At 36.9% G+C, this 72,089-nt stretch overlaps 2 protein-coding genes across 2 annotated transcripts; one reads left to right on the forward strand and one right to left on the reverse strand.

The window, feature by feature from the left end:
* The first annotated feature begins 26,878 nt into the window (after nucleotides 1–26,878).
* LOC141666246 (serine/threonine-protein kinase SRK2A-like) lies at nucleotides 26,879–30,569 on the forward strand. Its single transcript, XM_074472241.1, has 9 exons — nucleotides 26,879–27,298; nucleotides 27,710–27,784; nucleotides 27,899–28,000; nucleotides 28,091–28,144; nucleotides 28,360–28,452; nucleotides 28,537–28,629; nucleotides 29,447–29,551; nucleotides 29,642–29,740; nucleotides 30,121–30,569. The coding sequence occupies exons 1-9, from the start codon at nucleotides 27,179–27,181 to the stop codon at nucleotides 30,433–30,435; spliced, it is 1,056 nt and encodes a 351-aa protein (XP_074328342.1). The 5' UTR covers nucleotides 26,879–27,178; the 3' UTR covers nucleotides 30,436–30,569.
* A 325-nt stretch (nucleotides 30,570–30,894) lies between these two features.
* LOC141666241 (xyloglucan 6-xylosyltransferase 1-like) lies at nucleotides 30,895–32,784 on the reverse strand. Its single transcript, XM_074472235.1, has one exon. It carries the CDS (start codon nucleotides 32,449–32,451, stop codon nucleotides 31,075–31,077), a length of 1,377 nt encoding a protein of 458 aa, XP_074328336.1. The 5' UTR covers nucleotides 32,452–32,784; the 3' UTR covers nucleotides 30,895–31,074.
* Nucleotides 32,785–72,089: the final 39,305 nt, after the last annotated feature.

Raw genomic sequence — 72,089 nt, forward strand, 5'->3', positions numbered from 1 at the left:
AACAGTTGGAGAGAATGGTACAGTTTTCCAAGGCTGAGGAAAATGTGATAGTAGCAGAATATGATCCTCCTACTACAAATCAATCCAGTGATGATTTTTATTCCTTGGAAGAGCTGGAGCAATTGGAAGATGAGTCAATGGCCCAAATTGTCAAGATATTCTCCAATGTCAGATTCAAGAGAAATCCCAAGTTCAAGTACAAGTCCAACTACAACAGATTCCAGACAGGTGGATCTTCATCCTCTAACACCAGTAGTGGTGGATATAAAACAAGGATGGTTGATCGGAGCACCATTAGATGCTATAACTGCAATGAGTTGGGACATTTTGCCACAGAATGCAGGAAGCCAAAGCAAGTAAGGAAGAACTCTTATGATTCAAATCAGAAGAGTAACTCTGAAAGGGCTTACCTGGCAAAGGGAAGAAGCTGGGATGATACTGATAGTGAAGATGAAGAAGATGAGAATCTTGCTCTTATGGCTATTGATGGAAAAGCTTCATCGTCAAGAAAAGAGGTAAAATTTACTGATGCTGAATTAGTTTATCATCTAGGAGGTTCCTTAGATTGTGCTCATCGTGATAATGAACTATTAAGTCAGCAGATCAAAGACCTTGAGAAAGAGGTCAATGAATTAAGACTTGTGCACATTAATCAAGACAAGTTAAAAGAACAAGTATCTTTTCTAGAGAATAGAGTTGACTGTTATAGACAACTCGAAACTATTCTCAAAGACAAGATCACCGGTCTTGAGACTAAGGTTAGAGCCTACTTCAATTATTGTTCGAAGGCTAAAGAGTTCTACAGTAAGCAAGCTGTTAATCAAACATCTGGAATAGGTTATTATTACAATGCTGCTATTGGGGAATTAGGCATAAACTCCCCTCCTAATGTCTGTGCTAAAGGGAGGGAAGTACCACACGTGCTTAAGGGTGTTGATGAACCCCTCTATAAAGCATCAATTGCTGAACCATTTGATGCGACCTCTTCTGTTATTCAAGAAGAAATGCGTGCTGAAGATCATGCTAATGAGAAGGTTGTTTCTGAGTCAAGTGTGTCGAAAGTTCCAGTCAAAGTTGTGAAAGCAACTGAGACTAACTCAGACACACATGAGTTGGATAACAAAAATGCCATATCTACCATGCATAAATTGCCTGCTGTTAATCACTCTCATAAAGCATGTGGTGTTGCTAATTGTATGTCTTGTGCTTTTAATATGATGTATGCTTATTTTAATGGTAAGCATGTTTCTAATGATAAGACTACTCCTCGTCAGCATGTGAATAACAAGAAGCATGATAGGTCTAAGACTGCTAGTCCTTCTAAGGTTAGAAAGGAGACATTTGTGCCTAAGCTTAAACAGAAATTTGTTAAGGCTGTTTACAAGGTCAAATGTTCATTCATTGAGAAAGTTGAGACCATTGAAGTTAAAAATGTTGTTTTGCCTGACAAAGGACAATTCTTCAAGTATGCCGAGCCCAACCAAGTTTGGGTTCCGAAGAAGGTCTAATCCATTTGTAGTGCAGGGTATTAAACAGGTGTAACCGGTAGTGTGGATTCTTGACAGTGGATTATCAAGACATATGACCGGAGATAGAGCCCTGCTATCAAATGTGATTGAGAAAGCTGGCCCCCTGGTTACCTTTGGAGATAACAACAAAGGTTTATCTGAGGGATATGGCTGTTTGTAAGCTGGTAATGTTATCATTGAAAATTTTTATATGTGCTAGGTTATTATCAGGAAGCAGTATCTAACATATAGCACCAGTGACGAGACTTGAGAATATTACGACATATCACGCACCTGATGTACATTACACTTGGAATTGGACTCTAGTAAGATGTGTACAAGTGTACTCCTGTTGGTGAGTCAAAAGAGGAAGTCAGTGCACCACAGTTCATGGACTTTGCAGCTGCAGATCTATTGGACTATGCAATCTCTTCTTCACAATCTCACTTCAGGTTGGTATAAACTAGTGTACTACTCAAGCAATCGTCAAGAACATAGTATGGCACTCTAACTGAACTTACAGTTTAATATGAACTAGTAGAGTCGTTATATTATTAACTCTCTTATCACTAGGCACAAACATATTGTTTTATATGTGCAGTGAGTTTTAGGAGAAAATCAAACTTCTTTCTACATTAGTGATTTCTTATTTCATGTAAAATCCTTTGAAATCACTATTGTACATCATCTCTCTCAAAAGATAAAATGTATAATTTTCATTCATTATAGATCCTAAGTACATTTTATCTCTTTATTGTCATATGGTCTGTGATACAGGTTCAGTCTCCAATGACTTTCTTTCATTGACAGTCATGAGGTTGAAAACCCACAACATCTATCCCAGACTGTAAAGACAAACACAGAAACAGAACCAACCAACACTCTCTTACCACTAAATGTAGTTTGAATGAGAGTGAGGGAGATAGTGCCTTAGTGCACCACATAAGGAAGGTTCTGTAGTCAACCCAGTAGCTCTGTCTTCTACATAGATGAGTAGTATTTAAACCAAGACAACTGCTAGCCCCCATACATCTTCTCAAAAAGATGTAATGGTTGAAAAGGCACAAAAACAGTTACTAGATTCATTCTCTCAACAGGGTGTGTCTATTGAAATTTGCCTGTCGGCCAAGGTATCCGATGTAGTGTCACCACTTCAAACATAAACAATTCTTGATGCACAAGGAGAGGTCACACACACAAAGGATGAGTTGACGGAAACAAGAGTTTCGACCATTTAAGGTCAGATTCGATTATTCAAGGTTCGTTAACGGACCAATTGCCTTTACAGGTGTTAGGAGAGGATACTGATCCAAAAGCCATATGTCAGTGGTCAGTGTCTACCTCCCCAGGCTTAAATCCCCTGGATGCATCTGTGGATAGTGGATCTGACATAGGTGCAGATCGGCAACTTGCTGACAATGATTCAGATATTACCTGATGAGTCACAAGGAAATGTCTTCACAGACATTAAAAGGGAACTTTGATCTTTATGCTAAATTCGTTGCATCATTGTTTACCTTCCCAGAATTCAAATCTGGAACCCTAAAAGGGAAACTAGCAACTTGTAGATTATGACTCAGATTCATCTGACGAGTTTAACAAGGATGGGGATTTGCGAACTCCCATTGCACCACCTGTGACCTCCTTAAGGATGGCTAAGGTGATTTTCCTTGCAGGTATAGCTGAATGTTGGAGCTATGAGAGGAGTGATACACTTGTGAGAATGAGTGTAAACACGAGTGGAGAGAAGAGTGAAACACATGTGAGGTACACTAAAACACAATAACACACTCACAGTGAGGAAGAAAGAGAAACTACTTGTTATTTCTTTTCCAACCAAGTGAAATATGAGAATTCTTTCAGACAACGGCATACATTCCTTTTCTAAGGGGGAGATAAAAGCTTAAGTAATAGTTTGGAGGATTCCTCAACTAAGGGGGAGAAATAGCAGGGAGGATGAAAAAGATTCTACATATGTACACTACACCACACCATTGTTGTTTGTAACTACGGATCCTATTGTACGGGAGAGGTGGTAAACACAAGGTGATTTTCTAGTAAGGGAAGAAGTTGTTTTCAAAAGGGGAGTACCATTGGTTTTTATCTACGGATCCTATTGTACGGGAGAGGTGGTAAATGAGGGTGATCTTCTTTAATCAGTTGATTCTCATAGGGGGAGAATCAAGAGAGATATGTGTTTCTCAACAGGAAATGTGGTTGTACAAAAGAAGATGAAACTACTTGAAGATATGTTTAGTCTAGAGGAACATCTATTTGGAATCTGGAAAAGGTTAAATGTTATCCAGAACTTTTCTGCTATTTACTTTGCATTTCTGTTTATATCTTTTTCTTATTTGTTAGTTGAGTTATCCTCTAGGTATTTGTGTGTTATTGTCTAACAAACAACAAACAAATAGGGGGAGATTGTAAGGCATATGTCATAGCCTATTTGTATATTCGAGGATTCAACTCAACTCAAATAAGAATGTAATAAGTAAATAGTGGATCTACCGTCAAAGAGATCTCGCAAAGTAATATCTGTCAAAGGATTCAGAAACAAGGTTCATCTACAGACTTGAGGAATTAATTCACTGGAAGAAGCTCAAGAAATTGATCAAGCCTCAGTGATACAAATCAAGATTGTGGATTTAATCAAGTGATAGAGATCTCGTCAGGGTATCAGAGAATTGCAAGGATTTAATCTGAAGAAAATCAAGTTGTCAAAGTCAAGATATGAAGAAACGTCACAGAAGTTAGTCACTCATGAACCAGACTGTACATCGAGTGTCAACATTGAAGTGGTGGAATTGATTCATAATTTTCAGTGATTTTCAGAAGATATTCAGAAGAATGGTTGCTGCTCAAGGTTAGTATTAATTCTCTATTAATTAATTAAGTCATATAATTTAATTAAGAAAATAAATTATATCTGCAAAGATTAATTTATTGATTAATTAAATTAATTGATTAATTAATTCAGAATTAATATTAAGGATTTTCAGAATTTAAATTGGATTAAAATTCATTTAAATTCAGCAAGACAAATCTGATTGTACTAATATGACAATCGGTATGACAATCAATAGTCATACCGAAAGTCATGCTAGTACAAATAATTGTCTTGCCGAAAGTTACACTGGAAGAGGATTGTCTTGCTAGTTCAATCAGATTGTCTTGCTAGTTTAATCAAATTGTCTTGCTAGTACAAACAATAGTCATACCGAAAGTCTCTCCAGTTCAACAGATTGTCTTGCTAGTACAATTGGATTGTCTCACCAATTGTCACTCCAGTTCATTCAAGTCTGTTGTTTGATTAAAAGAAGGAGAAGCAGAACACATTCATTATCCAGAACACAAGTCAAAACATGAACACAACAGAAAAGAAAAAGAAGACAATATTTCATCCTTCATCTGCAAACTTCAAGATCATAATTTCTAGTTTGTAAAGTTAAATCCAATCAACTAGAAATCATTCTCTTGTTCTTGTGTAACAATCTAGTGGATCAAAATCCCTAGAACTTAATCTCAAATCGCGTTTAACATTTGATTCTAATTATTACAAAAATAGAAAAAGTTCATGTCGAATTTATTCTAAATTTGTGATAATTAATTTGAGATTAATTCCTTGTAATCGATACAGTTGTTGTAAAACCTTTCAAGTTTAATAATATTTTTATTTAACTTGAATTTTATTTCACATTTTTATTCCGCATTTAATTTGATTATTTGGTATTATTTGTATTCAACCCCCCTTCTACAAACACATTGGGACCTAACAGGAATAGTTAGAGTCTTTGGGAGTGCATCTTTGGCTCTAATACTCCTCAGTTCTTCAATCTTCTTTAGAACAAGTCTTCTAGCTGTCACATTGAATCCAAAGTTCTTCTTGAAGGATAATAAACCTTTTTCAGCACAAATTGGCTTTCTTGAAGGAACCTGTGAAGTGGCCACTGTATCTCTTTTCCTACCTTGTACTTGAATACTAACCTTTCAGGTAGATTCCTGTAAGCATCAATCCCTCTAACTTCTTCTAGTTCATCTAGATAGAGGTTTAAATCTGAGAATTCATTGATGTCACAGATGTACATTATATCTCCCTTGTTGACTTTGGTTTGGGCTTTGGTTAGGGATTTGGATTTGAGAGTTGAGGGCTTCACTTTCTTGACTGCTCTGGTCTTTGTCTTCTTTGGCTTCATGAATTGAGGTAGATTGAGTTCAGGTATTGGTAGACTATCTCAGTCTATTGGCTCATCCTTTGGAATGATAGGTTCACCATGAAAGTTCTTGGATGGATCTATCTTGAATTCTCCATGTGCCACAGAGGGCATGGATGTTTGAGTTGTTATAGAAATAGACTCTTTGGGAAAGTACCCTTCCATCTCCTCATCACTGAAATCCAACTTTCTCTTTATTCTTTGCTTGTACTTTGACTTCTTTGTCTGTGGAGGTTCATTTTGCATTACTTGATCTTGAGATTCAACTGTTTCAGATGGTTGTGCAGAAACTTGTTGAGTAGGTTTCACAGCTTGTAACTTGGCGAAGATAGCAGCTTGCTCCTTCTTTTGTTTGGCCTTTTTAACATCTAGAGCAGATTGCTTCTTTTCTTGCTTCAATCTTGCCTTTTCTTCTCTCTTTGCTTCAGCAAATTGAGGGTGTCCAACCACCACACAAATTTCCTTACCATTCCTGAAAACTTTAACAATTCTTCTTTTCAAAGCTGAATCAGCCGGATCCTTGTAGAATGCTATAGACCTGGCCAACAGCTTCTTTTCATCAGGCTTTTGTGTCTCATACACTGTGTCCAAGGGGTTCTTTAGTGAAGATTTTGGATAGTTCACCCTTGGCTTCAAAATTAGCTTAGCCTTTGGAGATTTGATGTATGATGGTTGTCCTCTTTCCAGATTCTTCATGCTCATTTTATTTACAGATATTTGCCTGACTTGAGAGTGATGAATGGATGATTTTTTTGGCTTCTTTAATAACCCAAATCTCTTTTGTATATCCTCATCAATTTTCTCCCAGTTGATTGGACTCAACTGCTTCTTCTCAGTTGCTCTCAATGTGGCTGCTGCTTCATTTATTAGATCAATACTATTTGTTGTTGGTGGCTTGGTGAAAGCAATTGTAGGCACAATTACTTTACTGACTTAAATGTTAAGCTGTTTCTCCCCCTCACTTGATCCTTTCTCCCCCTTTTTATTATCATCAAGTTGTGTGGGAGGGAGTTGAGCTGCCACCAATTGTTGGAGTAATGCAGTTTGAGCTTCTTGATTGTTTAGTATCTTGGCCATTGACTTCTCTACAACAGATAGTCTTGAGTCCATGACCTCAACTTTCCTGTTTAGATCAGCCTCATTTCTTAGTTTGTGAGCAATTTCAGTCATGGTGGTTGCAGGGAGTCTAGCATCCATCCTTTCTATAACATCCTGCTTGACTTCAGAGATTTTCTGTTTGATGGCATCCACACTCTGACTGTGTTGGAGGGCTTGAATCTTATGCAGCTGGATTGCTTCAAGATGTGCTTTGAGTAGTTGCTTTGTGCTAGCATTGAAAGATGCCTGAATGATTGCTTGGGTGTCATGAATCAGCTTGAAAAGTGTTGATTGGAGATGTGAGTAGGAGCACTCTTTTGTGAGCATCCAGACAGGAATATCTGAATCTCCCCCTATATCCATGTTATCTTCCTCACCATCACCACCATCATCCCCAAAAAAAGTCTTATCCAGTTCCAAATCACTGCCAATGTTGAAAGGCATAACAGTGATTGCATCATTTGCTATTTGTAAAGATTGTGTTATATGCACCAAGTTTAGCAATCTTTCCGCCTCCTCATTGCCCTGTACAACTAGAGTTTGGTAAGCTGTCACAGGGTGAGTAAATGTCTCAGCATCCAAGGAAATGGAATCTATAACAGCTTGATATTCTTGCTGAAATAGCCTTTTTCTTTCTGCATCATTGACACTCATTACCTCACTTGCAATAGTTTCCACCCTTATCACTCATGTACCTGCATTTCTCTCTTGATCTCTCTTTTGTTGCATCAAGGTCTCACCTTGGCTCCCCACCCCCACACCCTCACCTTCACCATCTAAGGTGGGACTCCTCACACTCACTTTTGCCTGAAGAAATGGATTACATTTATTCACTCTTTTCCTCTCCTTTTTCCTGGGAGCAACCCAAACTCTCACTCATTCCACTCCCTTCCCTCAATCCTAGGAGTGATTGCACTACCACTAAGTCTTCTGTACTTGTGATAATTGATGAAGTTTGAAGCTGTGCAGAGATACTCGACGGAAAAGGGATATCCGTCGGGTTAGTAGTTTTACTATCCGACGGAAAACTACTGTTAAGCTTATCCATCGGGATACAATCACTACTCGATGGATGAAAAATATCCATCGAGAGAGTAGAAATAAATGAGTTTGGAGTGGAGACTATTGTAGACTCTGTGCAGATTGATGAAAATTTTGGCACAAATATCTCAACAGTCTCAGAAAGAAATGGCAAGTGAGCCAAAAATCATCTAAAAGATGATGCTCACTTGCTTGGATTTTTGGCTTCTCCAAGAGAGTTAAAGATGGAGAATTTGGAAGTGATGTGTTTATCATGTCAACATCCAAGGAGTGTGTGGGAGAGTTTGGTGTTTCAGGGGCTTCAATTGTTAGAGATTTTGGTTGTGACTCCACATTTATTGGAGCCACATCAAACTGACTTTGAGAAGGTGCAGTGACTGTGTCTTCATCACCAGTTTGCACAGTGTGTGAGCCCTGTGTATCCCCAAGGGTCTTTGGTTTCTTTTTTATAGTATAGGTTTGGGTGAGCTTGTATCACTTACCCTTTTGCCCTGTGCTCTTGGTTGAGAGCTTTGTTTAATAGTCACATCCTTTTGGGAGGATGCAACTAGCAATGAGCTTATATCCTTATTAAGCACTGCACTTTGTTGGGAAACTGCAACGTGGCTACGCTGGGAAACACTCACCTCTCCAACTTTATTCTTAATGTTTCTTTGATGTTCACCCTGTCCCTCGCCTTTCTTACCCACCTTCACACTCCCCTCTTTTGGTTTGGTGGATTTTACAACTGGCATCTTTTGAGAGACACCAGAGGGCGCTTTCTTTGTCTTGATTTTTGAAATTTTGGGTTTGGCAGCTTGGGTAGGCTACTGTTGGGTCAATGACATAGTTTCCATAACTACACTAGAATGAAAAGAAGTATGTGAGACTGGAAGAGTAGAGACAGATGAATTTACCTCACTTACCTGAGGTGCCTCCATAACAGGAAAATAGAAGAGTTGCACCTCTTTGTGATGATTTGCCCTGTTCAAATCTGCAATGATTCTTCTTTCTTGAACCCAACAATCTAATTTGTTGTTTGGGTTTTCAAGCACAATATCCTCAGAGAGGTGGTTAGCAATCATCATTAAAAATCTAGCATAGTAAACATTTTTACCCCTCTTATTTAGCTCCCCTAACTTAAACCCCAACTCAATTATAACAAGATCACTAAAGTTGAAAAATTTATCAGTTACAAGCATGTAAAGCATGTTAAGCATAGAGATATTAACTGAATCAAAATTACTGATTTTACCAGAAAATACCTTAGTAACTACATCACAAAAATAACTTCATTCCTTCCTAAGACCAAACCTCCTAATTTCACTTAATTTAGAAGTAGAGAGTGCATAGCCCATGGAGTTAAGCATATTAACAATGTCAGTATCTGTGTGTGGTGAAGTTACAATATTATCAGGAATTTTGAAACATGTTTTAACAATGTCACTATTAACACAGAATTCCTTACCTTTAATAGTGAAATTGATAGTCTTATCAGCTGAGTTGTATGTTGCAGTCGTCCACATCTCTTCAACAACTTTACAGTATATGGTGGGTGATTCCATCATGACATAGTTAAGTTTGCAGTTCTTCACAAAATCCATCATCTTGTGGTAGTCGCCAGACTGTTGAATCCCCTCGTTCACAAGAGCAGTGAAGTTGTTCTTCTCATAGATAAATCCAATTTGAGACATTATCTTGACGACTGGTATCATTGTTAGAGAGTAAAAACTTGCAGAGAGAGAGAGTAAGTGCTTTTAAGAAAGAGAGAAGTTAGAGCAGATGATTTGAGAATGATAAAAGAAAAGCAATGAAAATGAATTATGCTTTTATACTATATCAAAAATAACTGTCAAAAATAATAAAGTAAAATAAAGTGACCAATAAGAATTGCCCAAAATAGCCGTTTAAAAAATAAACTGTAAAAATTCCATAAATTATCCGTCGTGTTATGCTTACAAACTGTAAGTATACTCGATGGATAATGTTCAGGAAATTAACGGCTAGGATTCAGACAATTCGACGGATGAGAATAAATAGTTATCCGTTGAGTTATTAAATATTCTAGAAAAATAATTGATTTTGCTAACAAATTATATTCCGACGGATGATCAAACTCGATGGATAATGATCATCCGTCGGGATGTAAATTTTGGCAGCCAAAATTTCATCCAATACTGAAAAATAAATTAGATTTCTGGCTGCATTCCAACTTGCAAATTATCTATAAAGATTCAAGAGTAATTTAGCATACCTAACTCACTTACCAACCTTGAAAAGGTGGATTCATCCAATGGCTTGGTAAATATATCTGCAAGTTGCTTTTCACTTGGAACAAAATGTAGTTCCACAGTACCATTCATTACATGTTCCCTTATGAAGTGGTACTTAATGTCTATGTGCTTTGTTCTTGAATGTTGTACTGGATTTTCAGTGATGGCAATTGCACTTGTGTTATCACAGAAAATATGAATCCTTTCAACTTGCAGACCATAGTCTAGCAATTGGTTTTTCATCCACAAAATATGTGCACAGCAACTGCCAGCAACAATATATTCAGCTTCAGCTGTAGAAGTAGAAACTGAATTTTGCTTTTTACTGAACCAGGACACAAGCTTGTTTCCTAGAAATTGACAGGTTCCTGTTGTACTTTTTCTATCAATTCTACAACCTGCCTAGTCTGCATCTAAATAACCAGTTAGATCAAAACCAGAATCTCTAGGGTACCAAATGCCAAGTTTTGGTGTTCCCTTGAGATATCTGAAAATTCTCTTAATAGCTACTAAGTGAGATTCTCTAGGATTAGCCTGAAATCTAGCACAAAGACATGTAGCAAATATTATATCTGGCCTACTAGCTGTTAAGTACAGAAGTGAGCCAACCATGCCCCTATAACTTGAAATATCCACAAACCTTTCAGTAGTGTTTAATTCAAGCTTAGTTGCAGTGGCCATGGGAGTTTTTGCAGATGTGCAATCCATTAGTTCAAACTTCTTTAAAAGATCATAAATGTATTTAGTTTGACTAATGAATATTCCATCACTAACTTGCTTAACTTGCAAACCAAGAAAGTAAGTTAGTTCTCCCATCATGCTCATTTCATACTTACTTTGCATCAATTTGGCAAACTTTTTGCAAAGTTTTTCATCTGTAGAGCCAAAAATAATGTCATCTACATAAATTTGAACAAGTATACTACAGCCATTAACATTTCTAAAGAATAAGGTTTTGTCTACAGTACCTCTAGTGAAGTGATTCTCTAAAAGAAACTTTGACAAAGTATCATACCAGGCTCTAGGTGCTTGCTTCAGTCTATAAAGTGCTTTCAAAAGATAGTAGACATATTCTGGAAAATTTGGATCTTCAAAACTAGGAGGCTGACTGACATAGACTTCCTCCTCCAAATCTCCATTCAGGAAGGCACTTTTGACATCCATTTGATAGACCTTGAAGTTGGCATGGACTGCATAGGCTAAGAAAATTCTGATGACTTCAAGTCTTGCAACAGGAGCAAAGGTTTCATCAAAATCTATTTCTTCTTGTTGAAAATAGCCCTTAGCAACCAATCTTGCTTTTTTCCTGACTACAATGCCATTTTCATCTATCTTGTTTCTGAATACCCATTTGGTATTTATTGGATTCTTCCCTTTAGGCTTGGGCACCAGCTTCCATACCTTATTCCTTTCAAATTGGTTTAGCTACTCCTGCATAGCTAAAATATAATCAGGATCCAACAAAGCTTCTTCTACCTTCTTTGGTTCTTCCTTAGAGAGGAAGCTGCTATATAGACATTTTTCCTGAGTTGCTCTCCTTGTTTGAACTCTGGAAGATACATCACCAATGATGAGCTCAAAGGGGTGATCCTTTGTCCATTTCCTTTGTTGAGGTAGATTAGCTCTAGATGAAGAGGCCTCATTGTTTTCTTGATGAGTGATTCAGTTTTGATTATTAGAAACTCCTCTTGAGTTTATGGATCTTTGATTTAAGAAAGGGAAACTTTCTGTAAGTGGTCTATTCTGACTTTCAGCTTCTTTTGATGACCCGACGGATGGTGAATTTTGAGTACCGACGGACGAAGTTGGTTGTCTCCCGACGGATAAAGCAGATTATCTCCCGATGGATGAAGCATTTTGTAACTCAACAGATGTTGAATTTTGTGCTTCATTTGTAGAGGATTTTTCTGCATTATCCTTTGATACTGTTTCTTGATCACTTTCATCATCACTGTCATCACTAACCATCTCCATATTGTCAAATTTGAGGCTATCATGGTAATCTCCATCTTGCAGTCCTTCAATCTTTTTATCATCAAACACAACATGTATTGATTCCACAACAATGTTGGTTCTCAGATTGTAGACTCTATATGCTTTACCAACAACATATCCAACAAAAATCCCTTCATCTGCTTTAGCATCAAACTTCCCATTCTGATCAGTTTGATTTCTCAAGATATAACATTTGCAGCCAAAGACATGAAGAAAATTTAGAGTTGGTTTCTTATTCTTGAACAATTGGTAGAGAGTCATGCATTTTGCTTGATTAACTAGAGAAATATTCTGAGTGTAGCATGCAGTATTTACAGCTTCAGCCCAGAAATATGTTGGTAACTTGGATTCTTCAAGCATTGTCCTTGCAGCTTCAATAAGTGATCTATTCTTTCTTTCTACTACTCCATTTTGTTATGGAGTTCTTGCTGCTGAAAACTCATGTAAAATCTCATTTTCTTCACCAAATGCTCTCATGACAGAATTCTTGAACTCGGTTCCATTGTTACTCATGATTCTTCTAACTTTGAAATCATGATGATTGTTGACTTGCCTTATGTGATTGATGATGATTTCACTAGCCTCATCTTTAGACTTAAGGAAATATGTCCAAGAGAACTTTGAGAAATCATCTACAATTACTAGGCAAAATCTTTTCCTTGAGATTGACAACACATTGACTGGTCCAAACAAATCCATGTGTAGCAGTTTTAAGGGTTCTTCAATTGTTGAATCAAACTTCTTTCTGAATGATGCTTTAATTTGCTTTCCCTTTTGGCAAGCATCACACAGTCCATCCTAAGAAAACTCCACTTGAGGAATACCTCTAACCAGTTCTTTCTTTACAAGTTCATTCATGGTCTTGAAGTTTAGATGGGAAAGCTTCTTGTGCCATAGCCAACTTTCATCTAGACTTGCTTTACTGAGAAGACAAGTAACAGATTCTGCATTTGATGAGTTGAAGTCAGCTAAATACACATTTCCTTTTCTCAAACCAGTGAGAACCACTTTGTTGCTTCTCTTGTTTGTCACAACACAGGCTTCTGAGGTGAAGGTTACTGAATTGCCTTTATCACACAACTGGCTGATACTCAACAAATTATGCTTGAGACCATCCACCAAGGCAACCTCCTCAATGATGACATTATCTTTTGAAATTAAGCCATATCCCACAGTATAACCCTTGTTGTCATCTTCAAAAGTAATACTTGGGCCAGCTCTCTCCTTGAACTCTGTGAGCAAAGTAGAACCACCAGTCATGTGTCTTGAACAGCCATTATCCAAGTACCACAGATTCTTTCTGTTTCCCTGCACACATTAAAATCAAATCAAGTTGATTTTGGTACCCAAGTTTCCTTGGGTCCTGCCTTGTTAGCTTTCTTTTTCTGTTTTTTAGGTTTGATCTCATTTGACTTGGGGATATCAGATTCATCCTTAGTCATTTGAGTTGGACCTTTGAAACCATTCATTGCAACATAATTATCATGTACATTTTGATTAACACTAAATGCAGCATAATAAGGATTAGGTGCAAATGGCATATTAGCAAATTGTGCATTCATATTCTGTGTAGACATAGCATTCATAGGCATAGAAGGCATGGCATTCATGTTGGGAAAAGGAGGTGGCACAAATATGGAAGTAGGCATGACAGTTTTGCAATTAACCGATACCATACTTAACACAGATTTTTCTTGGAGCATACTTATCAGGTGTGTAGTTTTTATGCTTGTTAATCCCTACTTTACCATTTCTATTGTTTTTCCTTTTAGCCTCTGTTTTAACCTCAATCATTTCTAGTCTGTCATTCAATTGCTTGATAGATAGATGACCAACATTCACTTTCTTCTCCATCCTCACTTGACTAGATTCTCCTGAAATGAAGTTTTTGGAAACTGGTCCATATTTTTCATTTAAATTGGTGAGTTTGGCTTTACTCACAGGTTTGCTCACAGCCGACAGATGAGGATTTATGTCACTCGACGGATAATCCTTTTGGTTATCCGACGGATGACTCTCATCATCCGTCAAGTCCACATCTGTAAGCAATCCTTCAACCAAATTGGATTCCAGCTTCTCCTTATTCTTCTTCCAGGCTGCATCACAAAAGGACTCAATACCTTGAACTTTGGTGATTTGAGCATGAACATCTCTAGACGTTTTCCATGCCTTAATCACCTCATGTTCTTGTTCAAACTGCTTCTTCAAGATCTCTTCTTTCTTCAAGGACTCAGTTAATTCATCCTTAGCAATTTTACACTCAATTCTTAATTTTTCAAATTCAATAAACTGAGATTCTAACACATTATTCCTCTCACTTAAAAATAAATTGTTTTCTTTGATTTTAGCATTTTCCTTAATAAGAGACTTAAGTATAACACGCAAATGATATAATTCTGTAGACATGTCATTTATTGCATCATTACACTCAGCTTTAGATAAATATGCAAGGTTAGTGGTGATTACCTGATTACTTGAAGAATGTGTCTCTGTTTCATCAGACATGGCCATTAGGGCTAGATTGACATAGCTGACATCCTCATCCAGACCATTTGCTGCCCAATCATTTTCTTATGTAATGAAAGCCATTTCTTTTGTTTGAGCAACTCAAAATATTTTTGTTTATAATCCACAGGCTCAAACTTCTTCTTGCTGGAATCTGACTTTCTACACTCACTGAAAAAGTGCCCTGCCAAGCCACATTTGAAATATTTGAATTTTAATTTATCCGCCATGTTTCTATTTGGCTTAGCTGCTCCAAAGTTCTTCTTGAACTTCAGCTTGGCAAATCTTCTAGAAAGAAATACTAGATGTTCATAAATATCCTCCATGTCATCTTGGCTCAAAGAATCTTCATTTTCTGCTACCAGCCCCTTGCCCTTGTTTTCACAGACCTTTGAAGTAGACTCAACAGCTTCTATCTTCATCTTCTTCTGCTTTTCTAACTCAGCAACCAGTGCAATGGCTCCTCCTTTCTTTCTCCCTTTCTCCAGTCTTTCATCTTGCTCTATTTCAAGCTCATAAGTCTTTAGAATGCCATACTATAACGCCCCCAAATCCGGGGTCAGAAATCTGGGTCGTCACACAATCCTCCATTCATGTGTAACCTGCATTAACTCAATAATCCAATAATTCCATATCACAGACCCCCAATCTCACACACTCAGAGGTTATAGCCTTAGAAATGACGTACAACAAGTATCATCTGTTATTAAAACTCAAATATACTTTACAGAATCTCAAACAATTATTCCTAACCTCTACATGAAGTTACAATAATTACGACTGATATCTTATACCTATCTGATACTCTGGCACACCTGAGACAAGCTGTCAGGGATCCTCCCGATGACTGCAAGCGACTAAGTCCCACACCAGCATACTGGTTATCTGTTATGTTGTGTTATTTAAAATAAAGCAAGAGTGAGCTATAATGCCCAGCATAATAATGTACAGTGTGAAAATGACTGTATGATAAACTCATGTAAAACATCATATATGATAATTACATTTTATTCAAAAATAGTTTTCCTTGGTGACACACACCTTCTAATGAAAATAATTCTTCAGTGGATTTTATTATCCTGCGAATACCTTAATGGTAAACCCGGCACCTAGGCTTGGGTTACGGTATTGCATCACAAATCCAATTGGAAGAATAGGACATTCGTTGGAGCCACCGCATACGATGATCAGTCGTACTACGGAAATAATAACCTTTTCTACATGTAGATTGACGATTCCCTTTTATTATCGGATATCACCCTGTCCGTATTCGGGCCTTTTCTGTGTTCGTCCCTCTCAGGTACACACTTCGCGTCTATCCCTCTCAAGACACGGTTTTGTGCCCATCCCTCTCAGGTACGCATACTCCATATGTTCATCAGTCTATAAAATACTTTCTCATATGGTAGTAAATTGGTAGTCTCCCCAGTCCACGAAGTACTGGAGTCTACCCCTCCTTGTCCTTGTAAGAATCCCATCATATATATATGGAACTTATATTTTCCCCAAGCATATTGCTTGTTGATAGGTACACTTGGATATGTACGTATATATATGTACTTCCGAGAATTTTCGGAGGAAGTACTAAGGATGTGAGTTGACCGTTGGCAACATATTTGTTATATAAGGGGGAGTTTCTTTTGAAACTATATTCAAAATATTTAAAATAAGTCGAGATAATATTCTCCGACGTTTTGAAATTATTCGAATAATTTTTCCGAAAATCAGAAAGTATTTTAAATCAGGATCTATGATATTTTTTAAATCATAAATAAACCCTTTAATGAATAATAAATAATTAAATGATAATTGATAAATAATTAACCTCGAATGAGTTTACTCTTTAAAAGAATATTTAAAATACTATTTCTCAACTAGTTTATGTCTACGCAATCAATAACCTTTAATGTTTAATCGGGTTTGAAATAAATAATCGTTGGAGTATACTTCTCCCATAATAAAGGAATAGGTATATAATATTTATTGTTTGAATAATAAAATATAGTTGAGGGAATATGATCGTTAGGAAATCGTTTTAATAAAAGTTCGAGGTATTTTAATATTTCGTAAGTGGACGTTGAGTCCCTTTAAAACGTACTATTATGGACCCGTAATTGTCCTAATATCACCAGGATGATTTTCGGGTTTATATTTTATAACACAAAACTGATCGACTCTCGGTCTTACGACTTATACATCACGCTCTATTATATCATTAATATTCTAATTAAAATACCTCCGGAATACTTCCGGGTTTTCATCATTTTTTTTTACTGACCGACCCTTGGTCTAATATATACACGCCACGCTACTTGCTAGCATTAACGTTCTCAATTATAAACTCCTCCGGGATACCTCCGGGTTTTTATAGGCTTACACCGACCGACTCTCGGTCTAAACATAACATTTCGAATTCGGTTATGAACATATACTAGAAATTATCAATAATTGAGTAATGTAATATATCTCAAACTTCGTAAAACAGTTTAAAGCAATCTCATGCATATATCACAGTTTTGTAAAATATTCACAACATAACAGTTCTTAAAAGGTAGGGTTTGAAAACTTGCCTGGGTATCTCGAGGTGGAGGATGCTCTAGGTACCTCTCGGAAATCTATAATCATAACATAATTCACTTCATTAGGTCTCGTTCTAATTTATGGCAACCCGCACTCATGCGCTAATTATTATGCACCCTCTCAACTTATTTTATCCTTATTATTCTTTTAAGTCCTTATTCACATCATGGTTGCTTCATTTTTCAAAGAATCTTAAGTTCATTTTCATTTTCGCCGTCGGCTCCGCTTATGGATTCTATGGTTTCTAATCGCGCGGTCTCGGCTCCGATATTTTTATAAAATTGAAAAATTATTATTTTCACTTGAAATTTTTATGTCAGTTAGGAAACTCAATATTCTACTCTTTGTAAAAATTTAATGATTTATGAACCCTTTTAAATCGATCCTTTATATCTTCAAAGTTCGTGATTCGTAGCAGTTTTTGTCGCGTAAATCACTTTTAGTAAAACGGTCATAACTTTTGATCCGTAAATCGGAATCAAGAGATTCAAGCGCGTAAACGATCCTTATAACATTTTATATCATAATGAAGGGTTATTTTTCAAGAAACTACAGTTTACATCTTCAGGACTTTCTGCAGAAACTTAAAGTTACGTTTTATTCGTTTTAACGAGATTATATTTATGATCAGAGTTTCGTTTACGCCTTAAATCATTATACTACCATCAACAATCACCATATCATCATCAACACACTAACTTCTCTCAAGAATATCATGTTCTTGAGGCAACAATAATCAACCTTAAATCTACTTAACTAAACATCAAGATCTTAACAATATCACCACTAAAACTAGGTTTATAACTACATACTAAAAGGATCTTGAATTTGAATCTTAAATAAAGTTGGGTCAAAGATTTTTACCTTTCTTGAAAGCTTGAGATGTGTCTTGAGGATGGTGGAGTCTTGGGAGTGCTTGATATGGTTTTTGGAACCTAAAACCACCATTGAAATCAAGAAACCAAAGAAGAGTTACTATTCATACTATTCACTAGCAACTTTCTTGATTTTATTTCACCCATCAAACCTTGATAAAAAGAGATCAAAAAATTATCTTACCTTAGTTTGGTTGTTAGAAAGCTTGAGAATTAATGGGAGGATTTATCCATGGCTAGAACTTGGAGATTTGATTTTGATTTCATGGTTTTAAGAAGAAGGGCCGAATGGGAGGTTTTAGAGAGAGAAGGAGAGTTTTTATGCTTGCTTCTTGATTGCTTCTTGGTTGATTCTTGGAAATGAGGTTGTGATAGCTTGTGATATCTTATATTGATTGATATCTTCTAGTTTAGATCCTAGGATTTTATTATTGTTGCCAAATCCATGGACAAGAAAACTAGCTAGCCTTGTATTTTATAAGCTAATCTACTTAACTTAGCCATTTAGCTCAGTATTTGCTTAGCCTTCGTTAATCATCCTATCTCTAGCTCACTATTTGATAAAGTAACCATGGTTACTTTCTTACCATGGTTAGTTAGTGCGTTACGTTTATTTAATCGTTTACGCGTTCACTCGGTCGTTTAAACGTTTTCGAAATACTTTCTCGTAAATGGTTCGCGACGTAATTCCTTTCGTATTTATTCCTTATGTCTTAAATTATCATGCTTGGATATAAATCTGTAGGGTTTTAAATTTGTAATTATATTATGATTCCCGTAATCCTCGATGATTCGTAAATATTGTCATTTTTTTCAAAGTTCGTTTTCTTCGAAAACTAATAGCGTTTACATACACTCATTTGGTACGTATAATCATGTTATCAATTTCGAAACTCATTTTCTCATGCATAACATAGTGTGGGCTAAAAAAAATTCCCCGTCCGTCAGGGTTACTATTCATCAAACGTTTTACAGGGTCTCAAAAAATCAAGTTATTATATTACTATTCATAAAGGTCTTTTACCGATGTCAAAATTTTGGGTTCTTACACATACAGTCTCTCTAGTGTAAACTCCTTGTATTCTTGTAAGTTTCTCAAGGAGACTGTCATTAGTTTTCATTCTTTTGGTAGGGATCTCAGAAATTTGAGGTCAGAATCTTTGGTTTGGTAGACTCTTCCATGCAGCTTTAGAGCATTTAGTAGCTTTTGAAATCTACTAAAGATATCAGTGAGAGTTTCACCTTCTTCAAAGTGGAAATGCTCATATTGCTGAATTAGTAGCTGCATCTTGTTTTCTCTAACTTGTTCGGTGCCATCACAGATAATCTGAATTATATCCCAAACTTCCTTGGTAGTTTTGCAATTGATGATGTTGTCAAACATGTCACCATCAACTCCATTAAATAGAATATTCATGGCCTTCTTGTCCTTCCTGACTTGTTCAATATCAGGATCTGACCATTCATGCCTTGGCTTGGGAACTGATGGCTCATTTCCAATTGCAGCTCTCATTGGTACATGAGGGCCTCTCTCTATACAATCTACATAGGCCTCATCTTGAGAAAGTAAATGAAGATGTATCTTTACCTTCCAGTGATGGTAATTATCTTTGTCCAGAAAAGGAATCTTGACTCCAACATCCTTCTTGTTCATCTTGCTTTTTGTTATGATCTTTAAACTCTTTGTTCTTCAAGAGCTTGCTCTGATACCAATTGTTAGTCCCTAACAATGCAACAAGAATTACAGAATGGGGGTTGAATGGAATTCTTGAACCTTTTTCAGAAAAATAAAATATTCAAACTTAAGATATATATGACAGTGTTTTGATTTGCAAAGTGCGGAATAACAAGTTAAATATGAATCAAAACACAAAGTAATAAAAACATAAGTCTTTAAAACTTTCTGGTGGATTAGAAAGTATCCACCAGATATATATATATATATATATATATATATATATATATATATATATATATATATATATATATATATATCGAGAGAACTCGGTGAAGCTTGAATAGCTCACAGCTGCTTACAAAATAAGAACAACTAAACTTACAGAGAAATGCTAAGAATACAGCTTACAAATGTTTCTCTGAGAATTTTGCTTGCTTAGTCTACTTGTTGTTCTAATTGCTACTTTTGGTTTATATATCACCAGGATTACATAGTAATAAGACATGTGACTCTAATTGTTCTAATTGAATAGGCTCTAATTGAATAGGCTTCCACATTCCTTTTGCATACACTCGACGCATGTGACTGTGTTGTCACTGTCAACAGATGTTTGAATTGATTATCCGTCGGGTACATGATCATCCGTCGGGTTGCCTTGTTGATCATCCGTCGAGTAGCATTGTTGATCATCCGTAGAGTAGCTTTCTGGCACTTGACTTTATTTGATTTATGCAGAATTATAAGACATCATCTATGTACAATTAATCAACCTATTCTGCATATCTAATTAAAGTCAACATGACTTATATGCTACTACAAAATCTAAACAAAGGTGTTTGCAGAAATGTGTTAGATGACTTATTGTTACATAAGCTACTCACTCGATGGATAATAAATCATCATCCGTCGGGACTGTATTGAGTCATCCGTCGGGACTATATTCCTTATCCATCGAGTGCTACATTTTTCACTAAGTTAAATCTACTAAGTTGTTTTGTTAATGAAATCATCAAGTTCACCACATATACACAACAAAGATGAACCCCCAAGCGCCTTACGCGCCCGTTTCTCCTGAGATTTTGAAAGCTGCACTTGCTTTCATCCAGTTGTTCGCTTTTTGTCAATTTCATCCATAATTTTTAGTTTCTTAAAAGTGATTGCAGGAGATGGAGAATCATTAGTCAAAGGACTAGAATAATAGCTCCCAACTTTTGAGGTCACGGGGTTAGCAACATGAGCTTGTAATGTACATGCGCCTTTCTTCTTACCCACCGTGTGCCAACCCTCAACATCATTACCAGATTCACCAACAGTTGTCAAACCCTCTCTAGACTCATTTTCATCAACTCCTTTATCTTCTGCGCCCATTGGGCCATTTGTAGGCTCCTCATTTTCATCATCTCCTCTATCATGAACCGTGTTAGGGTCATTCTTCTCCACATTTGATGGCTGCTTAATAGTAGAATCAATCTCCACATTAACTTGTTTTTCTTTCCTGACCCATTTCCTAGTGACATTAGGACAAACACCAATCAGGTGGCCTAGAGATTTACATATCATGCAGATCAGAGGCTTATTAGGATAGCTTACCAGCACCATGGTGATAGATTTTTCATTAGAAACTGGGTCCAGCACTGTCACATCTAAAGTGTTCGGTAAATCGTTGTCAATCGTGTACTCGACACATATTTTTGTAAAAGGCAAAACCTCTAGTTTATAAGTTAACTCATCAGCATCTAATGGAGGCCCAATGGTACTAGCTAAAGCACTTAACCCTTCTTCCGTCCAATAACAATATGGGACTTGTTCAAATCTTACCTAAAGAGGTAGTGACTTAACTGGGCCAACAGAAGCTCCCCAGGCAAGCATGACCAGAGGTTGTTTCTCCAAGCACCAAGTGCCTTTTGACAAAGCTTTATTCATGTTAGTAATTGAATCAAATTTAAAGTGGAATGTTCGATTATCTTTCTGCGAGATACCCAATAATCCACCTCCTTTATCCCACATGGTCTTCATAAATTTACAAACTTTAGTATAGGAGACAGTCCCTTTGGTAAATTTTTCGACAATGGTTGTTGTGAACTTATCATTGCCCTTTTTTAGCACATTATTTGGAGGGGTAACAACTATTGATCCTTCAGGAAGAGGTACATAAGCAAATCTAATTTTCTGCTTAATTGGAGAACCATTAACTACTTGTGACCAAGATTTGGCTTTAACAGGAGAATGCTCTAATATAACATTACCTTGAGCATCTTTAGTACCCGAACTTTCACCATAATTTCTCATGAGTAAATCATCAAACGTCTTGGGTATGTTACCTGTAGAATCAAACTCCTTATCTGTAATACCAATTTTCTTGTCTGTAACACCAATTCCCTTGCTCTTACCCGAAATAAAAGCATGCTTAACTGGAATGCCAACTTGTCTGTATTCTAAATTTGAGATAGTTTGTCGAGATCTATTTTTTGTTATATAGAGAAGTGACATATCGATAAGTAAAATGACTTATCGATATTTTGAGTTCTCTACATGTATATTTGACTTGGCGAGCTCTCTAGTTCTCTACATATGGAATGACTTGTCGACATCTCCAGTTCTTTATATAGGCTTTTGACTTGTCGACATCTTGAGTTCTCTACATGAAGATTTTGACTTGTCGATATCTATAGATCTCTACATGAAAAAATGAATTGTCGATATCTCTAGTTCTCTACATATACATTTTGACTTATCGATATCAAAGATCTCTACATGCATGTTGACTTGTCGATATCTCTTAGGAATTCTCTACAAGTCATTTTGGACTTCTTGACAGACTTCTCGATATCCCTTAATTTATGACTTATCGATATCTGACTTAAAATATTTTCCCTAGAATATTATTATTCAAATCCAAGTTGCTACACTTCTCTCTGAGGCATGATCATGATTTGATCTCCTTCTAGAGTTTATTTCTTAGCTTGAAGGCTATTCACAGAAAAATCCTCCAGTCTAGTCTATTAAATATTTTTACAGACTCAAAGGATACAAGTACAAAATACAAATATAGATTATCATACAACTTATCCTTAGGGTTGTCAATATGAGTTAGTCTTGTTATCTACAGGCATGTCTTGCACGACAGAAATAATATACCTTCAATCAGAAATATAAGTTATGACCAGGTATAAACTATATGATCTTGTTGTAAAAACTCTGGAGGCAGCTCCCCCTCCGACCTAGAACTATATCTCTCCCATAACTTGTGAAGAGTCATCCCACCTCGACCATATATTTCACCCCGTTGCTCTTTAGTAATTCTCAAATACTCCCAGTTGGTCTCCCAATATGGTCTCGGATGCTCAAGCTCCATATGAGTAACATCACAACCAGTAATAGGCAAACCTAAAATCATGTATACATCCTCTAGTATGATCGTCATCTTACCAAATATGTAGTGAAATGAGTTGGTCACTGGCCTCTACCACTCCACCAACGACGTGATCAAACGAATATCATTCTGACGAATAACCTCAGAAATTTGAAAACACCTGAAACCCCATCCAATGATCAAATGCCTCTAGTGATTATCCAGTACCCAGTTACCCATGTTAGGAGTCAACTATCGAACATCGACTGTGTCCTGCTCACCCCGCTACCATATGAGAGTGCTAATGTGATCATTCTACATGGTCATCAGCGTTTAATCAAGATGACTGCATTTCCTATTCCCCGTATCTGTAATGTTACAAAAACGAAGATTATATTAGTTTGATATCACGATTCACTAACAAGAATATAATTACAAAAAAGTATTTGCTAGTAAACAAGTATTTAAACAAGTAATTAAAAATTAAATAACTAATTCAATTAAACAAGTATATAAACAAGGATATATAAAAAAATTTAATTAAAAAATAAACAACTAGATACAATTAACACAAGTATTTAAAGAGGCTTGCTTTTAGATCTACAAAGACATGTCGAATTATTCGAATTAACCCTAAATTTGAACTAAAATCGATTAAATCAACATAGCAATTCGAACTACAATTTAAAATATCAAACCATTAAATATATATTTGAAATTATCACAAAATTCGAATTATCACAACAAACATTCACAAAAATTAAAGAAAGACTACTAGTGTGTATGTGTAACTACAAATTTATCATAAGAATTTATAAAAAAATTAACAAAAAAATCAATTTTATCATAATTATCAATGCACACTCAAAAAATTATCACAAAAATTAATAAAAATATTAAAAAATCGAGTTGTGTATATGTGTGTATATGTATTGATATAAATTATTGGTGAGAAGATGAGAGTACCTAAATAACGAAGATGATTAAGAAGAAGACTCACTAGAGAGGATTAATAAGAGATATCGCTAACAAATCCCTTAATTTTCACTCTAATCGATTGGTTTTTGTGTTTGTGTTTACGCATAAGTATGTCTATTTAGCTGGGTCGGGTAAAAAGTCTTTGGCTTCGATTTATTGCGTAGTTAGGAAATATTAAGGGCAAACAATTAATTTCACCCTTTCAGCAATGAAACATTATGAAAGGATCCCTTTCGGCAATAAATTATTGTGAAATAAAATAATCTCGACCGTTTAATTTAGAATAAAGGGTACTGATCGATTGGCTAAAAATGACCTCAACCCAACAATGGTTGGTTGGGGAAGAAACCTTATACATAAAATTAGGTTAATTTTATTTTACATTTTCATTGGGTTGTCAAATTTTTTTTAAAAAAAAGTTTTTATATTTAACAAAAGTATTATTTTTTCTTATCAATCCATGCAGCAATGAAATTTAAAATAATTTAAAATACAAATTAATAAATATCTATTTATATATTAAATTAACTTAGGTGGTGTATTCACTTGGAATTTTAAAAATTCAAGGTTATTCAATATGGATTTTAGAAAATCCAATAAAATACGAAGGTATTCAATTTGAATTTTAAAAAGTCTGTTCAAATCTTGAAATATTCAATCAGGATTTCAAAAAATGGTTTAAAATCTGATGGTATTCAATCAAAATTTAAAACAATCCATTAAAATCTCATGTTATTCAAAAAATCACCATTTTTTTTGATGTAATAAATTTATAGATTTTATTGGATTTGCTAGTGTATTTCACATGTGTTGACATCTAGCCAAAAATAGATAAGATTTTGAAAAATTTCTTAAATAATCGAATTTCGACGTGACATGTTTACTCCCAAATTTTATGAGATCTTGAAGAATTTTAAGAAACTCTCCTCTCATTAAACATGTTTACTTTCAAATTTTAATGAGCACGATCTCTCATTGTTCACAAATCCTAATATTATACAATTATATCATTTATTAATAAGTTTTATAATTTTCTAAAATTTAATAAAAATATTTTTAGAGACTAATTTAATTTAAATATTGAATCACATCAACAAAATGAAACATGATAAAATGACCGATCTTAGGACACGGAGGATGATAAATTTGAATAAAATATATCACGCCAACAACTACAAATGACCGAAGCAAATGAAAAAAACGATGTGGAACAATCTAACGAGAGTAAGGAACATCTGTTTAATGACTAATAAGTTAAATTTGTTAGTTGAATCTTGTTAATTATTATGAACTATATTATTGCTATTAGTTTATATATGAAAATCGTGAAATAAAAGAAATAATAATTAATCAATCCAATAAAATCATTGTCAATGAATTTTATTTAATCCGCCAAAATCTTGATTGATCAGCCCCTTAAAATATATTAAAATCTGTATAGAATTTAAAATTCAATATACAATTTTTCATGAAATTAAGCATTCATGGATTTACAACATCTAATACAAATTCCTGAATTTTTGTCAGTTCATTAAAATTTTGAAAAAATACACATCCCTTAATGTTTTAACTTCAAGCCAAACATGCTAAATCGGAGAAAAAGTCAAATGGGTAATTATTTCATTCGGGCGCATGGTTCTAAATTTTTTCCATTTTATCGATCAATTCTAGTTATTACTCTCTCAGTCCCTTCCAATTGTTTACATTTCTGAGAAAGTGTCTGACACGCATTTTAAGGTACATAAAAAATATAGTTATGTAACTTATTTTTACATTTTTTTTTTGAATAAAGGTTGAATGTTTTAATTTTTATTCAGAAAAACAAAATTATAAAAAAAATATACATAACTATACTTTATATGCACCTTAAAATGCGTGTCGGACACTTTCTAAAAAACGTAAACAATTGAAAGTGACGGAGTGAGTACTTTATAAGGTATGTGACCGATTCGAAATCGATTAATCGCTATGTATTTTTCTTGATCGATATATTACAAATAAATTATTATCTAAAAATATTATTTCAATTAAATTTAAATAGTTATAAATTATACAATTGTTTCAAATAACTATAAATTTATTAATTAAAAATTACTAGGAAAATAAGTGTGTTGAATTAAGTATAATTAAAATATATTGATTAATTCTTCTAATTAAACCCTGATTTTCCGATTAATTCTAAACGAGTGATAGTCAAATACCTTTTTTTTAAAACTTGGTATCACGAAAATCATTTTTTTAAATTTTGGCGAAAAATACCACTCTAATACACATTTTAATGCTATGTATCACATTTCAAAAATGGGTATCATAATTTTTTTTCTAAAAATTAAAAACAAAAAAATAGGATACGCAGAATAGAATGCGTATGACCCTTTTCAACATATGAAATGCATCTTATAAGGTATCATTCACCCCACCAATTTTTTTTTTAATTTTTTTTTTTACATAAATCCATTTTTAAAATATATATTTGAAATTCCCATTATCCAAGTACGTATTATTGGGATATTTTAATAAAGAAAATAAAATACAATATTCTTATCAATTATTCTACAAAATATGAAATTTTTGTATATTTTTCATACACAAATTAATTACGCCCCCGATTTATTCCGAATATCAATTTAAGATGAAGGTTATAAATAGATATTTTTTTTATCGTAGATAACCCATAGTCACTAACCTTCGTGATATACAGGATATTTCGATATATTCTCTTCGTCCTTCTCCTGCTCCGAAACGCATTTTCACACGTACGCATTTTTACACGTATATAAAATAAACTATATTGCTGCTGTTGTTGTCTAGGAATATCTTTCGATTCTCTTTTTTTTCTCTCTCCAAACACTTCCTTTTTCCTGGGGGCTGGGCTATATAATCATTATTTACCGTCCGAATCACCCATCTTTTCCAGCTTATATTACATAATAAAGATTTAACTTAAGAGTTTAAAACCCCTAATTTGAAAAACCTTGAAATTTCAATAATTTGGTATCTGGGTTAGTTTTGTTTTGTGATTAGTGCTGACCCTTTTCCTTATTTTGAGCAATTTGTTGATTTTTGTTTCAAGTTGGGATTTTTATATCAAGATTAGCAAAGATGGACAAGTATGAGCTAGTGAAAGATATTGGGTCTGGGAATTTTGGGGTTGCAAGGCTTATGAGTAATAAAGAAACTAAAGAGCTTGTTGCTGTGAAGTTTATTGAAAGAGGACTCAAGGTCTCTCTCACTCTCTCTCTCCCCCTCCCTCCCTCTCTCTCTCTCTCTCTCTCTCTCTCTCTCTCTCTCTCCCCCCCCCCCCTCTCTCTCTCTCAATTTTAGAGTGGATATATATTTTAAAAAAGTGATTGTGTGTGTATATATAATGTGTGTGTGGTGCTTAGAAGTTGGTCAATATATACCTTTGAATTTGTCAACTTACTTGATACAGTTACAATATCAGTCTTTGTTACTTGAGTTGTACTGATTGTATGTGTGTATATGTGTATGGTCAGTTTTAGGAAAATTATGTGTATCATGTGATATGGATGATGATTAGCTACTTTGAAGTTGCCACTTTTATGTAGTCTGTGAAACTTTGAATTTTATATGTGGTTTAACTTGACTTTGTTTTATGTTCCCGAATTTCAGATTGACGAGAATGTTGCAAGGGAGATTATAAATCATAGATCACTTGGGCACCCAAACATTATAAGATTTAAGGAGGCAAGCATCTTTCAGTTTTTTTACTTATTACTGATGTATTTTGATGTGTTTTGGTAAAGGTGAATGAAGTTCACTTTAATTTTCTTACTGTGACTGTTGGCTTGAAACATACAGCTCGTACTTACCCCCACCCACCTTGGTATAGTCATGGAGTATGCAGCTGGTGGAGAGCTTTTCGAGCGCATAGTTAGTGCAGGAAGATTCAGCGAGGATGAGGTTTCTTGAATTTTATTGAACATTATAGAAAATTAATTTCAACTTTGAAGGCGCTTTTTTGTTTGACTAATATATCTCAATAAATTTTAGGCTAGATACTTCTTCCAGCAGTTAATATCAGGAGTCGACTACTGTCATTCCATGGTAAGGAATTTTAAATTTTTTGTTGGAAATTGTATGTTTGGGGTGTGTCATGTGTGTGTGCGTGTGTGTATAACAGATTTTTTTGGTTAATTTGTAGAATAAACAAACGCAAGCTAGATATTGTTATATTTAAAAAGCTAGCGGTTTCTAGTCGTATAAGGATCACCTTGTATGCCACTGAATTTACTTTACTGATTAGCTTTTTTTTTCTCTAGCAAATATGTCATAGGGACCTAAAGCTGGAGAATACTCTCTTGGATGGGAGCCCTGCACCGCGTCTGAAAATTTGTGATTTTGGGTACTCAAAGGTACAAATAAAGTTAAAATAGTTGCATAAGTTCCATAAGTTGGTGGCCTCTGCTAAATAAACTATGCTTTTTTTTCGTCTGCAGTCCTCTGTGCTCCATTCAAGACCCAAGTCAACTGTTGGCACTCCAGCATACATTGCTCCAGAGGTTCTCTCCCGCAAAGAATATGATGGAAAGGTATCTATATGATTTGTCTTGATACTGCAGAAGTTAAATAGACTAGGAATTTGCAAATTCTTTTAGTTTAATTGAACTTTAATGAATTGGAATTGTAGATTAATCATACAACTAAGTTAACTTTCGTAACTATGTTAGTATACTGTAGTTTGAGGTTTTCCTACTTGTTAATTAGAAAAATACTGTAAATTAAATTTCTTAGTTCTGGTATTTAGTTGAAGTATATAAAAATTGCCTAAAATTATAATCTACAATTCTTGATGCGTTATAAATTTGTAGAGATGTATTTTAATTTTTAATTTATTGTGTGGTGATGTCTGTGCTTATTGTGTGGCTGTTCGATTGACAACAAATTTTCCAAATTTAGCAAATACTGAGGTGCACCTCATTAAATAACTGAACCACTCATAGGCTGTAGTCATATGTCTTGTGATGTTCTTTTACGCTTGATGCACCCTTTTTGTTTGGGTTGGTTGCACTGTAGCACACATGACTCGCTGGTGGAGGGTTATACTCACTGTGACTATGTACGGATGTACAAATGAATTCTTGTCTTTCCTATAACCCCTAGCATCATTGCACGACCCTCTTATGATTCTTCTACGGTATACTATTTGCTATAAGTTGTATTTTTTACCGGCTATGTTGTCTAAAATATTTTTAAGTTTGACTCCTAAATAGAACCGCCTAACTAATAATCAAAAGATATCGATTTAACATCGTCATCCATCTTGGTTTGTGTCTGTACTCTCTTCTTCAAACTGATAATATGAATGATTTACTTTGTTGGTCATAATTTATTGTTATTCTATCTTAGATGGCAGATGTGTGGTCGTGTGGAGCAACACTGTATGTTATGTTGGTGGGAGGATACCCTTTTGAGGATCAGGCAGATCCGAAAAATTTTAGGAAGACTATTCAGGTCAGTTTTAGCTTTCTCATTTTCTATCAGTATGATACTATCACTGTCACTGACTTGCTTATAATGCCTCACCATCTTATCTTTCTGCAGCGGATAATGGCTGTTCAGTACAAGTTCCCTGACTATGTTCATGTTTCTCAAGATTGTAAACATCTTCTTTCTCGTATATTTGTTGCCAGCACAAACAGGGTACGTATATTTGGGAGCTGAGAAATTTTTTGATCAGAACTCTTGTCTGCTTGAACTACTATTATTTCTTATGATCCACTGACATTACGAAAGCTGCATTTTTTTTCTTGCACCTCATGCATCTCTTGTATTGAAATGTTTTTCCGTGCTAAATCTTGTATTGACATTAGCTTTAAGCCTAAAATGGTTCTTTATGCATTCTGTTGGGTTAGTAATTGCTTGGCATGGAGATGCAGACATAATTTGTCGAAAAACGGTTTATCTTGAGAGTCACAATCCTCGTAATTTTATGTATTATCTCTGCCGTGGATTTTGTTTGATTAAATAACCAAGGGAGTAGAGTAAACAAGAGTATTGTTCTAACTCTGTCCTTAATGCAGAGGATCACAATTAAAGAAATAAAGAAGCATCCATGGTTTTTAAAGAACTTGCCGAGGGAACTAACAGAAGCAGCTCAGGTCAAGTACTACAGGAAGGAAAACCCGGCATTTTCTCTCCAAAGCGTGGACGACATAATGAAGATAGTGGAAGAGGCCAAGAACCCTCCTCCAGTTTCACGGTCTATTGGGTGGGGAGAGGAAGACGAGGACAAAGATGTAGAAGCTGACGTAGAGGACGATGATGATGAAGAGGATGAGTATGACAAGCAAGTGAAGGAAGCACATAAAAGTGGGGAAGTCCCTGCTCTTACATAAGAGAGTTTCAAATTCAGAAAATTGAGGTGTTTATATCTTCAGCTGGGGAAATTAATTACTATTATGTAAATTTTGTGCGCACTATATGGTTTTGATGGTATAGGTTTGTGAATTGCATATGGGATCGCTGTTTACGAGTTTGATCATAAAAAGGGTTGAAGATTAGTAAATGAAAGTATAATTTATATACACCTTAAAATTTGAGAGCAAGTAAAATGGGAAGGAATAAGTAATGTTAATCTTCATATTTTAGTAAAAATGTCCTAAATAGACACTTGGTTATTATTAATAATCCTCACTTGTTAGATTAACCTTCAGAATAATTTGGCAGGGAAGTACATTTTCCAATGTGTAGATGGAGGTTGCTTACGGAAACAAAGTGCTAATTTGTGACAACATTAAACAAATGTCATCTTTAAGTAATCACCTACATGCAGCTAAAACACACTGAACCCTAAATGAACATAAACTATAATAATTCCATCCCATTAAATATTATATGACTTGTGATCAATGATAACCCAAAAAATATGAAAAATTGGAAGTGACAAATGATATAATGAAGATTACATCAAGCGAGATATCACAAGTAGACATAAATAATTCTGCATGTGCAAGCTTAATCTCTTTTGCTTCTCTTCAAGCAGATGACACCTTGACTACTTTAAACGCCGGATGAAGCAACCCGAGCTCATCCTTCTCAAGAGGATTGCTGGTTTCGTTTTTTCTTCTCTTAACTTTCCGACTAGCAAGTGTTTTGTGTTCAAAACCATACATCTGCAGAATCTGATTATCCGCAAAATTAAATGCCCTATCCATCTGCTTCAAGCACCTCTCCACTGGATAATCACCAAACTTCGCACAGGGCTTGCACCCTACAAAATGTGTAACGAGTGGCCACCGATGATCACCATAACCAGGCTTGTGTTTTTCAATCATCTCCTCATAACGATCAACCAAAATCCCCCAATACCCATGTAAATAATAATGATTCTCAAGATATACCTTTTCAGCCCACTTCTCCTTCTCCGATGCCAACAAATACACCATCGCAGACTGATCATCAGCTTCGAAAACTGGCCTATCTTTAAGCTCCCTTGTCAAAACCTTCCCTGCTTCATCTCTAACCTTCCCTTTTGGTCCCATCGGAGCCCAAGCATCCAAAATATCCAAAGACCACTGACAATTCCTCAACAAAAAGCTCCCCGTATTCAATCCAATCCAATTCTTCTCATCATACACCATCTCATTCCACCCATGCATAATCAAATTCCGATCCTCATAACGTTTCCACGGAATCTCAAATGCCATATCCGTGAACATCGCGTCACTATCCATCCACCACAAAAACTCAACTTCAGGATGTGACAATAAAAGCTTCCGAATCAACGGTAGCTTAGCCCAAAAACCAGCCATTTCAGCATCCAACAATGCCATATTATAAAAAACCTCAATCCCATGTAACCTACAATAATCAATCTTATTCTTTATCGCTTTCAACAAATAATGATCCCCAACCGGATTCTCACAAGGTTTCGGGGCTGACCCCGTGACCAACAAAACCCGGGGTTTCCCTGGTTGCACAAAATTCGAAAACCCCGGGTTATTCCTCAACCATTCCTCTCTTTTCTCATCCCAATCACTAATCTTGGGTCCAAGACTATAAGGCACATTCACATTCACATCATCAATTTCATCACTTTCATCATCAACAAACAATTTAGTAATATCAAGATCACCATAACTATTAATATTATTCGAATTACCCAACGACGTCGTCTCGACAACAGTTGTGACTTGTTCAAGAACACGACGAGGCTCCGACCTTTTCCGGTAAAGAGTAAATGTATCTCTTATCTCTTTCAAGTCTTGCTCCGGCGTACCAAATTTTCCGGCACCTAAATTCCCGCGCAAAACAACAATTGTAAGAACCAAACATAACAACGTGAGCTTGCTGTTTCGAATAATCCGATGAATTCTCCGGCTCCGGCGTTGTCCGAACCAACGCTCCAACATTTTCCGGCCAAAATAAAAAATATATAAATGTGTGTATATATTCTATATCTCCACCAATTCAGCTGCAAGATTACAATCTGACAAATAGGGTTCTCTCAAAATCAAATCTTTAGAATAAAAATTTGTAAATCAACACCAATTGTAGCTAAAGATCGAAACTTTATGCTCTTTTTGGTCCAAATTTAATAAAGATTCTGTTTTTTTATTGTAATAACAAATGGGGTTTAATTATATATAGGTATAAATGTTGAAACAGTATGGCTGAAGAATCAAAGTAATTTGAGAGAGAGAGGAGGGGATGAAAAGTTCAGACAAAAGAACAAAAGATTTGATTCTAATGTGAAGAATATTTGTCCGAATTTAAGGAAAGATGTTATGTAATGACGCGTATGCATATAGCATTATTTACAAAAAAAAAATTGGGGAAAATATGGTGGTGTAAAAGTTGGGATTTTCTTGAAATGGGACCACTGTGTGTAAGAAAAACAGGCAATTTACAGGTGGGTTGTTTAGGACATGGTATTAGTATTACCATCATCTTAGCTGGCTTTTAGACTTTTCATTTTAACACGCATTCTATTCTCTCTTCTTTTAAATTTAGTAAACATTTGTTTCATTTTCTTTAAATAAAATATCTAACAGCTTTTTCCTAACAAATATAATGACCCTCGTACAGCTTTGATAGATATTTTTTATTATGTTAGGTCTCACACAATATAGAACGGGATTGAATACAGTGTTTATCATAATCAAATTGAATATAAGAACACAGAAAACAGATTTTATTTAATACAATAAACTTTGTTACAATATGGAACTATCCTCTCTCAGTGATGAACAACTTATCACGAGAGCTGCTAGGGTTATAATGAATAATAACTTCGATTATAATAACACATATAGTGTTGATAAGAGCTGCTAGGGTTATAATGAATAATAACTTCGATTATAATAACACATACAGTGTAAATCTTATGTGTTAGGTCACACACACACTGTAGAGGGGGTGAATACAGTGTATAGTACACTCAAATCGAACTTTAAGAACTTAAGTAACAGAAAACAAACTTTATTGAAACAATAAACTCTGTTACAGTATGGAACTGTTACCTCTCAGTGATGAACAAATATCACGAGAGCTGCTAGGGTTACAATGAATAATCTTCTCTAATAATGATAACACTTTTAGTGTAAACCCTATATCTGTGTTTATATACTACACGGTTACAAGATAATCGCTAATTGATATGGAATATAATTCTGCTTCCTAAAATATATCAATCAGATATCTTTTCTTCCAAGTATTCAATTCTTCACGGAATTCCTTCTTCATGCATATCTCTTCTTATGTTTATCTTGATCTTCTTTCCTTTAATCAGCTACTATCCTTATCTGATCGTCCTTCAGCACTTAAGTTCTGATATCTATCTTCTGATGATTATCTCCTGATAACATAAGTACTGACATCCTTAAGTCCTGACTTCCAGTATAAGTACTGATCAACAGTTAAGTACTGATTTATCCTGTTCAAATAAGATCTGAAAGCTAAACATAAAACATATTAGTCATGACATTATCAAATATATCTAACAATCTCCCCCAACTTGTAAATTAACATAATATACAAGTTTAACAGATATTTGATGATGTCAAAAACATTAAGTACAAATGCATGAGAATTAGACTAGATAACTACAACTTACAGTCCTTAAAGCTTTTACCAATTTCAACTTCTGATAACAACTTCAGTCTGTATAAATATCAGAATTTAAGCAGTTGTAGATCTTCGACTTGGCTTCATCATTTTCTGATCTCTCTGATGTCAGGAGTTGTTCTGAGATAGTTCTTCAACAAACATTTCTCAGCATATCTGAGTTCATCAATCATTCTCCTTTTGACATTTTTAAGCTCTGCAGTATCTTCACCAGTTTGAAAGATTGCAGCTCTGAGATCATTGATCTTTGCTTTTCTCAACTCCTGATCTAGTCTTATGACATAAGCTTTGTCAGACTCTAGATTGAATTCAAGTCCCTTAATACCAAGATATGTTCTGATCTGTGCAGTATTAGGCTTCATATCAACAATATCACCATTGTGATCTCTGTACTTTGGAACATATATGTTGTCAGACTTAACAGAATAAAGCCTTTTCTGTCTCTGAATCTGTTCTATTAAGTAGTTTGCAGCAGTCTCTGTTATTCTGTCATCCACTTGAAGTAAGAAAAGTACATGCTCCAATTCTTCAAAATACTTCAATGGAATGACATTTTGTCTTATATGATAAACCCTACCATCTGTCATGAAATACAACATGATGTATTCTTTCAAATAGGTATGGTAAACCATCTGTACAGATTCCAGTTGATTCAATCTCTCAGGAGTTGCTCCAATACCTGGTTCACTCAAGGAAGTTGGATCATTGGTAGTGTTGTGTACTCTTCTTTCATCAGCACTTCCCAATCCAGTTTTATCTCTAGCTTCCTTTCCAGTAACTACTCTTGCTTCAAAACCACTTGCAGTAGTCTTCAAAGATTGAGTCTGTTTTGCTTTAGTGAATCCTGGTAGGAGTGTCTTTGATCTATTTTCTGATATCAAGTTAATTGAGCTCTGTCAGAGGTTACTTGCTTCTTCTGAATATCAGAACTTACAATTTCTTGACTCTAAACAACTTGAGCCATGTCAGAGGTTGTTTTAAGAACTTTTCTTGAAGTCAGAGCAAGATCATCTTTTTCATCAGTAATTTCTTCTTCCTCAGGAGGTACATAAACCTTGATAGGTTCACCAACCTTTTCTTTACCCTTGGATCTTGGATCTATCTGTGGTTGTGATCTAGCCAACGTTGCTTCAGTATGTGTCCTTTCTTTGATCACAATGCCTTTGAGTTTTGGAAGTGAATTTTTACCAGAAGCTTCAGATTTAGATGTGACTTTCTCTGATTTAAGTCTAGCTTCTTCTTCCTTTAAACTTTCCAAGTCCATTCCTGGATTTTCTTGAAGAAATAACTGTCTTGACATTTCCTCATCAAGATCTAGAAGTTCATCAGAACTTATCATTTTACCAGCAGCAGAACTTATTCTTTTCCCAGTATCAGAACTTGTCCTGTGTCTAGCTTGTCTTGATGTAAACCTTCTACCTTGACTATGACCGCTACCCATTCCAGAGTATCCTTGATCATCATTTCCATCATCCTTTCCTTGCAGTGTCTTGTTAGTGTTGCATTTGGACTTAATTACCTTCTCCCCCTTTTTGGCATCAGCAGGTAGTAAAAGAGAGATAAGTAATCCACTGAGGATTGGATTTCAGTAAGTTGCGATTGCTGAGAAGCTTGATTTGTCAGAATGTCATCAATCTGAGCTTGTTGTTTCTCTTGAGTTTTCTCAATATAAGCAATCTTGTCAATGGTAGGTTGAAAGAACTTTTTCTTATCAATTTTCCAAACTTGTTCTTGTTTGATAAAGTTCTCCTGAATCTTGTGTAGCTCTGCATGAGTAGTTGAATGAAGACCTTGTAGATGTTTAATACTCAATGCAGTGACTCTAAGCTGGGTTTTTAAATCATCAGAATTTAACATTTCATCAGCTTTAGTCAAGTGCTCAGCAAGATGTATTGCAGTTGGAACACATGAAACTGAGTTCCATTCCTTAGTCCACTCCTGACCTGCAGGAGTTTCACTCCAAGATACTGGTGCAGCCCTGGTAATAAAATTCTTTACCAATTCAGACTTAGGAAGAGTCTGTTGAGGAGTATGTCCTAAAGGACCTGCTTCATCAACATCTACAGTTGGAGCAGCTTCACCAGTATCTCCAGCATTTGCAGCATCAGAACTTAAAGAATCAGTATCTTCTGATAAGACAACAGTGTGAGTAGCAATGGAGGCTTCAACATCCTCTAATTGCTGATCTGATACTAAGTTCTGATCAACAGCCATATCCTGATGCTCACCTAAAGTCTGATCATCAGCATCTTGATACAGAGAAGGTGTTGTTGATAACTCTGGAGTTTGAACAGCATCAGTAACAAGTGTTGTGGAAGGATTATTTGCTGTTGGAGCTTCTAAGAGAAATACTTCAGACACAACCAAGTGTTGAACATCAATACCAGCACTTGTGCCTGGATCAACAAGAGACACAGATGGTGAGTTAGCCTTGTCAGATACAGCTTCCTGAGATGGAGTTGATGGAGAAGAAGTGACTGGTGCAAATTCCTTGTCTTGTGAGATCAGAGATTCCTGATCCCCTTCCTTAGCTGCTTCCTCTTCATCATCTGAAACTGGCCTTTGTGCCCTCTGTTTCTTGTACTTCCTTGTTGATTTGGATTCCTTGGGAGTTTCAGGAACTATCATTCGTCTAAGCCTCTTGAGAAGCCAATAACCCCCAATTTCAGAATCCTTCTGAGAAACCTCTTTCTCAGCTTCAGAAATAACAGGTTCTCTAGAAGAAACCTGTTCCTCAGAATCAGATTCATCTCTCAATACAATCCTCCTTCTCTTTTGAGATGTTTGAGGAACATTCTTTGTCCTTTTTGGCTTGGAAGATGAAGGCTTCACAGTAGGTGCTGAAGATGAAGGTTGAGCAGTCTCTGAAGTGGAGAGATAGGATTTGAGATATGTTCTGAGGGTAGGTTGAGTAGAATGAGAGGTAGGTACTGAGGTTGATGGATTTTGGATGTTTGGAGTTGGTTGGACATCAGAGTAAACAGATCTATAAGTATCAGGATCAGCATTTACCAGGATCTGTTTTACAGACTTAGGAATCTGTAATGGTCTAACCACTTTTTTCTTAGTATCAACATTTACCAGGTCATTAAAGTATCATTTTGCAACCTTAAATGGTGGGGTTTGAGTGCTGACTAAATGAGGTTCATCAGTACAATAAGTGTAAATAAGTTGACAGAATCTAGCAAAATAAACAACATCTCTATCCTCTGTCATCCTATCCCCAATAAAACCAATTATTCCAGTTGCAAAATCAAAATGAGTTTGATGAATAATAGCATACCCTATGTGCTGACTCAGAATTGGGATAGCATCAAAATTTGAACATTTGTTCCCAAAAGCTTTGGTGATGCAATCAAAGAAGAAACTCCATTCTCTTCTGATATTAGCCCGTTTCAACTGTCCAAGTTTCGTCAGACTCTTTTCATAGCCCAATTCAGCCATTAACTCCCGAAGGGCTGAGTCCTCTGGAATTGAGAAAGTACAATCTTCTGGAAGATGTAAAGCCCTGCGTACTGTACCAGGAGTGACTACAAATGATGAATCACCCACTTGGAAGATAATACTGGGAGTTCCACGTTGACCACCATCATCAAAAAGTCCAGTCCTCCAAAACCTCAGAACTTGTTGGCTTGAAAAGAATTCAGGCTGTGTTAATGCATACCCAACCTCACTATGTGCAAGAAGATCTTGCACAAAGTGCAATTCAGATGGAGCTTCAGTGTGATCAAGAACTGCAGCATAGTTGTTGGGGACAAACTTAGCTCCATCAATGATTAAATCCTTTGGTGCCATGTGAAAAAAATTGAGATTCAAGTATGCCTGTTAGGTGTTTGAGATAATGTCTGTATGAGAAACCAACGTGAGAAAGAAAGAGAAAGAGAGTAAAAGTAAGAAGAGAGATAAAATATAAAGAAAATAAAAGATTAAAGAAATCTTCTCTCTGTTGTACTTATACTCTGAACAAAAATGTTACCGTTGGACACCTGTCAGACATGCAGTAATAACGGACAGTTACTGGGCTCGAGAAAACAGGAATCATTACTTACCCAGTTGCCTAGTTTCAAGGAAAAACCGTTCCATTTATCAAGAGAAACAGTTTTAATTCAAAATTTAAACCGTTAGCACTGATTGAATTATTTTTCACTGCATCATTGATATTCTGAAAATACATCACATGAAAATGACCAAGATAAATTAGATAAGTAAGTGCTGAAAATGAATCAGAACTTAATATAAAACAAAATTTATATGGTCATCAGAATATCAATCAGGATTTATCAACACAAGATAAAATAACTCAGAGACAAAATCTTGAAGTAAAAACAACTTTCATTAATATATCAAGACAATACATTTATGAAATGGAAATTACATCAATACTTATACAAGATTTTCCCTAAGCTTCTAATCCTAACATCAACAGCCTTAGTCCTAGCTAAGAAGCCTGACAAAGCTGATGATGAAGAAAAATAGGAAGAAGACGAGATTAAGTCATCTTCTTCTTCCTACTCTCGACAAATAGAATGGCGAGTCGGATGATTCGCTCTTGCTGGCGGAGACCTTCCAGCCTTTCCTCCTCCAATCGCTCCAGATGGCGATGGTAGTCCATATAGAAGAACAGAAGGTGTGTCAGTACCTCCTGTGGGACAGAGTCCCATATCTCCTCAGGAATGGCTGTGACATGTCATTCCTGCTGCCACTCGGCACAACTTAGCTCCATATTGAAGTTTTGGTAGTTCAAAAACATGTTGTATCTGACCATTGTGTTTTTGAAAGAAGAAGTATGAAGATAAGTGTGTGAGAAGAATTTGATGGAAAGACTGATGTGAAGTGGCTGCTTATATAGGCAAGAGAATGCCAGGAGACGCAAAGAAATTGAATGCTGACAGGTAGAATTAATTCTACCTCGTCTCCCTAGACTTTGAAAAAGAATAACATTCATTGGAAAGAGGAATCATGGTTTAAAACGCACAAGAAACAAGAAACAGTGGACTGTTCAAGGACGAATACCATTAATCCTAATCAAAGTGACTATTAATCTTCCACTTCAACATATTCTAGTTCGAACTGAGACTGTTATCAAATTTCATTCACAGATAAGCCAAGTAAAGGATTAGACTGAGAAAGCAGAACTTAGACCTATACCAGAACTTAACAGTCATCAGAACATAATTTCTTAACTCGAAAAAGGAATGCCCATCTGAGTAAATCCTCATAGAAGTTCTAAGTTATAGACTTCAGAACTTAATCATCAGAACGTGTAACTAGAACTTGTCCTCAGAATTTGTGCAATAATGACACAATGACTGTTTATCTAAAATAACATAGACCACCACAGAAATTTTCATCATTCAGATGGAGTGATTAGTGTGTGCATTAAGCTAAATAACAGACAAAGAGTAAAGTCTGATTCACTTCAGAACATCTTAGAAATAAGGCATAACTAAAATTTTGCTAAAGAGTTGTCATTGTCCTGAAACCTACTGATGAATGAGTTCATGCTTGAGTCCACCTCAACTGTTTTGTGCTAATTTTATGCATCTTTTGAAATTCTATTCTACAGTGGCTTCTCAGTGTAAGTGAGTCACGACTGTGTATCTGAATTTATGCTATTATCAGAGTATTTCTCCAGTAATCATAGAGTGTGAAAAGTCACCAAGAAAATATTTTTCTTTTCTAATGCATATCTACTTAATATCAGCAATGCACTTGGGTCGTCCCTTCCACATTTTTACTCTAGATCTCAAAGGAGTACCTGATTTTATTCTTTGATCTTTTTGCTTTTCTTTTTGATAAGTGAGGTTTATCAGCACTTAGTACATTCAGCAGTTTTACTAGTATCAGAACTTAACAGATGAGTAGCATTATTCTAATTTGTGACTTAGTAATAAGATATACAAAGTAAACTTAACTGAGCTCAATTATCAGAATTTGCTAGTGTCATAGGGTTTCCACTGAAATAATTACTTCTTACATGGAATCATTTGTTTATTGAAGAATACTAGGTCAGTATCTAGCACAGTTATCCTCATAGGATTGAATAGGTACTTGAACAGACATATCACTTATTAGAGTTTAGAAACATATATCAGACAACAGTCAGTACTTAAAGACATTTATCAATTAAGCACAGAATACACAATGAGATTAATTCTGTAAATACTGAGCATAAAGTCTGATAACACAGAACAAGACTAAGCAGATTTAGAGAAAGAACCTGAAACCATTCCAAGTTCATTTACCAATCTTGTAAAAGTAGCTTCACACAGTGGTTTTGTGAAGATATCTGCTAGTTGTTGATCTGTGGGAACAAAATGCAATTCCACTGTACCTTCAGCCACATGTTCCCTGATGAAGTGGTACCTGATGCTGATGTGCTTTGTCATTGAGTGTTGAACTGGATTACCTGTCATAGCAATAGCACTTTGATTATCACAGTAAATAGGGATTTTGAAATATGTTAACCCATAATCCAGTAACTGATTCTTCATCCGAAGAATCTGTGCACAACAGCTTCCTGCAGCAATATACTCTGCTTCTGCAGTTGATGTGGAAATTGACTTTTATTTCTTGCTGTACCAAGAAACCAATCTGCCTCCAAGAAATTGGCAGCTTCCACTTGTGCTTTTCCTGTCAATTTTGCAACCTGCAAAATCTGCATCTGAGTAACCTATTAGTTTAAAATCTGATTCTCTAGTATACCATAATCCCAGAGCAGCTGTTCCTTTAAGATACTTAAAGATTCTTTTTACAGCTGTTAAGTGAGGTTCTCTTGGATCTGCTTGAAATCTTGCACAAAGACAGGTAGCATACATGATATCAGGTCTACTAGCAGTTAGATAGAGTAGAGAGACAATCATACCTCTGTAGTCAGTAATATCTACTGATTTACCGGTATCCTTATCCAGTTTTATTGCAGTGGTCATTGGAGTGGATGCACTTGAACAATCTTGCATTCCAAATTTCTTCAGCAAGTTTCTGGTGTACTTGGTTTGACAAATAAAAGTGCCTTCCTCATTCTGCTTGACTTGAAGGCCCAGAAAATAGCTAAGTTCCCCCATCATACTCATCTGATATCTTGACTGCATTAGTTTGGCAAACTTTTTGCAAAGTTTGTCATTTGTAGATCCAAAAATGATATCATCAACATAAATCTGGACCAGAAGTAAGTCCTTTCCATGGTTGAGGTAGAACAGTGTTTTGTCTATTGTCCCTCAGTTGAATCCACTTTCCAGAAGAAACTGAGCTAAAGTCTCATACCATGCTCTAGGAGCTTGCTTAAGTCCATAAAGTGCTTTGTCAAGCCTGTAGACATAATCTGGATGTTTGGTATCTACAAAACCTGGAGGTTGTTCAACATATACCTCCTCCTCCAATTCTCCATTGAGAAAAGCACTTTTCACATCCATTTGAAAGACAGTAAACTTTTTGTGAGCAGCATAAGCCAAGAATATCCTTATGGCTTCTAACCTAGCAACTGGTGCAAATGTTTCATCATAATCAATTCCCTCATGTTGAGAATATCCTTTTGCAACCAGCCTTGCCTTATTCCTTGTAATTATGCCATCACTGTCAGTTTTGTTTCTGAATACCCACTTTGTACCAACAACAGATCTATTCTTTGGTCTTGGAACTAGGGTCCGGACTTTATTTCTTTCAAATTCATTCAACTCTTCCTGCATTGCTTGCACCCAATCAACATCTTGAAGAGCTTCTTCCACTTTCTTTGGCTCAGTCTGAGAGAGAAAAGAATTGTAAAGACATTCATTTGAAGTACCTGTTCTAGTTCTGACACTTGCATCAGGATTTCCAATTATCAAATCAAGTGTATGTGATTTTGTCCACTTCCTTGCAGATGGAAGGTTTTCTCTAGAACTGGATGCTCCCCCATGATCCATGATATCTTCATTTTCATTTTCTGATGCTCCCCCTGAAACTATGCTCTCTAAGTTGGAGTCTTCAGTATTTAAATTTTCAGCACTATCAGAACTTGGCTTATCAGAACTTGACGAATCAGAATTTGAAGAGCCAGATGTATGTTCTGATGTTTCTTGAGCTGTGGTAGGATCTTGAGTATGCTCCCCCTGCATCGGTGCATCTTCCCTTGGCGTAGCCACCACAGTTTCAATAACATCAGAGTTTATTCCATCAGAGTTTACAGTATCAGGACTTTGACTTTCAGGATTTTCAGTATCAGAATTTGAGTCTTCATTTTCAAATCTCAGCTGATCATGGTCAATGAAATCTTCAAGACCAGTAATCTTCTTATCATCAAAAGAGACATTGATAGATTCCATGACCACTTTTGTTCTCAAATTATAGACTCTGAAGGCTTTTGTGGAAAGTGGATATCCAACAAAGATTCCTTCATCAGCTTTTAGATCAAACTTTGATAGCTGTTCAGGATGAGTCTTGAGAACAAAACACTTGCATCCAAATATATGAAAATATTTCAGATTTGGCTTCTTTTTCTTCACCATCTCATATGGTGTTTTTCCATGCTTGTTAATGAGTGTTGCATTTTGAGTAAAACAAGCAGTCTGCACAGCTTCAGCCCAGAAATAGGTTGGAAGCTTTGCTTCTTCAAGCATTGTACGTGCAGCTTCAATGAGAGTTCTATTCTTCCTTTCAATAACTCCATTTTGCTGTGGAGTTCCAGGAGCAGAAAATTCCTGCTTTATTCCATGGCTTTTGCAGAACTCTTCCATTATCAAATTCTTGAACTCAGTGCCATTATCACTTCTTAAAACTTTCACAGAATTTTTGACCATTTTATCCAGATGTTTGATATGATCAATCAAGGTTGATGCAGTTTCACTTTTTGTATGCAAGAAATACACCTATGTGTATCTGGTGAACTCATCCACTATGACCAACGCATACTTCTTCTTTGCAATAGACATGACATTTACTGGACCAAATAGATCAACATGTATTAGATGATAAGGCTCAAGAATTGATGATTCAGTCTTGCTCTTGAATGAAGATTTTCTTTGTTTGGCTTTCTGACATGAATCACAAAGAACATCAGGAGCAAATACTGTGTTTGGCAATCCTCTCACAAGATCTTTCTTGACCAGTTCATTTATATTGTTGAAATTTAAATGAGAGAGTTTCTTATGCCAATTCCAGCTTTCTTCAATTGATGCTCTACTCATTAGACAGATTGCAGTACTTGTTGAAAGCTTAGCTTCATAAATGTTACCACGCCTGTATCCTTTCAGAACAACTTTGCCTTTAGATTTACTCACAATTTCACAGTGTTCTTCAAAGAAATCAACATGATAACCTCTGTCACATATTTGAATTATACTCAGTAGGTTGTGTTTAAGTCCTGAGACTAGAGCTACTTGTTTAATTATGACATTTCCAAGATTGATATTGCCATATCCCAATGTTTTTCCAATGTTGCCATCTCCATAAGAAACACTTGGGCCAGCTTTCTCCACAAAGTCTGATAGCAGGGCCTTATTTCCAGTCATATGTCCTGAACATCCACTGTCCAGAACTAGAATATTTTTCCTGTTGCCCTGCAATCACAAAGACCACTAATTATTAATTTTAAGGACCCAGACTTGCTTGGATCCTTTGGCCTTATTAAGTTTGTTAACATTTGCAGCGGATTTAGCATCAGAGTTTATGTTAACATTTTTCTTATCAGAACTTACACTATCAGACTTTGAATCAGAATTTACACCAGAAGGAACAATGGAAACTTTCTTCAAAGAAGGTTTTATTTGATAATAATCATAGTACAAACTATGATATTCCTTACAAGTATAAATGGAATGCCATAAACTACCACAATGAAAACAAGGATTTTGTGGTTTGTATCTAACAGACTGACTCTTAACTCCTGATTTTGAAGGTAAGGAGTTAATATTCTTATTCTTCCTGCAAAAAGAAGCCAGATGGTTAGAACTTCCACAGTTATGACATATTTTCCTAGGAGCATCAGGAACAGGTTTATAATCATTGCTTTTATTCATACCTTCCTTTCCATTCCTATTTTTCCTAGGTGATTTTACCTTGTTTGCATTCTTGACATCTTTCAGCTTATGCTTAAGTTGCTTCTTTGTCATTAAGCCTATGTTCACTTCAGCTGTCTTTTCCTGTTTTAGTTTATCAGAAGTTAATTTCTTTGTAACTTCTGATTTTTCATTTTCAGACTTTACAGTTACAAACTTAACAGGTTTTAACTTTGGCTTTTGTTTATCAACAGACTTAATTTCTTTAGTTCCTTTATCTTTCTTATCTTCTCCATAACCTAAGCCCTCTTTCCAGTTTCCACTACTTAGCAAATTTTGAGTTATTTTGCCAGAGTTAGTCCAAGTCCTGATAATCTCTCTTTCCTTTTCTAACTCAGTTTTTAGAGATTCATTTAATTTTAGCACTTCATTCCTAACATAAAAAGCATCATCTCTATCTTTCTGAGTTTGATGGAACATGACTAACTCTTTTTCTAAGAAATCATTTCTTTTCTTAAATGCAAGATTTTCAGAAGTTAATCTTTCACATGTTAAAGTTTGATCTCTATAGCTAACAAACATGGTTTTAAGATATCTTCTCAACTCATTAATATCATCAGTATGAAAAGCATAAGTAGTCTGAGGTACCTTTGTTTCAGCAACTTCAGAACTGCTCTCAGCACTTTCTTTATCAGCATTTGCCATCAATGCATAGTTTTCCTCACTTTCAGAGTCTGAAGTGTATGTCCAGTTTTTCTGCTTTGTGACAAGAGCCTTGCCTTTGTCACCCTTTACCTTCTTGCAGTCAGGAGATATGTGGCCTTTCTCACCACAATTATAGCATTTAACATTGGTGTAATCTCCTCTATCAGACTTTCCTCCTCTGCCTTCAGATCTTCTGAAATTCTTCTTATCAGAACTTATCCCTTTCCTGGAAAACTTCTTTCCCTTCCTGAACTTCCTGTATGCAATCTTTGTGATTCCTTTCACCATAAGAGCACACAACTTCATAATCTCCTCATCAACATCAGTCTCAGGCAAGCTTTCATAATCTGAGTCATCATCACTCTCAGAACTTGATGACTCGGTATCAGACTTTATGAAAAGAGCTTTTCCCTTGTCTTTCTTTGAGGAAGCTGCTTTGGGGAATTCTTCTTCAGCCTTAAGAGCAACTGTCCTTGACTTTCCTCCTTTCCTCTTGCTTCTTTGTTCCATCTCCAGCTCATGAGTCTTGAGCATTCCATAGATTTCGTCAAGAGTTGTTTCATCAAGATTGTAGTTGTCTCTTATTGTCGTTGCCTTCAAATCCCAGCATTCAGGAAGAGCTAACAGGAACTTAAGGTTTGAATCTTCAAGATCATACTCTTTATCAACCAATGACAAATCATTCAAAAGTTTGACAAATCTATCATATAAATCATTCAATGACTCATTAGTCTTTGAGTCTAAGTGTTCATACTCTTGAGTGAGTATTGTCTTCCTGTTCTTCTTAATTGTGTCAGTTCCCTAACACCTTGTTTCCAGAGCATCCCATATCTCCTTAGCAGTCTTGCAGTTGATTACCCTGTTTGACATTACATTATCAATGGCATTATGCAGTAAGTGTCGTACCTTAGCATCCTTAGCAATTGATGCTATGTCTTCAGCAGTATAATCACTCTTCTCCTTTGGTACAGTCTTTGCTGCTTCACCTGCAACTGCAACTGCGAGTTTGGTTGGTTTGTGAGGGCCTTTCTTGATTCTATCAAGGTATTCTGGATCTGTTGCTTCCAGGAACATGGTCATCCTTACCTTCCATATGGGATATTCAGATGGTCTCAGTATGGGAACTCTGATGGTCTCATACCGACTCTGAATTTGTGTCTTTGGTGGTTCCTCAGTTTTGGTAGGCTTAGTTGGAGTTTCTGTGTCCGACACGATTGTGTTTGGATCTTTAACTGTATGTATGTTAACAGATAGGCTCTGATACCAATTGTTAGGTCACACACACACACACTGTAGAGGGGGTGAATACAGTGTATAGTACACTCAAATCGAACTTTAAGAACTTAAGTAACAGAAAACAAACTTTATTGAAACAATAAATTCTGTTACAGTTAGGAACTGTTACCTCTCAGTGATGAACAAATATCACGAGATCTGCTAGGGTTACAATGAATAATCTTCTCTAATAATGATAACACTTTTAGTGTAAACCCTATATCTGTGTTTATATACTACACAGTTACAAGATAATCGCTAATTGATATGGAATATAATTCTGCTTCCTAAAATATATCAATCAGATATCTTTTCTTCCAAGTATTCCATTCTTCACGGAATTCCTTCTTCATACATATCTCTTCTTATGTTTATCTTGATCTTCTTTCCTTTAATCAGCTACTATCCTTATCTGATCGTCCTTCAGCACTTAAGTTCTGATATCTATCTTCTGATGATTATCTCCTGATAACATAAGTACTGATATCCTTAAGTACTGACTTCCAGTATAAGTACTGATCAACAGTTAAGTACTGATTTATCCTGTTCAAATAAGATCTGAAAGCTAAACATAAAACATATTAGCCATGACATTATCAAATATATCTAACATTATGTTTGGGTTTATATACTACACAGTTACAAGATAAATTCTAATTGATATGGAATATAATTCTGCTTCCTAAAATATATCAACTAGTTATCTTTTCTTCCAAGTATTCTATTCTTCATAGAATTCCTTCTTCATGCATATATCTTCTTGCTTTTGTCTTGATCTTCTTTCCTTTCAATCAGCCGTCTTCCTTATCTGAAAGTCTCCTTAAGTCCTGATATTATCTCCTGATAAATATCTCCCGATAACTTAAGTTCTGACAACTTAAGTTCTGACTTCAGTATAAGTACTGATTTTCAGTTAAGTACTGATTTGTCTTGTTAAGTAAGATCTGAAAAATAAACACAAATCATATTAGTCATGACATTATCAAATATATCTAACAACCTCCCCCAACTTGTAAATTAGCATAATATACAAGTTTAACAGATATTTGATGATGCAAAAACATTAAGTACAAATGCATGAAAGTTTGACTAGATAACTACAACTTACAGTCCTTGTAGCTTTACCATCCTCAAGGTCTGATAACAGCTTCAGTCTGTATACACATCAGAATTTAAGCAGTTGTAGATCTTTGACTTGGCTTCAATTACTGATCTCTTTGATATCAGCAGTTGTTCTGAGATAGTTCTTTAACAAACATCTCTCAGCATATTCAAGTTCATTAACCATCCTCCTTTTAGCATTCTTCAATTCAACTGTATCTTCACCAATCTGAAAGATAGCAGCCCTGAGATCATTTATTCTATCTTTCCTTATATCCTAATCTAGTCTGATTAAATATGCCTTGTCAGACTCAAGATTGAATTCCACAGCCTTATAACCCAGAAAAGTAGTTATAATCTTAGTAGAGTTAGGCTTCATCTCGACAATATCACCTTTGTGATCTCTGTACTTGGGACAGTATGTGCTGTCAGACTTTACAGAGTAAAGCTTCTTCTGTCTTTGAATTTGAGTCTTCAAATAATTTGCAGCACTATCTGTTAATCTGTTCTTCACTTGAAGTAAGAATAGAACATGTTCTAGTTCCTCAAATATAACAAGATGTGTTCTTTCAAAAATGTATGGTAAACCATCTATACAGATTCAAGTTGATTCAATCTTTCAGGAGTTGCTCCAACACCTGGTTCACTTAAAGAAGTTGGATCATTGGTTGTGTTTAACAACTCTTGCTTCAAAACCACTTGTTGCAGTCTTCAAATATTGAGTCTGTTTAACTTTGGTGAATCCTGGTAGGAGTAACTTTGAAGGTTTAACATGAGCAATGTCAGAGGTTTCCTTTTCCTTATCTTCTGATATCAAGCCAACTTGAGCTATGTCAGAGGTTGCTTGCTTCATTGTCATATCAGAACTTACTATATCTTGACTCTGAACAACATGAGCCATGTCAGAGGTTGTTTGAGAAATATTCCTTTTTATTAGAGTAAGACTAGTATCTTCATCAGATATTTCTTCATTCATGAATGGCACATAAACCTTTACAGGTTCATCAACTTTTTATTTGCCCTTGGACCTTTGATCTATCTCAACTTGTGATTTGGCTTTAGTTGCCTCAGGATTTGTCCTTTCTTTTATCATAATGCCTTTAACCTTAGGAAGTTTCTTTTCAGCAACAGAAGCTTTAGATTTGGAGTTGACTTTTTCTAACTTAAGTCTAGCTTCTTCTTCCTTTGGACTCTCAAAATCCAATCCTGGATTTTCTTTCAGAAATAACTGTCTTGAAATTTCCTCATCAAGTTCCAGATGTTCATCAGAACTTATCCTTTTACCAGTATCAGAACTTATTCTTCTCCCAGTATCAGAACTTGTTCTTTGACTTGTAGTTCCAACTTTGGTTGATGAAAAACCTTTACCTTGACCATGACCTCCACCCATTCCAGAGTTTCCCCGATCATCTTTTTCATCATCCTTTCCCTTCAGTGTCTTAACAGTTTTGCATTTGGACTTAATTACTTTCTCCCCCTTTTTGGCATCAGCAGGTAAAAGAAGAGAGACAAGCAATTCCAATGAGGATTGGATCTCATTGAGTTGATTTTGATGAGAAGCTTCATTCTTCAAAAATTCATCAATCTGAGCCTGTTGCTTCTCCTGAGTTTTCTCAATGTACTCAATTATGTCAAAGGTAGGTTTGAAAAACCTTTTCTTGTCCATCTTGACAAGCATATCTTGCTGATTTATGGAATCCTGAATCTTGTCAACCTTGGCCCGAGTTACAGATTATTGACCTTGAAGGTTCCTTGTACTTAGTGTAGTAACTCTGAGTTGTGTCTTGAAATCATCATTGACTAATATCTCATCAGCTTTGGTCAAGTGATCAGCAAGTATGGTTGAAGAAGGAACAAAATCAACTTTGTTCCATTTCTTAGTCCACTCCCTTCCTCTAGGAGTTTCACTCCAAGGTACTAGTGCATCTTCTCTAACAAACTTCTTGATTAATTTAGCTTTGTTTGGAGCTTATTGAGGTACATGTCCTGATGGACCAGCTGCATCAGCATCTACATTGACAGCAGCTTCACCAGTAAGGTCAACATTAGCAGCATCAGAACTTATAGAATCAGCATCATCAACATCCTCTGATAAAAGAATAGTATGAGAGGCTATTGAGGCTTCAACATCATCCTCTAAGTGTTGATCTCCAACTAGGTTCTGATCAAAAGCCAAACCTTGATGCCCACCTAAAATCTGATTTTCATCATCCATATTCAGAATTGGTGTAGTAGGAATATCTTCAATAAAATCAGCATCTAGAATTGGTGTTGTTGGTGGAGTGATTTGAGTTGGTGGAGCTTCTAAGTACAAAACCTCAGGCACAATCAAGTTATGAATATTAATCTCAGCACTTGTACCTGGGTCATCCTGTATGTACTTGTTCAATTATAGGTGACACAGGAGGAGTAGGCACTCTGTCTTCAGCAGTTTCTGGTTGCGCTGAAGGAAGTAATTCAATAACTATTGGTTCTGTTGGGATCAGAGGTTCCCGACCCCCTTCCTTAGTTGCTTCCTCATCTTCAGATTCTGACTCAACTGTGTCCCTGTAAGCTCTTTGCTTTTTCATTTTCTTCAAGGGTGGAGACACTGTAGGAGCTTTATCATCAGAATTTAGCTTTCTAAGCCTTTTGAGAGGCCTAGAACTCCTAGTTACAGTGTCTTTCTGAGAAGAGATCTTCTCAGCTTCTTCTACAACAGGTTCAGACATGGGAACCTGTTCTTCATTGTCTGACTCATCTCTTAGAACAAGTTTCCTTCTATTCTGTTGAGTCTGAGGTACTGTCTTAGTCCTCTCGGGTTTGGAAGATGAAGGTTTCACAGTATGTGCTGAAGGTTGAGATTGAGATGACTGTGATGGTTTGAAATATGTCCTGATTGAGGGTTGAGGAGGTTGAGGTTGAGAAGTTTGAGGTGTTTGTGTAGATGTGGTATGTTTTGATGGCTGTTGTTGTGGATGGGATGTGGGTTGAACATCAGGGTAAACAGATGTGTAGGTTTGAGGATCAGCATTTACCAGTATCTGTTTCACTAACTAAGGAATTTGTAAGGGTCTAACCACTTGTTTCTTAATGTCAGCATTTAACAAATCATTAAAAGCCCTTTTTACAAGCTTAAAGGGTGGAATTAAATCAGTGATAGGTTGGGGCTCATCAGCACAACAAAAAGTATATATAAGTTGATAGAATCTAGCAAAGTATACTACATTCATATCCTTTGTCATCCTATCCCCTATGAAACCTAGCACAACACTTGCAAAATCAAAGTGAGTTTGATGAATAAGAGCATACCCAATTTGCTGACTCATGATTGAAATAGCATCAAAGTTGGAGCATTTATTGGCGAATGCCTTAGTGATGCAATCAATAAAAAAGCTCCATTCTTTCCTGATATTTGCTCTTTTTAGTTGTCCAAACTTTCCCAAACTTTTCTCATAACCCAAACTGGCCATAAGCTGCTGTAGAACAGGGTCCTCCATTGTTGAGAATGTACAGCCTTCTGGTAAGTGGAGAGCTTTGTGAACTGCCCCAAGAGTAACTACATGTTCAATATTATTTACTTCAAATACGATGCTTGGAGTACCAGTAGCACCACCATCATCAAAAATCCCAGACCGCCAAAACGTCAGTACTTGTTGGCTTGAAATGGTTTGAGGTTGGGTCAAAGCATACCCAATCTCACTATTTGCTAAGAAATCTTGCACAAAGTGCAAATCTGATGGAGCTACAGCCTTGTTCAAGATTGCAGCATAGTTATTTGGTATAAACTTGGCTCCATCAACAATTAAATCTTTGGGCGCCATTAGAAATAAGTGAGAAACTTGTTTTCCTGAAAGGTGTTTGTTGAAATGTCTGTATAGTGAACCGTCAGAAAATGTGAGAGAATAAGAAAAGAGAGAGAGTGAAATAGAATAAAAATATGAATAAAAGATTTGAAAATCTTTTATCTCTTTTACTTAGACAACCCACGTTACAGCAGTTAATGAGGAGTGGAATAGACCTTTACACATGTCAAACATGCAACAGTTAAGGCAAAAGTTAATGGTCACGGTAAATAAGCAATTATGACTTTGCACGTTCAGTTTAAAAAAACTGTTCCCACTAAACAAATGATTATTACTGCTTTATCTCACATAAACCAATATTCTGAAAAAAAATGTGACCGTTGTGGTAATGACAAAAAATAAACCAAGTAAATAAATACTGCCACGTCAGCATCAGAACTTGATTATTATCATAATTTAAAAGTCATCAGAATATGACTTCTTAACTCAAAAAGTGAATGTGTATTCCTGTAATTCTTCACAAAAATACTGATATGGGTACATCAGAACTTAATCATCAGAACTTCCATCAAAACTTGTCCTCATAATTTATACAACTAATGTGACGGCCTCAACCCCGGGGTCAGGAGTTGACGTCACTAAACACAATTACCCAAAAATTATAACAACAGAGTTATTATTATTAGAATATACTAACTTGACCCCAAACCAAGATCCGATCCAGGTTCAAGTATAATTCAGGTTTCTCATTATTACAAACTCTTTATTCACTATCTACGACACACTAACTTTATTCAGCAACTCTTCAGACCTCATGGTCTGATACAAACTACCTCAGAGGAGCCAGGTCCAGAAGGGGCGGGAACACGGGTCGGTCTGACAGATCTTCTAGGCATCTGCAAAATATACGTAACAGTTTGCAAGGGTGAGCATAATCGCTCAGCAGTACCAAATATGAATAACAGATTAAAACAATAATGCAACAATAATGGGAACAGAGCTGTAATCATGATATCAACATTTTATAATGATAATCAAAGTAACTCGATATCACTAACTAGCATGCTTTGTGAAAACAACATTATAGTGTGCTGCGTAATACCAGAGTCCAATTTTAGCATGCTAATCATTTTATAAAAACCGCTGTATCAATAAATCATGCTTTCATATAATTCACAAATCCCAATCAGATACATAGCGGATATGTGAAGATAGCTGATCAGGCTATCAACACCAGACGGCTCTAACTGCCATCCCATTTACCTGTTCCGGAACTCAGAGACTAGCTAGGTCTCTGACCTGCTGGACTAATCGGTTTTATAATGCGCGCAACCGAATTAGCCTCTTACGCCACCTCAATAGGCCTACTCTGGCCCCAATGTATCCCATATCTGACCGTTTTATCCAGTTTTCAAAACACTTGTACCTATCTCCTTTCAAAACCATATATTTAACCAGCACACATATAAAAATCCAGTTCGCAAATCATTTCATTCGAGATAGGTACCTTTTGAAGTTACTTCTCCCCAAAACAATTCGAAAACATTGATTTTATAACTACAGGGGATACGTAACTTAAAACATTTCTGTTCCATTATGAGAATAAAACATTTAGCTATTCATATACACTGAACCATAAAAGAATGGTCAGGGGTACTTGCCTTGCAACGCTTTACAAACCCTAATAGCTTTCACGCTGACTTTGATCCTGGAACAACTCGACTGGGATCTACAATTACAGAATACCCTAATTAGTTATACCGACATGCTTGATATCCTCAAATCCTAATAACCCAAATTCGACAACCCGACTCGTATTATTATTATACACATAATCATGCAATTATATTTCTCGAACATAAACATGGATATCACGTAAAACATAATTATGTATGATTACAAATATATTTTAGAAAATTTTGGCAGCAACTTCTTTATTTATAAGACTACCCGTCGTTTATAATCGACGTCAACAATTCTCAATAATCCATAATATTATTTATCCTTTTATACAACTTACATCCCAACACCAATCACAACTAATTATTTAAGTCCGAAAATATTTTACATAATTATTTTATTTTATTTATTTATAGAATTTAGGACTCAGAACCTCGTCATCACCGTCCACCGTCCGCTCGTAGCGAGTCATCGCGGTACGACGGCAAAATTTCCGGGGTACCCGATAATTCGGATTCCAACCAAAATTTCACCTATATTTTTTTAAAAATTATTTTTTTACTGCACGGTATTTTATTTCACAAAATCAGTCAACAAAAATCCCTGCATTAACACAAATTAATTCATATTAAACCAACTGCACAATAATTAAGCCCATAATTAGAGCCCACTACTAAACCCAACTGTCAGGCCCAATAACAGGCCCAACAGAACCAACAGAATCAAGCCCAACAGAATCCAACACAGGGAAACAGCACAGCACAGGAACCACACGACCATAGCACACACGCGCCGCGGCTCGCGCGCACACACCGCACACAACACACACAACTCACACTCACAACACACACAACACACACAACACCACACAATACACACACAATCACACACAATCGCCTACCGCCGCCACCAACCGGAAACCGGCGGCAACAGCGGCCAGAGAAAGGAAGAGACATCAATGGAATACAAGAAAACAGGTAGCATAGTAATTACCGAGAGGAGGTGGAAGCTAGCGAAGGAAGAAGAAAATGAAAAAGGAACCGAGAACGAGAGAGAAGAGAGAGAGCAACAGGGAGAGAAACAATAGGGAGATGATGTTTTAATTCTCCCCAAAGCCAACTGCTGACATGTATCTGTTAATTGGATACGTGTCAATTTCTTTTATAAGATTTTGACACGTATCTCAGATATACCTGGGAACTGAAATTTTTTGCCCCAAAAACTGAATTTAACGAAATAAGTTGCGAATAAAACAACCTCCGAAAATTACGAAAATATCTTTAAAATATTATAAATATCCCGAAGTAAATAAAAACGTAAATTTCGAAATTTTTAAACAATTTTTAAGGTACGCTTTATACCCGCTTTTTAATAAATAACGAAACGACGCGCGCATGAAACGATTCCCGAAAATTTTCAACATAATTTTAAAATTCTCCGAATAATACGAACTTAATGAAATATAAATTTTATAATTTTTAAAGATTCCCATAATTAAATATGGATTTTAGCATTTAACACACTCAGAAAATCATTTGAAAATGAATAATTAACAAAATATTAATTTCTCAATTTTATAAAGTCCTAAAAATAATCATTGAAATTATAAAATTAGAAAACCAATTTTAAAGACAACCCAAATATTTATGGAATTAGAATTACAATAAAGTCACTTTTACAAGCAAAATAAAATCACATAACTCACCAATAAATCACATAATTCCAATCTCACATATCAACAAATCATAATTATTTAAATAACAATCAATAACCGCTGCCAAAATCAATACATATCTTTTATTTATTTACTTAAACTTTTATTACACTTCCAAATATTAGAAATAAAATTAAAGTACACGAGTCGTTATATTCCTTCCCCTTTAAAAAGATTCTGTCCCCAGAATCTGACTCATCTAAACAAATGAGGATATTTATCAAGCATGTCTGACTCTAATTCCCAGGTAGACTCTTCTACTCGAGGATTTCTCCATAAAACTTTTACTATAGGAATTGACTTATTTCTAAAGACTCGTTCCTTACGGTCTAGGATTTGAACCGGTTGTTCTACATAGGATAAATCTGGTTGAAGCTCAATCGGTTCATATTCTATAACTTGATTCGAATCAGGGACATAGGGCTTCAACATAGACACGTGGAACACATTATAAATGTGTTGCCACTGCGGTGGTAACGCTATCTCATAAGTGACCTTTCCCACTCTCTTCAAAACCTCAAAGGGTCCTATAAATCTAGGGCTAAGTTTACCCTTCTGACCAAATCGTACCAACCCTTTCCAAGGCGATACTTTCAGTAACACCAAAGCTCCTATCTCAAAGTTCATGTCTTTCCTATGCAAATCTGCGTATTTTCTTTGTCTATCTTGAGCTGCTTCCAATCTTTTGCTAATCAACACTATAGCATCTCTAGTCTGCTGAACCAACTCAGGGCCTAACACTTTCTTTTCTCCTACTTCATCCCAGTACAAAGGTGACCTACACTTTCGTCCATACAAAGCTTCATAAGGTGGCATCCCTATACTGGCATGGTAGCTGTTATTATATGAGAACTCAATCAAAGGTAGGTGCTCATCCCAATTACCCTTAAAATCTAGAACACAGACTCTCAACATATCCTCTATGGTCTGAATTGTTCTTTCACTTTGGCCATCCGTCTGAGGATGATAGGCGGTGCTCATATTTAATTTCGTTCCTAAGCACTCTTGGAATTTAGTCCAAAACCTAGAATTAAATCTAGGGTCTCGATCCGATACTATAGAAACAGGAACTCCATGTTTGGTAACTATCTCATCCAAGTATAACTTCACTAGCCTTTCCAACGAATACCTCTCATTAATCGGAAGGAAATGCGCCGACCTAGTCAATCTATCAATGATTACCCAAATAGCATCATGATTCGCTCTCGTCTTTGGCAATCCCACTACAAAATCCATAGCAATGACTTCCCATTTCCATTGAGGAATCTCCCGAGGTTGTAACAATCCACTCGGTCGTTGATGCTCTGCTTTCACCGTCTGACACACGTGACATTTACTTACCCAATTGGCAATATCCTTCTTCATTCCCATTCCTGGCCACCAAAAATTTTGTAATAACCCCAAAAATTTTCAACTTTTTGTAACCCTTGTGAATAGTGTTTTAGCTGAATGAGAAAACTTTTCACGCCACACTATGTAGGGGTTCTGTTATGGATATTCTGGGATATTATTAGTACTCTATGAAGTATATAAGTGTATGTAAAGATCGTCAGAATCCAATTCCGAACACTTTGGTTTTTCCCGGAAATCCACAAGATACGGAGAGAATTGAGTATAAGGTAACAGGATAAAAAGGATTTAAATTAAAGGATTATAATAGAGGATCATAAAAAGAAATATAATGTATTGAGAAAGGTTAAGGGAACCTAAGTAATAAGATCCCGGGTATGATCCTTCAAACGATAAACGAGAACGAAAGTTAAGCGAACCGTATAACAGATCAGCGGTTATTAGGCAAACGATTAGGAAGTTAATCAAAGGGATTAGTGGGAAGGATGTCATCCAACCAATAGGAAGAGGACAAGGAAGGGAGGATGACATCATGAGGATGACATAAGCATGACATGGGAAGGAAGGAGGTGTGGTAGCTTTGTAACCACACAATTTCAAGGGCAAGAAAGTAATTGACTAAATCAAATACAAAACAAGTCAACCAAGCCAAGTAAAAATCATTCTCATCAAAAAAATCAAAAGCAACCAAGGCTTGTTCTTGAGAGCTCTCGGCTTTTTAACATTTTCAAAGGCAAGAATTTCAAAATCAAAGATCCAAGCTTCCTAAATTGGTAAGATAATTCCCTAATCATCTTCATGCTTAGTTAGGACTATATCATGAGTTTAAGCCATTAATTCTTTCTCAATCTTCTTCATTTAATCAAAGAAGAAGACAATGAATAGTGTTTTCAAGTTTTTAACTTGAACTTTTTCTTGTTTTTCTTGAAGATCCAAGCATTCTTAAGACTTCTCCAAGCTTCTTAAGGCTTCCTAGCTCCACCCACCACTTCAAGGAAGGTATACCATCTCCAAACCCTAGATTCCTATATATTATAAGATGATTTTGATTAGTGGGTTGATATTGTAGCTTGTTGTTATGATTTAGAGTTTGGGATTTGGAATGGTAGTGAAATGGAATGGTAATTGTTGTGGTTTTGATTTAAAGGAACTTAAGTATGATTAAAGTTAAGTTTAAGCATAAGTATGAATGATTAAATTGAATTGGTTGGGGTTGTTATGATGTGATAAGGATGGATGTTGGTTGTATGTTGGATTTGAGGTTGGTTTGTGGTTGGTTTTGTATGGTTTAAAATTTGGAAATCGCGTAAACATAGCCGTCGTAACGTCCGATTTTCTTTGGACTGTTTTTGTGCATAGCATTAGGACCCGAGAACCCCGTTCTAGATTATGACCACTGCCATGTTTAGATAGCTCATGTTACGAGCTTCTTTTTGATATGTAGTTCGTTCGATTCCGATGCACGGTTTAGGAGAAACGACCGTTTCAAGTAACGGCGTTTCGCGAACGAAACTTTTTCCCTCGCCTTACTTTGAAACATAGGTTAAAGACCAAAAAGGGTTAATTAATGTATGAAACATTTATGGTAAGTGTGTTAGGCAGTTGGTAAGACATTCGCGAAGGAATCGCTTTAAAACTCGTAAAGGTTAAATTATTAAAAATGGTGGAGCCGAGGGTACCCGAGTGACTTAAGCGAATCGGTGAGCGCAAAACAAGCGTTAGAGTCTAAGTTAGTTAAAGTATAGGTTTACAAGTGATTTTGGTTTAATTCCAACTTACTTGTTGTTTATAGGTTATCAGACTCGTCCCGAGCCTTTCTCACCCCCAAGTCGCTCAGGCAAGTATTCTATCCGTTATACTGTTGTTGTGATGTATACACTTGTATATGCATTATCTTGCGATAGATGCATGATGTTTATATTAGCAAATGTTGCAATATATTGAAGCATGCTGCTATGGTATATATATGCATGCCTGTTTCAGATTCTTGAAATATATATCTGTTGGTTCAGTTGATAATACCTATGCTAGAGGATAGCGGTATCTTGCATATACCCTTAGTATAGGGACCCAAAGGTGAAAATATTTTCTAAAACCGGGAGTCGAGGATCCCGAGTAGATTTTGTATATATATGGATATGGATATATATATATATATATATATATATATATATATATATATATGGTTATAGTTTTTCCAAACTATTAATCGAATAAGGTTTATTCGATAACTTTAACTTTATTTTATTATTGAATATTATTTTGAATATTCATTCGAGGGCTTATGACTCAGTTTATATTATTTAATGAATATTATTTGAATAGTCATTTGAGGATCTATGACTCCGATTATTTGCTGAGATATATTCTTTATTTTATTAAAGAATAAGGTGTTAATAATCAAACTTATTTTCGATTATTCAAATAAAGATAATACTTTCATATAAGTATATCTTTGGTTATTTAATACTCGTTTCAAGTATAAGTTTTAATACTTCTACTTCAATTATTTTTATAAAGATTATTCTTATGGGAATATTATTTAAATAATAATATTCAGTCATTTTCTAAATATTCTGAGGACTGATTTACTTCATTAAATCAGCTTTACTCCAAACACTCTATAAAGTGTTTTCGAGTCTTCAAAATGATTTTTAAAAGTTAGAGCGGATCCCAAAACTCAATTTTATATTTAAGATCTTCCTTTTTAAGGGGATTTAAATACTCGCTTAAAACCTGAGGGATCCGGCTCTGTGGTGTATTTTATATTCGCAACAAGGTTGCAGTTTTGGTAAATGAATTGATTACTTACCCAACGTTCGGGAAGTAAGTCCATCTATTGAGTCGGCATAAGCAACATGGGCTCAGTGGGCGTCCATGATAGTGTAAGTGGCTCAGTGGGAGTCCATCAAATGCATAAGTGGCTGAGTGGCAGTCCAGCATAAGGTCCTAATTATGACCAGGGTGATGACCAGTGGGGAATTCGTCCATCTACTAGTAGAAAAGGTTACTTATGGGTATCTTTGCCTGATCAGCAAGATATCTGGTTTATGCCAAAGGTTTTCTTTTCCTTCCAAATTCATTGGATATTGCAACTCTGTTCATACTTTACATAACAGAGGTTCCAGAAAATGTTTTAGAGATATATATATGTGGATATATATATATCGGGACTAAATAAAGTATCTCATAACTTTTTTTTCATTTAATAATATTTCAAAGATTGAATCTATTCAAGTCTCAACTTGTGGTCTCATCTATGGGATGTTTTTCTTAAAACTTATAATACTTTGAACGGTGGTAGTTCAAGTAGCTTTATAAATGATATAAGTGTGGTGAAGTATTGGTAACTTCATTCCTTGTTTTTACATTATATCTAGTAAGTAATTATCTTACACACGATAAAGATTCTAGTGAGTATCCATTTAGATACTTATATTATTGTTATCACTATGTATTATCTTGCGAGCTGTAAGGCTCACTCTTGCTTTATTTCTTCATCACACAACAACAGTTAGGAGAGATGGCCAGACTCCAGCAGACCCAGCGTAAGCGCGTGGGAAGCGCCCCGCGTCTTCCCGATGATGTTGTGGCTGCTATAGCTGCAGAGGTAGATCCATTGTAGTTCAGACCATCTACTTTTGAGAATCAAATTATGTATAATTATAACTTGTGGCAGATAATGGCAATTAACTGTAAATTATCAAGTAATCATTTTGGGTTGTAATAATTTTAAATTGTGGATTCAAAGACTTGTACTTATTTCAATTTCATCTCTGAGACTATAACGGGTTGTGGTGTGTGTTAGTGTGGGGTCACAGCATGAGGTTATTTATTATTAATTAAGTGAAGTGATATTGTGGAAAGAAAGACCGTGACAACCCGGATCCTCGACCCCCGGATCTGGGGGTGTTACAGAAATGGTATCAGAGCTAAGCGTTATAAACCTCAGAGATGATGCGACGATATAATAACAAACTCACAAAGATAATAAGAACTCTTGCCAAGTTCATGGTCGGACTACTTAAAGTAGTGCTGACAGTTAAAACCCTTATGAGAACCCTTATAAGTATCATGATAGAAACTTAGCTCGTTTAATGTGTAGGCGCCTGAGATAGAGGACCCTGAGATGTTCGAGCGTGAGCATGATGAGGCATTACTAGATGTTGAGGATCAGGAGGAGCCTGAGATGGAGGAGGATGAGGAGGACCCCCAGAGGAGCCTGAGACGGAGGTCATTGCTGTTTCAGATGAGGAGGACCCCTCAGAGGAGTCAGAGACAGAGGTTATTGCTATTCCAGATGAGGAGGACCCGGATGAGGTCCCAGTAGCTGAGGAGCGTGTTGGATCTATGGTAGTGTATGCTGGTATCCCTTTACCCACACTTCCGGTGGTCAGAGCCCCTACCCCTCCACCACTATCTTGGATTCCTGATGATGACAGCTCAGAGACCCATACTTCCGAGCCTAGGCAGACCGAGGAGGCACCCTCAGCGGCTCCGGATTCACCACCTCTTGACCCTGCCCACAGGCAGTCTTCGTTAGCTCATGGATATGTTCAGGATGTATTGAGGACCCGAGTGGCTGTTGCCGAGGGCCGACTAGATGAGGCCAGGAGGGAGTTGGATGCAGAGAGGGCGGGTAGGCGTACCCGAGCTTATGAGACCAGGGCTTCTATACCCCGATCCTTGAGGAGGGAGCTTACGGGGATAGAGCTCACGTCCCGAGCGAGACTCCGATCTCTCCAGGGGGACAGGCATGGTAGGATCTCCAGGCGGCAGGCCGACTATATCTTCCGTCGTGCGATGGAAAGGGTTTGGGAGCTGACCCGCTCCGGTGTGTGATTCAGGATTGATGATGGAATAGTCTAGTTGTCTAGTTAGCCGAGGCCTTAGTAAGAGCCAATTTTCCGGGATAGTTGACTTGTATATAGCATCCTTTTTTCTGACTAGACAGATAGACTCTTGTGTATCACTTTTGGGATAGATGACTGTAGCACTGTTGTACTTTTGACCAGATCAAACTATGTATTTCTCACATTATGTATATATTTGTTTCCTTTCGGTTCAGTTCCATAGTGACGTGATCACTGTTTTATCATTATTATTACTGCACTTCGTATTAGAACTTTCTTAAAATAATGGAATTGCGATATACGTTCTCCCCATTATAAGAGCCGTGCAAGGCACAATGATGTATATGATTGTGACCTAACGTTGAATTTTCCCAATAATTGTTTTTATTATTATCAGAATCATGCCGCCAAGAAAGATTGGAACTAGGGCGAACCCTGGATCTGAGGACCAGGGAAGCCATAATCAGGACAATAGAAACCAAGAACACAGTGAAGAGGAAGATGAGGATTATGTGGAACAGGATGACTCCCTGTATGAAAAGGAAGAGGAAACATATGATGTTGAGGGATTTGAGATAGAGGCTGAAGAAGGAGAAACCGAGGTTGAGCAACCAGTACCAAACCCAGGCATGGATCCCGTGAGCCAGTTCATGCAACTCCTAAGGCAGAATTTGGAACGTCAACCCAACCCACCCCCTCAAGGAAGTAACAATGTTGTGGCAAACTCTTTCAGGGCTTTTAAGTCCCTTAAGCCCCCTGAGTTCCACGGATCAGCCGACCCAGTTGAGGCAAGGGCATGGTTAAAGGAAATGGAGAAATCTTTTGAGATTTTGAGTACCGAGGAGGCACAGAAGACTGTATTTGCTACCTACCTTCTGAAAGGAGAAGCTAACTACTGGTGGGAGGCCAAGAAAAACATGGAGACAGATGCTATTATAACCTGGGAGAGATTTAGTCAGTTGTTTCTGGGAAAGTATTTCCCGAGGTTTATGGAAAGCCAGATGGAGCTCAAGTTCTTGGAGCTAAAGCAGAATAACTTGTCTGTAGCAGAATACGAGGCGAAATTTACTGAGTTATCAAGGTTTGTGCCGGAGTTTGTGAGCACCAAGGAAAAGAAAGCTAGGAGGTTTCAGCAGGGACTGAAACCGTGGATCCAGAATAGGGTGGCAATCCTTGAGCTTACGGACTATGCCACTCTGGTGCAAAAGGCAACGATTGTAGAAGTTGGAAGTGAACAGATGCAGAAGGAAAGAGAGGAGAAAGGAATAAAGAGGAAAAGTATGAGCATGGGTGGAGGTTCCGCAGGAAGGAGCTTCCCAACTAGATTTAATCGAGGAGCAGTGTCCCTACCAGGAAGGAACACTGGGTTTAAGCGGCCAATGAGTGTGAGTGTGATCCAGGGCGGCCAGAAGTCAAGAATGTCCTATTCCAACCAGTCTCGACCCCCATTGCCAGCCTGTAACATATGTGGAAGGAATCACACTGGGGAGTGTAAAGGAAGGCCAGTAACCTGTTTTAAGTGCGGTCGGGAAGGCCACTATTCAACTAAGTGCCCGTCATCAATCCCTGCCGTCGTTCCAACCACCAATTGTCATCGGTGTGGACGCCCGGGTCATTGGAAGAAGGAATGCCCAATGAACAAACCAGCAGCTTCGGGAGCAAGCAGGGCTGCTTCTAATAAGCCACCTACTGCGAGGACTTTCAACATGACAGTCCAGGATGCTATGAAAGATTCAGATGTGATAGCAGGTACCCTTTCTCTAAATTCAGTCAGTGCAAATGTTTTATTTGATTCGGGAGCAACTAAATCTTTTATATCAAAGGACCTTGCGCGTAAGTTAAGACTTAAGGCTGAACCCTTGATAGAACCCTTACAAGTAGAAATAGCCAATCATGAAATTATTCCTGTTAACCAGATTCACCCCGCCTGTGAGATAGGCATAGGGGAGCAATCTTTCAGTGTTGATCTGATTCCTTTTAAATTAGGGGAGTTTGATGTGATTTTGGGAATGGACTGGCTATCTAGCAACAATGCTCAGATAGACTGTAAAGGGAAGAAAGTTAAGTTAAATATCCCCGGGAAGAAAGAAGTTATATTTAGAGGAAAGAGGCAGACGCATAAATTTTTGACTATGGCCCAGGCCAAAAGGATGCTACGAAAAGGAAGTGAGGCTTACCTAGCCTATGTGGTGGACACGCAGAAGGAGGTGCCCAACTTACAAGATATTCCAGTAGTCAACGAATTTGAAGATGTATTCCCACAAGACCTTCCGGGATTACCACCCGATAGAGTGATTGAATTCGCTATTGAGTTGGCCCCAGGGACGGCGCCAGTTTCAAAAGCACCTTACCGGTTAGCCCCGTTAGAAATGAAGGAATTAGCTATCCAATTGCAGGAACTCTTGGATAAGGGTATGATAAGACCCAGTGTGTCTCCGTGGGGAGCACCAGTTTTATTTGTTAAGAAGAAAGATGGGAGCATGAGGTTGTGCATAGACTATCGAGAGTTGAACAAGCTAACCATAAAGAACAGGTACCCATTGCCTAGAATAGACGATCTGTTCGACCAGCTAAAGGATGCTGTTTATTTTTCTAAGATTGACCTGAGAACTGGATATCACCAACTAAAGATTAAACCCGAAGATATTTCCAAGACAGCGTTCCGTACCAGGTATGGGCATTATGAGTTCTTGGTAATGTCCTTTGGATTAACCAACGCCCCAGCGGCTTTCATGGATTTAATGAATAGAGTATTTAAGAAGTACTTGGACAAGTGTGTGATAGTTTTTATCGATGATATTTTGATCTACTCAAGGACTGAGGCAGAACATGCAGAGCATTTGAGGATAGCTCTAGGAATACTCAGAGAGGAGCAGTTATATGCCAAATTCTCGAAGTGTGAATTCTGGCGGAATGAAGTACAGTTTTTAGGACATGTGATCAATAAAGAAGGAGTATTGGTCGACCCCTCCAAGATAGAGGCGGTCTCAAATTGGGAAAGGCCAACCACACCCACAGAGGTAAGGAGTTTCATAGGGTTGGCCGGCTACTATCGTAGATTTGTACAGGACTTTGCGAAGATCGCAGCCCCTTTGACACGACTTATTCGTAAGACAGAGAAGTTTGAATGGACGAAGAAATGCGAGAACAGTTTTCAGGAATTAAAGAAAAGGTTGATAACGGCTCCGGTATTGGCATTGCCGGACGGAAAAGGAGATTTTGTGATATATAGTGACGCGTCGCACAAAGGATTATGATGTGTGCTTATGCAGCACGGTAGAGTTATTGCGTATGCGTCGAGACAATTGAAGGAATACGAGGTTAGATATCCTACTCATGACCTTGAGCTTGCGGCAATAGTATTTGCTTTAAAAATTTGGAGGCACTACTTGTATGGAGAGAAGTGCGAGATTTTCACAGACCATAAGAGCCTCAAGTACATATTTACGCAGAAAGAGCTCAACATGCGCTAGAGGAGATGGTTAGAACTAATCAAGGACTATGATTGTGAGATTCTCTATCATCCAGGGAAAGCCAATGTGGTGGCTGATGCCCTTAGTAGAAAGGAAAGACTCAGAATGATAACGACTTCGGAAGAGTTGATAAGGGATTTTGAGAAAATGAAAATAGAAGTAAAGGTAACCGGAACCGGAACTGAAAAGCTTTTTGAGATCTCAATGCAGCCAGAGTTATTGGAAAAGATCAGATTGTGCCAGGAGAAAATAATGAATGAAGGCAGAGAGTCAATGACTGGAGAGGAGATCCATACTGAAAAAGATGATAAGGGGATAATGAGGTACTCCTACCGAATTTGGGTTCCGAATGTTCAAGAACTTAAAGATGAGATTTTGGATGAAAGCCATAGTTCAAGGTATTCCATTCACCCAGGAAGTACCAAGATGTATAGGGATTTGAAGGAATATTATTGGTGGCCCAACATGAAGAGGGACGTAGCAGAATGGGTAAACAAGTGTTTGACTTGCCAAAGAGTAAAGGCAGAGCACCAGAGACCCAGTGGACTTTTGCGACCCCTGGAGATTCCCGAATGGAAATGGGAACAGATAGCGATGGATTTTGTTGTAGGCTTGCCAAGGACGAAAGCCAATCACGACGCCATTTGGGTAATTATAGACCGACTGACAAAGTCAGCTCATTTCATTCCTATCAATGAGAGATACACAGTCGATAGACTGGTGGACATTTACCTTAAGGAAATAGTGACACGACATGGAGTCCCAGCGTCCATTGTCTCAGACCGAGACCCTAGGTTCAACTCCAGATTTTGGAGGAGCTTTCAGGAGTGTGCGGGGACTAAGTTAAATATGAGTACCGCGTACCATCCCCAAACGGATGGACAGAGTGAAAGGACCATCCAGACACTAGAGGATATGTTGAGAGTCTGTGCAATAGACCTTAAAGGAAGTTGGGATGATCACTTGCCGTTGATCGAGTTTTCTTATAACAATAGCTTTCATGCTAGCATCGGAATGCCGCCTTATGAGGCCCTGTACGGAAGAAGGTGTCGATCTCCCTTATACTGGGATGAAGTAGGAGAGCGGAAGATGCTCGGACCCGAAGTGGTCCAAAGGACCAAAGATATAGTGGATCTTATCAGAGGGCGACTTGTAGCAGCCCAAGACAGACAAAAGAAATATGCAGACCTAGCCCGAAAGGACAAGGAATATGAAGTAGGGGACTTAGTACTGCTGAAAGTATCCCCTTGGAAGGGATTAATGAGGTTCGGAAAGAAGGGAAAACTAAGCCCAAGATACATTGGACCTTTTGAGATATTAAGACGGATTGGAAAGTTAGCTTACGAGCTAGCCCTACCCCCTAATTTGCAACAAGTTCATAATGTGTTCCATGTGTCAATGCTAAGGAGGTATCATCGGGATGCCAGACACATAGTGGAGTACGAGCAGGTGGATATGCAGCCAGATCTAACTTACGTGGAGAAGCCAGTAAGGATTATGGATAAGAAGGAGCAGGTGCTTCGGAACAAAGTGATCAAGCTAGTCAGAGTACTATGGCAGAATCATAATGTGGAAGAATCAACTTGGAAACTAGAGAGCACAATGCTAGAAAAGTACCCCCATTTGTTTTCTGTTTGATTCCGGGACGGAATCCTTTTAAGGAGGGGAGACTGTAATAACCCCAAAAATTTTCAACTTTTTGTAACCCTTGTGAATAGTGTTTTAGCTGAATGAGAAAACTTTTCACGCCACACTATGTAGGGGTTCTGTTATGGATATTCTGGGATATTATTAGTACTCTATGAAGTATATAAGTGTATGTAAAGATCGTCAGAATCCAATTCCGAACACTTTGGTTTTTCCCGGAAATCCACAAGATACGGAGAGAATTGAGTATAAGGTAACAGGATAAAAAGGATTTAAATTAAAGGATTATAATAGAGGATCATAAAAAGAAATATAATGTATTGAGAAAGGTTAAGGGAACCTAAGTAATAATATCCCGGGTATGATCCTTCAAACGATAAACGAGAACGAAAGTTAAGCGAACCGTATAACAGATCAGCGGTCATTAGGCAAACGATTAGGAAGTTAATCAAAGGGATTAGTGGGAAGGATGTCATCCAACCAATAGGAAGAGGACAAGGAAGGGAGGATGACATCATGAGGATGACATAAGCATGACATGGGAAGGAAGGAGGTGTGGTAGCTTTGTAACCACACAATTTCAAGGGCAAGAAAGTAATTGACTAAATCAAATACAAAACAAGTCAACCAAGCCAAGTAAAAATCATTCTCATCAAAAAAATCAAAAGCAACCAAGGCTTGTTCTTGAGAGCTCTCGGCTTTTTAACATTTTCAAAGGCAAGAATTTCAAAATCAAAGATCCAAGCTTCCTAAATTGGTAAGATAATTCCCTAATCATCTTCATGCTTAGTTAGGACTATATCATGAGTTTAAGCCATTAATTCTTTCTCAATCTTCTTCATTTAATCAAAGAAGAAGACAATGAATAGTGTTTTCAAGTTTTTAACTTGAACTTTTTCTTGTTTTTCTTGAAGATCCAAGCATTCTTAAGACTTCTCCAAGCTTCTTAAGGCTTCCTAGATCCACCCACCACTTCAAGGAAGGTATACCATCTCCAAACCCTAGATTCCTATATATTATAAGATGATTTTGATTAGTGGGTTGATATTGTAGCTTGTTGTTATGATTTAGAGTTTGGGATTTGGAATGGTAGTGAAATGGAATGGTAATTGTTGTGGTTTTGATTTAAAGGAACTTAAGTATGATTAAAGTTAAGTTTAAGCATAAGTATGAATGATTAAATTGAATTGGTTGGGGTTGTTATGATGTGATAAGGATGGATGTTGGTTGTATGTTGGATTTGAGGTTGGTTTGTGGTTGGTTTTGTATGGTTTAAAATTTGGAAATCGCGTAAACATAGCCGTCGTAACGTCCGATTTTCTTTGGACTGTTTTTGTGCATAGCATTAGGACCCAAGAACCCCCTGCTAGATTATGACCACTGCCATGCTTAGATAGCTCATGTTACGAGCTTCGTTTTGATATGTAGTTCGTTCGATTCCGATGCACGGTTTAGGAGAAACGACCGTTTCAAGTAACGGCGTTTCGCGAACGAAACTTTTTCCCTCGCCTTACTTTGAAACATAGGTTAAAGACCAAAAAGGGTTAATTAATGTATGAAACATTTATGGTAAGTGTGTTAGGCAGTTGGTAAGACATTCGCGAAGGAATCGCTTTAAAACTCGTAAAGGTTAAATTATTAAAAATGGTGGAGCCGAGGGTACCCGAGTGACTTAAGCGAATCGGTGAGCGCAAAACAAGCGTTAGAGTCTAAGTTAGTTAAAGTATAGGTTTACAAGTGATTTTGGTTTAATTCCAACTTACTTGTTGTTTATAGGTTATCAGACTCGTTCCGAGCCTTTCTCACCCCCAAGTCGCTCAGGCAAGTATTTTATCCGTTATACTGTTGTTGTGATGTATACACTTGTATATGCATTATCTTGCGATAGATGCATGATGTTTATATTAGCAAATGTTGCAATATATTGAAGCATGCTGCTATGGTATATATATGCATGCCTGTTTCAGATTCTTGAAATATATATCTGTTGGTTCAGTTGATAATACCTATGCTAGAGGATAGCGGTATCTTGCATATACCCTTAGTATAGGGACCCAAAGGTGAAAATATTTTCTAAAACCGGGAGTCGAGGATCCCGAGTAGATTTTGTATATATATGGATATGGATATATATATATATATATATTTATATATATATATGGTTATAGTTTTTCCAAACTATTAATCGAATAAGGTTTATTCGATAACTTTAACTTTATTTTATTATTGAATATTATTTTGAATATTCATTCGAGGGCTTATGACTCAGTTTATATTATTTAATGAATATTATTTGAATAGTCATTTGAGGATCTATGACTCCGATTATTTGCTGAGATATATTCTTTATTTTATTAAAGAATAAGGTGTTAATAATCAAACTTATTTTCGATTATTCAAATAAAGATAATACTTTCATATAAGTATATCTTTGGTTATTTAATACTCGTTTCAAGTATAAGTTTTAATACTTCTACTTCAATTATTTTTATAAAGATTATTCTTATGGGAATATTATTTAAATAATAATATTCAGTCATTTTCTAAATATTCTGAGGACTGATTTACTTCATTAAATCAGCTTTACTCCAAACACTCTATAAAGTATTTTCGAGTCTTCAAAATGATTTTTAAAAGTTAGAGCGAATCCCAAAACTCAATTTTATATTTAAGATCTTCCTTTTTAAGGGGATTTAAATACTCGCTTAAAACCTGAGGGATCCGGCTCTGTGGTGTATTTTATATTCGCAACAAGGTTGCAGTTTTGGTAAATGAATTGATTACTTACCCAACGTTCGGGAAGTAAGTCCATCTATTGAGTCGGCATAAGCAACATGGGCTCAGTGGGCGTCCATGATAGTGTAAGTGGCTCAGTGGGAGTCCATCAAATGCATAAGTGGCTGAGTGGCAGTCCAGCATAAGGTCCTAATTATGACCAGGGTGATGACCAGTGGGGAATTCGTCCATCTACTAGTAGAAAAGGTTACTTATGGGTATCTTTGCCTGATCAGCAAGATATCTGGTTTATGCCAAAGGTTTTCTTTTCCTTCCAAATTCATTGGATATTGCAACTCTGTTCATACTTTACATAACAGAGGTTCCAGAAAATGTTTTAGAGATATATATATGTGGATATATATATATCGGGACTAAATAAAGTATCTCATAACTTTTTTTTCATTTAATAATATTTCAAAGATTGAATCTATTCAAGTCTCAACTTGTGGTCTCATCTATGGGATGTTTTTCTTAAAACTTATAATACTTTGAACGGTGGTAGTTCAAGTAGCTTTATAAATGATATAAGTGTGGTGAAGTATTGGTAACTTCATTCCTTGTTTTTACATTATATCTAGTAAGTAATTATCTTACACACGATAAAGATTCTAGTGAGTATCCATTTAGATACTTATATTATTGTTATCACTATGTATTATCTTGCGAGCTGTAAGGCTCACTCTTGCTTTATTTCTTCATCACACAACAACAGTTAGGAGAGATGGCCAGACTCCAGCAGACCCAGCGCAAGCGCGTGGGAAGCGCCCCGCGTCTTCCCGATGATGTTGTGGCTGCTATAGCTGCAGAGGTAGATCCATTGTAGTTCAGACCATCTACTTTTGAGAATCAAATTATGTATAATTATAACTTGTGGCAGATAATGGCAATTAACTGTAAATTATCAAGTAATCATTTTGGGTTGTAATAATTTTAAATTGTGGATTCAAAGACTTGTACTTATTTCAATTTCATCTCTGAGACTATAACGGGTTGTGGTGTGTGTTAGTGTGGGGTCACAGCATGAGGTTATTTATTATTAATTAAGTGAAGTGATATTGTGGAAAGAAAGACCGTGACAACCCGGATCCCCGACCCCCGGATCTGGGGGTGTTACAGAAATGGTATCAGAGCTAAGCGTTATAAACCTCAGAGATGATGCGACGATATAATAACAAACTCACAAAGATAATAAGAACTCTTGCCAAGTTCATGGTCGGACTACTTAAAGTAGTGCTGACAGTTAAAACCCTTATGGGAACCCTTATAAGTATCATGATAGTAACTTAGCTCGTTTAATGTGTAGGCGCCTGAGATAGAGGACCCTGAGATGTTCGAGCGTGAGCATGATGAGGCATTGCTAGATGTTGAGGATCAGGAGGAGCCTGAGATGGAGGAGGATGAGGAGGACCCCCAGAGGAGCCTGAGACGGAGGTCATTGCTGTTTCAGATGAGGAGGACCCCTCAGAGGAGTCAGAGACAGAGGTTATTGCTATTCCAGATGAGGAGGACCCGGATGAGGTCCCAGTAGCTGAGGAGCGTGTTGGATCTATGGTAGTGTATGCTGGTATCCCTTTACCCACACTTCCGATGGTCAGAGCCCCTACCCCTCCACCACTATCTTGGATTCCTGATGATGACAGCTCAGAGACCCATACTTCCGAGCCTAGGCAGACCGATGAGGCACCCTCAGCGGCTCCGGATTCACCACCTCTTGACCCTGCCCACAGGCAGTCTTCGTTAGCTCATGGATATGTTCAGGATGTATTGAGGACCCGAGTGGCTGTTGCCGAGGGCCGACTAGATGAGGCCAGGAGGGAGTTGGATGCAGAGAGGGCGGGTAGGCGTACCCGAGCTTATGAGACCAGGGCTTCTATACCCCGATCCTTGAGGAGGGAGCTTACGGGGATAGAGCTCACGTCCCGAGCGAGACTCCGATCTCTCCAGGGGGACAGGCATGGTAGGATCTCCAGGCGGCAGGCCGACTATATCTTCCGTCGTGCGATGGAAAGGGTTTGGGAGCTGACCCGCTCCGGTGTGTGATTCAGGATTGATGATGGAATAGTCTAGTTGTCTAGTTAGCCGAGGCCTTAGTAAGAGCCAATTTTCCGGGATAGTTGACTTGTATATAGCATCCCTTTTTCTGACTAGACAGATAGACTCTTGTGTATCACTTTTGGGATAGATGACTGTAGCACTGTTGTACTTTTGACCAGATCAAACTATGTATTTCTCACATTATGTATATATTTGTTTCCTTTCGGTTCAGTTCCATAGTGACGTGATCACTGTTTTATCATTATTATTACTGCACTTCGTATTAGAACTTTCTTAAAATAATGGAATTGCGATATACGTTCTCCCCATTATAAGAGCCGTGCAAGGCACAATGATGTATATGATTGTGACCTAACGTTGAATTTGCCCAATAATTGTTTTTATTATTATCAGAATCATGCCGCCAAGAAAGATTGGAACTAGGGCGAACCCTGGATCTGAGGACCAGGGAAGCCATAATCAGGACAATAGAAACCAAGAACACAGTGAAGAGGAAGATGAGGATTATGTGGAACAGGATGACTCCCTGTATGAAAAGGAAGAGGAAACATATGATGTTGAGGGATTTGAGATAGAGGCTGAAGAAGGAGAAACCGAGGTTGAGCAACCAGTACCAAACCCAGGCATGGATCCCGTGAGCCAGTTCATGCAACTCCTAAGGCAGAATTTGGAACGTCAACCCAACCCACCCCCTCAAGGAAGTAACAATGTTGTGGCAAACTCTTTCAGGGCTTTTAAGTCCCTTAAGCCCCCTGAGTTCCACGGATCAGCCGACCCAGTTGAGGCAAGGGCATGGTTAAAGGAAATGGAGAAATCTTTTGAGATTTTGAGTACCGAGGAGGCACAGAAGACTGTATTTGCTACCTACCTTCTGAAAGGAGAAGCTAACTACTGGTGGGAGGCCAAGAAAAACATGGAGACAGATGCTATTATAACCTGGGAGAGATTTAGTCAGTTATTTCTGGGAAAGTATTTCCCGAGGTTTATGGAAAGCCAGATGGAGCTCAAGTTCTTGGAGCTAAAGCAGAATAACTTGTCTGTAGCAGAATACGAGGCGAAATTTACTGAGTTATCAAGGTTTGTGCCGGAGTTTGTGAGCACCGAGGAAAAGAAAGCTAGGAGGTTTCAGCAGGGACTGAAACCGTGGATCCAGAATAGGGTGGCAATCCTTGAGCTTACGGACTATGCCACTCTGGTGCAAAAGGCAACGATTGTAGAAGTTGGAAGTGAACAGATGCAGAAGGAAAGAGAGGAGAAAGGAATAAAGAGGAAAAGTATGAGCATGGGTGAAGGTTCCGCAGGAAGGAGCTTCCCAACTAGATTTAATCGAGGAGCAGTGTCCCTACCAGGAAGGAACACTGGGTTTAAGCGGCCAATGAGTGTGAGTGTGATCCAGGGCGGCCAGAAGTCAAGAATGTCCTATTCCAACCAGTCTCGACCCCCATTGCCAGCCTGTAACATATGTGGAAGGAATCACACTGGGGAGTGTAAAGGAAGGCCAGTAACCTGTTTTAAGTGCGGTCGGGAAGGCCACTAT

The sequence above is a fragment of the Apium graveolens genome, chromosome 1, assembly GCF_009905375.1.
Source record: "Apium graveolens cultivar Ventura chromosome 1, ASM990537v1, whole genome shotgun sequence".
NCBI classification, from domain to species: domain Eukaryota; kingdom Viridiplantae; phylum Streptophyta; class Magnoliopsida; order Apiales; family Apiaceae; genus Apium; species Apium graveolens.

Excerpts from the sequence above, each read along its gene's own strand:
- LOC141666241 (XM_074472235.1), bottom strand. The coding sequence starts at position 32,451 with ATGTTGGAGCGTTGGTTCGGACAACGCCGGAGCCGGAGAATTCATCGG.
- LOC141666246 (XM_074472241.1), top strand. The coding sequence starts at position 27,179 with ATGGACAAGTATGAGCTAGTGAAAGATATTGGGTCTGGGAATTTTGGG. Across the intron at positions 27,785-27,898 it reads ACATTATAAGATTTAAGGAG|CTCGTACTTACCCCCACCCA; the intron begins GCAAGCATCTTT and ends TGAAACATACAG. Across the intron at positions 29,741-30,120 it reads TTGTTGCCAGCACAAACAGG|AGGATCACAATTAAAGAAAT; the intron begins GTACGTATATTT and ends TCCTTAATGCAG.